Source organism: Trichechus manatus, unplaced genomic scaffold (assembly GCF_000243295.1).
Source record: "Trichechus manatus latirostris isolate Lorelei unplaced genomic scaffold, TriManLat1.0 scaffold00014, whole genome shotgun sequence".
NCBI lineage: Eukaryota > Metazoa > Chordata > Mammalia > Sirenia > Trichechidae > Trichechus > Trichechus manatus.
Window position 1 is genome coordinate 10785847 of NW_004443950.1, and position 70110 is coordinate 10855956.

A 70110-nucleotide genomic window follows, 5' to 3' on the forward strand; every position below is an offset into this window, starting at 1 on the left:
AAGCGGCTGGTGGATTCTAACTGCCGACCTTTTGGTTAGCTGCTTGAGCACTTAACCACTGTGCCACCACGACTCCTTTGTAAATTCAGCCTGCTTTAAAACGGACCGGTTTTCACCTTGGACAGTAGTTTTGCCAAAAAGTGCATACGCCCTTTGTCTCAGCAATAACACTTCTAAGAATCATCCTGCAGAAATATTTGCACTTGTGAACAAAGATACATGTACAGGGATGTTCACTGCAGCGTTGTTTGTAAACGAATATCCATTGATAGATACCTGGTTAAATATACACACGTAGGAACACAACAAAGCCTTTAGAATGAAGTAAATCTGTAAGCTGTACGAAAAAATAAGGTTATACTTCAGCAATGAGTACGCTTTAGCAAAGTACACTTAAATTATAGGCATGCACCTTTTCCCCTTTCACCAAGTCTCGATCATGCACGTGGCTTCTCAACAGCCGGGCGGGCCGGGCTCTTTAACAAAAGGAGCGACACCTCTTATCGAGACAAAGAGAAAGGGTACTTAGTCTGTGTAGTGGGCCGAATGGTGGCCCCCGCAAAAAGGTATGTCCCTGTCCTAATCCCCAGAACCTATGAATGTGACCTTATTTGGAAAAAAGGTCTTTGCAGATCTCAAGGATCTTGAGATGAGATTATCCCAGATTATCTGGGTGGGCCCTAAGTCCAAACACAGGTGTCCTTATAAGAGATACCCAAAGACACACACACAGCAGAGAAAGCAATGTGAAGATGGACGCAGAGACCGAAGTAACAGGGCCACAAGTCAAGTAATATGGACAGTCACCAGAAGCTGGAAGAGGCAAATGGAAAATCTCCTCTAGCGCCTTCAGGGGGAGCATGGCCCTGCAGACACCTTCATTTTGGACTTCTAGCCTCCAGAACTGTGACAGAATTGATTTCTGTTGTTGTAAGTTACCAAGTTTGTGGTAATTAGTTAGGGTGGTCACGGGAAAAACCACACATTTGGAAGACCTACTCTATGGAAATAAATTTGAAAAACTAGAAAATCTAGATTTCTTATAGACTTCCAAATTGTGTATCAGTATATACAAATCAATTTGTTCCTTTCAATAATTAATTTCACCATATGAATGTATCATAATTATTTAATCAGCTCCATATTGATGGACATCAGCAATGATATCCCCCCATGCTTCTGTCAGTTTCTCGTACTGTGGGGGCTTGCATGTTGCTGTGATTCTGGAAGCTATGCCACTGGTATTCAAACAACAGCAGGGTAACTCATGGTGGACAGGTTTCAGCTGAGCTTCCAGACTAAGAGAGACTAGGAAGAAGGACCTGGCAGTCTACTTCTGAAAAAAATTAGCAGTGAAAACCTTATGAATAGCAGAACATAGTCTGATATAGTGCCAGAAGATGAGCCCCTCAGGTTGGAAGGCACTTAAAAGATGACTGGGGAAGAGCTGCCTCCTCAAATAGAGTCGACCTTAATGACATGGATGGAATCAAGCTTTTGGGACCTTCATTTGCTGATGTGGCATGACTCAAAATGAGAAGAAACAGCTGTAAACATCCGTTAATAATAGGAACGTAGAATGTACGAAATACAAATACAAATCTAGGAAAATTGGAAATTGTCAAAAATGAAATGGAATGCATAAACATCAATATCTTAGGCATTACTAAGCTGAAATGGACTGGTATTGGCCATTTTTAATCAGACAATCATACGGTCTACTATGCCGGGAATGACAAACTGAAGAGGAATGGCGTTGCATTCATCGTCAAAAAGAACATTTCAAGATCCATCCTGAAGTACAACACTGTCAGTGATAGGATAATATCCATATGCCTATAAGAAGAGCAGTTAATACAACTATTATTGCTGATGTCAGATGGATCCTGGCTGAAAGCAGAGAATACCAGAAAGATGTTTACCTGTGTTTTATTGACTATGCTAAAGCATTAGACTCTGTGGATCATAACAAATTATGGATAACACCGCAAAGAATGGGAATTCCAAAACACTTAATTGTGCTCACGAGGAACATGTACATAAATCAAGAGGCAATCATTCAAACCGAACAAGGGGATACTATGTGGTTTAAAGTAAGGAAAAGTGTGCATCAGGGTTGTACCCTTTCACCATACTTAATCAGTATGCTGAGCAAATAATCTGAGAAGCTAGACTATATGAAGAATTGGCATTAGGATTGGAAGAAGACTCATTAACAACCTGTGTTATGCAGATGACACAACCTTGCTTGCTGAAAGTGAAGACGAGTTGAAGTACTTACTGATGATCAAAGACTACAGCCTTCAGTATGGATTATACCTCAGCATAAAAGAAAAATTCTCACGACTTGACCAACAAGCAACATCATGATAAATGGGGAAAAGACTGAAGTCATCAAGGATTTCATTTTACTTGGATCCACAGTCAACATCCATGGAAGCAGCAGTCAAGAAATTAAATGATGCACTGCATTGGGCAGATCTGCTGCAAAAGACCTCTTTAAAGTGTTAAAAAGCAAAGATGTTACTTTAAGGACTAAAGTGCACCTGACCCAACCTATGGTGTTTTCAATCACCTCATATGCACGTGAAAGCTGGGCAGTGAATAAAGAAGACTAAAGAATTGATGCCTTTGAATTATGGTGTTGGTGAAGAATACCGAATATACTACGGACTGCCAAAAGAAGCAACAAATCTGCCTTGGAAGAAGCACAGCCACAATGCTCCTTAAAAGCAAGGATGACAAAACTTTGTCTCACATACTTTGGACATGTTATCAGGAGGGATCAGCCCCTGCAGAAGAACATCATGCTTGGTAGAGGGTCAGCAAATAAAAGGAAGACCCTCAACAAAGTGGACTGACGAAGTGGCTACAACAATGGGCTCAAGTGTGAGAACGATCATGAGGATGATGCAGGACTGGGCAGTGTTTTGTTCTGTTATACACAGGGCCGCTATGAGTCAGAACCAACTCAATGGCACCGAACAACATACTGATGGACATTTAGATTGTGGCTAGTTTCTAGTATACACAGAGATACATGAACTTCCTTGTTCACAGCTGTGTATCTGTAGAAAGTGGCAGCTGAAAGGGTAGGAGTGGCTGGGACCTTCAGTATCACAGCACTAACATAGAGAAGAGCCCCTAAATAGAATCTGCCAGGGACTTCATTTACAGGGCAGAAGGAAGAGTAACCACGAAAGGAGATAAAAGAAGTTTGCCTTAGCAAGGAGTGACACCTCTTCCCAAGACAGGAGAGGAAGGGCATTAAGGGGGCTCTTGCTCCATGCCTGTTTTTTCTCTGTGAAGTAAGATTTCAGGTTGTCTGCTGAGTGGAGATGGACGCTATGAAGGATAAAGGAAAGACTGGAATGAAATTTGAAACAGCTACTGCAGGGAGCTTAACAGGGTGCCAAGAGATGAGAAGAACTAGAGGTGCAGAAAGGGTCCAGTGGAAGGCCCCTGAGAAGAGAGCTGAGACTACTACTAGCTCATGACTTCCTCTGTCAGTACTCAGCAGACTTAGGCAGGAGAGGACAGCAGGAAACAGCTAACCTGACTTGCAAAGGGAGCCCAGTCAGTGTTGAGGCTGAGAAAATTATGAAAGCTAAAGAATGCCTCGCTGAAATGGCTAGGCGTGGCTGCATGGGCAGACAAGAGCAGGCAAGGGTCTGGGGAAGGCCCCTGGGACATTTTACCAGTGGGGAGACCTGGCCAAGATGCAGAGTTGTCATAACTACCCAGTAGGTATTAGGCAGCACCAGGACCAGAGCACAGGTCTCCCGGCTGCTAGCCTCAAGCCTTTTCCACAACCATGCTACTGCTCTCTCCCTCCGCGGTCTTCGATACCTGCCACAGCCTACATAGAAAAACTAACTACGCAACAGGAAGCTGCTTCAAACATATTTATTGTTGCTTTTAAAGACTCTATAAATTCACTAATAATCCTGCAACGCATGCTGGTGTAATGCAACACCAGGCCTGGGATCACATCTCGGGTGAAGCTGAGCACCACTGCCCAGCAGGCACCTGTCTCAGGTGAGGCAGCTCTCTGAGGGGTTCCCAGGTGTAGCATCTCAGGACATCAGAGAGGGAAAAGAGCTGTAAGGAACACCTCTGTCTGCACATGCCTGGGTTGTGCTGGGGACGACTGCCACCTAGTGGTGGCTTCAGACCTTAACCCTGGCTTGGGAGCCTCAGAGAGCATTTCTAGTAAGGTTAAGATATGATCAAGGTGCCCATGGGACCATGATGGAGACGTGCTGTGTTTCCATGGCTTGAATGCTTGGATGAGATATGAATTTTTCAACCATACAGCTGCAACGGAGAAAGGCATCAGAAGTCCAGCCTGGTATTAGAAACTGAAGAACTGGCCCGAATCCGGGCCAGAACTGTATCATCAAGTGCCCTGCGGTTTCCAGGTGGCTGTGGGAGTGACTCAGGTGTCCTTCAGTGTTTTCTCAGTAACATCCTGCACGTGGACGGCATGTCATACTTTGCAAAGCCCTTTAAATATATGTGCTGGTTTTCTTCTGGGCACTCTAGCTGACACCCTTCTTTCTCACCGGCGCTGGTTTAGACCTGCCAAGTTCTTGAGCTGACACAAGAATGGAAACAAAGAGAGTAGTGAGGGCCTTGCCCTGCCTGTAGGACTCCAGTGAGGAAGATGAGGATTTTTAAGGCGGAAGGCATGGCTATGATACGGTAACTTGACAGACCAGGGCCCTGAGAATCAGCCGTTTTTCTTGGTGCCCAGTAAAAAAATAGAGAGATGGGGGTATTTGGGACCAAGAAGCTGAGCGGCTGAAACACTGTTTGTTTTATTATTAGCTTTCCAGTTTAAGGCTACAAAACAATTTGCTGTTGATGACACATGTACATATCACAGGGTCGGGGTGAGGTGGCGAGGGCAGGGATGACCTGGGCGATACTCACTGTCACAGCTGCACCCATGAGTCCTTGCACCAGTGCCTCTCCAGTGGCCTTTACCTAGAAGGAGTCAGAGTCAGGTTCCTGTAAGCCCTCAACACAATCTCAAAGGTGGGGCAGGTAGGATGACTCAGGAGACTTGTGAGCCCCAACAGATGAGGTCAAGAGGGCCCTGAGTACTGGGGGAAGAGCCTATGCTTCACACAATCAGAAACAGGCAAAGTCGGGTCCTCAGGGCAGTATTGACATGAGGAAGAACTGGTCAGGCTCCCTGGGAAGCCCCTTAGGACCATCAGCTGAGGCCAAAAAGGAGCAAGAGAACACAGAGGTGACCACCTGTGGCCTTCGAAGACAGGTGCACCCAGTGAGGAAACGTCCCCAGTGGCTAGCCCCAAACTACCTGCTTGGCAGTGTGGCCCATGTTCATTGCATCATTAATCCGGTGTTCCAGAAAGCGCCAAGTGTCCTCGAAGTCTGGGGACGAGTCCTGCATCATCACCAGCTCCGTGGTGTTGTAGATGCCAGCCAGCACGGCTCGGCGGGTGTACCAGTTAAACTGCAAAGGAAACCACCCAGGAAGATGGGTCACCACCACTGCTGGGGGCGGTCTGCAGTAGTTCCTACAAAGGCCATGGGGATGCATGGGCTCCCTCCTTACTTCTTCTTTCCTTCACAAATACACATGGTCCTCTGGACAACATGAGTTATACTACCCTTTCCAAACCTGGCTGGACATCGGAATTACCTGGGATTAAATAAGCATGCAAATAAAAATGTAAGCTCCTAGGGCCAACCTTTTGGTGTTTGGAGTCAGTAGGTGTGAAGTAAGGCTAGGAATCTGGATGTGCAATAAGCGCCCCAGCTGATTTTGCTACATCCAGTCCACACTGGAAGTGCTGGTGAAATGGCTATGTCTCAGGAAGTCTGGGTCCCAGGGAGGCTCTGGAATCAGCCCGTGGTGACCAAACCCTGGTGTGCTCCTCAGTAAAGTGAGGGCTGGGCCAGGATCACAGACAGATCAGAACACCTGGAAGAACTGAAAGTTCAAGTCCCTCAAAAACTTGTGGCTGTCCTGGCAAACTACTCTACTTAGCTCCAGCTCAGCTGCTCCATGTTTTATTCCTTTAATTTGCTTCCTAATTTCATTTTCCTGCCATCTCAGTTGGTGGTGTACTCCCACATGGGCAGAGTTTATTAAAGCACTTTGTTACAACTGTGGTGGGAGTATCTCTTTGCTTCCCCAGCCTAGATTCCACAAAGCACCATCACATATTAATTCCTTTAATGAAGGGATACATTTTCTTTTTTAATTTCCTACCAGAAAGATGACAGCATTAACAAGTCAGAGTCTTTCCTGGTGCCTGTTTAAAGGAGCTTATTGATCTCTTAGCAAAGTGGGGCTGGGTGAAGGAAGTTTCTTTTTAAAACAATGGGGGGTGTTTCTGTTGCATTCTTTTTTTAAAAAATCAGTCTCAGGAAAGACACACCCTGAGAGATTCTGCTGCAGAATCTAAATCTTAGGAGCGTGAGGGGAAAATGGTTATAAAGAGGCAGCCCAATCACAAGGTCTTCTAACGCCTTGTTGTCACCACTGCAGGCCAGAAGGAACAATCACTGGTTTGTGGTTAGAATGCTGGCCCCGAATGAAGACATAGGTCCCCCCTCGGCTTGTTGAGTGACCTTACTGAAACCTTAGTCTATCCTTTTCAAAATGGAAATGACACTTTCATTTTCAAAATGGAAATGACAAATTTCACAAACTTCTTGAAGAAATGCTTAGTACCAGCCCAGGGCAGAGACTGGATTCCTATAACCCAAGCCTTTCCCAGTATCCTGTGGGCCTGCAGAAAGCACTCACATCCGTGGACTGGTCCCCAGCATAATGCCACATTTCATCCACCATGTTGGTGAGTAGGTTCAGGCTGGGTGGTATGTTGTGAGGGAGCATGAGGATGCTGAGGGCCTGAGAAGAGAATGACAGAATTGGTACTGTACACAGATAACAAGAGAGCATAGGTGGCTGGCGGTTCACCTCCCTACAGAGGTATGAAGGGACCTGCCCAGCTTCAGCTCTCTGAGCCCCATCATCTCCACCTGCTGTGAGCCCGACAGCTCCCGACCCTGACTATAGCCGATGGGAACCAGGGGCAGATTCCTCTCCTAACCTGACCAATCAGATTCTCCATCCCTGGCATTTGGAAATGGGAATGCAGTACTGAGAGTGAGAATGGGGAGGACACCCAATTCTGTAACAGGAGAAAACAGAGACAGAAGGGGAGGCTGGGGTTTTCCAGGTTCAAATTCTAGGCCACCCTCTGGGCTCACAGCATTGCTGCCCTTGATGCACTACTGCAGCCTCACGACAAATTCCTCCCCCTTTTGTTGCCTAAGCTAACTCAAAAAAGTTGATTTGTTGGCTGCAACCAAAACGCCTTCAACTAATACAAGTGATAGCACAACCCAGGGACTCTTCCACTAGCAGACATCAGTTCTCCTGGCCTGAGAGTACAAAGTCTTGCCACGTTACTAACTCTAAAATCCACTGGCTATGCCTGTGAGAGCTGGTCAGAGACGTCTTGGCCTGGCTGAAACGTTTTCTCTTAGTGAAGTGGCCCAGAAGGAAATGCTGTGCTGAATCAGGAAGGCAGCCCAGGGCCTAACGCATGCACTCTCACTGCTCTGACAGCGAGGTGGGTGCCTCATGAAATGAGTCAAGGCTGAGGGCTGAAAACCAAGTGGGACAAGCACAGGCACGGGACAGGACCTGACTTTCGGCTGTCCTCCCTTGGCACCAGCCTGGTGTTAGGTGCACCATAGGTGTTCAAATGTCTGCCAGTTGATTGGAACTGCAAACTCAACAGGCTCTCTCAGCTGGGCAGGGGACACCAGATGATCTCTGAGTCCCTTGCATCTCTGATGTGCTTTGACTTGATACTTTCTTAACTGAGCAAATGGTCCAGCACTGTGACGTGCCTTGAAACAGGGAAATGGAAGCTTCAGAAAAGAGGAAAAGGCCCTTGGAATGAATGCTCCAGTCCCGAGCACCACAATGACAATTCAGTCCCAGTCCTTTGAGATCTGGAACATGACAGGGCAGTTACCAGGGTGAAGATGGTCAATTCAATCCTCTGCCTCTTCTAACCTCTGTCATAGATCCCTCCTCAATGAAGACCTGGTGGCACACTCGAGCCACTAGGACCCCACTTACGATGTGATCTCATAGCCAAGGCCACTCCCATTTCTAAGAACTGAGATACAGATGCCTCAGAGTTATTTTCTTTGGCGGTCCCAAGTTCCAAACCTAGTTTTGCCCAGTGCACAGAGATTAATGAGCCAACTTTAGAACTGTGCACAAAGTCCTCTGAGTGAAAGGTGCTGAGAATTATAAACATTAATATTCTTGCTGCTAATATTATTGTTGCTCTGTGGCCCGGATCTGGACTCTGTACCCGGGGCCAGTGCTCAATGTATGGGATCAGCATTCTCAGTCTGGTTTCCACTGCATCCCTCAGGAACCGGTCTGTCTTCCTCTTCCTGGAAGAGGGAAAAGAAAACAGTGTGTCTCTGGGTCAAAGGCATGGGCTTGGCGCTTACTCACCCCTAGGGCGGAGGTCCCAGCAGCTCTGATGCTGGCCTGACTAGAGCTGTCAGAAACACGGTCCTGGGCTTCGGTCCCACCAAAGCAGCAGGGCTGCTCAATGCTACTCTCTGTTGGCTCTGCCTGGATCAGCTTCCTGGGGACAGTTGGTAGGGCCTGAGTCCCCTGATCCTTAGTGCCACCCTGAGCAATAATGCCACAGGACTCACTCTGCCTGGCCCAGCTGTACCAGCTTCTGCTCCTCTTCCAGCACACGCGTGAGCCTAGCGTTGCACTGGGTCACAAAATGCAGGATCAGCTCACTGCCATCATTCCCAAACATGTTGGCTGCCGCACTGGAGAGACCCAGAGACTACAAAAGGAGAGAGAGGAAGCAGGAGAGTAGTGGGCATATGTAGTGGGCATTTGTTGCCCGTTCATCACTGGTGCCCTCTTCTTCTAGTAATGGCAGACTGATTTTTAATGGGCACCCTCACTCCTCACTCTTGGTCTGTGTGATTTGGGTGATGTAGACCACCAGTTGCTCCACACCCCATCAAGCTCCTTTGTGTGTGTGCCAAGCACAGGAGCCAGGTGGGGTAACTGAAGTTCACAGTGACTAGGTCAGGGACAGGCATGTGACCGAGTCCAGGCCTGAGGAGCCTGCCTCAGGACTTTTGATAGCATGAACGCAAAAGAGGTACTCTCTTCCTGCTGGGCTACTGAGCCATTTTTAGTCCTGCCTGGAAATTCCTGCTGAGAATGAAGCTCACAGAGAGGAAGGCACAGCAGAGATGATGGAGAGAGGCAATTCTCAGCAGCAGGGTCTAAGAACACTGGGCCAGAACTACTTCCAGACTTTTCTGTTATTAAATGGGCCCAAAACACTCCCTCTCTTGCTTAGGCCGGTTAGAGTTGAGCTTCTGGCACTCGCAACTAAAGAGTCCTAACTAAGATAGCAAGGGGCCTGGGAAGAGAAAGAGAGTTAAAGACAACTCATAACTCTTTCTGACCAATTCACTTAACCTCAATCTCTTGGACATTGGATCTCTGTTTGTTTAGAAACAAACAAACAACAAAGTTTTCTCAATGAGTTGTCAAGGAGTTAACAAAGCTGAGAGGACCCTTTGCTATTCCTGACACACAGCAATCACGGAGCATCTACAGGAGGCAGAACTCTGCCAGCAGAAGGGGTGGCGCAGGTAAGGAGCAACAACAACAAATTAAATATAAATACCCATTGCTGAAGGAGCCCTGGTGGCACAATGGTTAAGTGCTCGGCTGTTCACTGAAAGGTTGGAGGTTTGAACCCACCCAGTGGCTCTGCAGGAGGAACACCTGGTAATCTGCTCCCGTAAAGATGACAGCCTAGAAAATCCTATGAGGCAGTTCTAGTCTGTCCCATGGGGTCGCTATGAGTCAAAATCGACTCAACAGCACCTAACAACAAAAACAACACCCATTATTGGGACTGGGGAAGCCATCTCTGCTTTGATGGAAGAACACGGCCTTTCTGGAGGGCAATATGATAAAATTAACAATGACAAGGGAGTTGTAGCAGCAGCAATAGTAACAGTTATTGTGTGCTTACCATGTGCCAGGCACCTGGCCAAGCACATTACATACACCATCTCACTGAATTCTTACAGCTCTATCAGGTGTGTAGTACTATCACCTACGCTTTACAGAGGAGGAAATTGAGATAAAGCACTTAACCACTTTGCTATACTACCTCCAATATGTATGTAACAAGAACCTCAAAAATATATACACACACTCCTCACTTACTGACACGGGTTAGGTTCCAAAGACCAGGTCATTATGCGAAAATTGAGGATGACCATATCAGATCACAAAACGGAGGATGACTACATCATCACACAACTGCGAAATTACATCATTACATAACTGCCAAACCACTAAGAATCGTGTCCCAGCCAAGCTGACACATAACCTTAACCATCACAGTCAGTGTTACTCTCACCTTGCACTCTGGAGTTCATTACTGCTGGACATACGTTGTTAATGTGCAAAATAGTCAGATAGTACATTTTTTACTATTGTCGTAAATGCAAAATGTCAGATTACGAGACGGTCAATAAGTGAGGAGTAGGTGTATAGTCTCTGGGCCAGGTATGAAATTATAGGCTCAGATCCAAGCCTGTTCTTTTATCCTCTGCTTTCTGATACATGGGCTGGGGCTATGCAAACCACGTATCTGGCTCCATATTAGGGTCTGCCAGTAGGGTTGACAGAAGACTGCAAGGCTGGAGGAGGAGAAATATGCTCCTTCCTGTTTACTTCCTGTCTGCTGTGGTCCCTGTGAACATCGCCTCAGCAATGCATCTTCATTCTGGCAGCAGCAGTGAATCCAGCTTGCTGTCTTTCCAGCATCTGCAGAACCAGGTTCATCAAGCTACTGCTCCCTTGCCCTCCCTTACCAACCATTCATCAGCACCAAGGGGCCAAGGCCCTTCCTCAGAGATCAGGGTACCAGCCCCAGGGGGCCTTCCCTCCACACAAGCACCAGATGAGTAGCTGCTCCACCTCAGAGACTAGAGTTTCCCATCCACAGGAACTCTTCTCCAAGTTTCTACTCGTTGCTGTCGATTTCGACTCACAGCAACCCTACAGGACAGAGTAGAACTGCCTTATAGGGTTTCCAAGGCTTTAAGGAAGCAGACTGCCACATCTTTCTCCTGTGGAGCTGCTGGCTGGTTCAAACTGCCGACCTTTTGGTTAGCAGCCAAGTGCCTAACCCCTGCACCACCAAGCTTCTAGATTTAATAATTCCAATTCTTTCCTTTGTTTCCTTAGCTCTGAAGATGGGAGCTGCTTGCTGCAGTTGCTACCTCCATGATACCTTAGAGTTTTACTTCTATCCTTTCAGTTACCTGGTTACCAACTTTATACCTAGTTAGCAATTCTTTGTACTACGTTCTCTCTATTCAAATAACTGGTGTGGCTTCTGTCTCCTGACTGAACCCTTACTGGTCCTGAAAGACCATTCCACTTCTCAGAATTTGTCTTAAAAAACTAATCAAAAACGTCCTCAAATGTGTTGGACAAATATGTTTACAATACCAAAAAACTGGAAACAACCTATGTCATTTATTAATTGATGTCAAGTAACTACAATGGGTATTATGTAGCCATGATGAATGAAGATATGCACAGTGGGAAAAAAGCCAGATAACCACCGAATATTCAGTATAATCAGATTTTCCAAACAATTCTGTTACATTTCTGGCCTAAACATTAGCCTATCACTTCATCCAAAGCAGCAGTCTGTTCCCACGCAGAAGGAAAAGCTGACTGTTGAACTTACTGAGAAACAATAACGTGTTGGTCTCCACAGTGGTGCCTTCTTGGAGGTTTTCAAACACCATATTTCATCGATTCTAGGATGCACATATTTTTTTCATTTTAAACAATCAGCGTGAGTTGCACATTGATGACGTGTCATAATTTAATAGGCACTATTTTTTCTTTTCTAATGATATCAGTACTTCTTACAACCATTGGCATCTTAGAGTCAATGAAATATGGTATGGACCACAGGCAATTCTTTCCTAATGGACTGCCTTTAGAACCTAACTCCCAAGAACTACCTTCATGGTACATTTCCTTTATATTAAATAATAATAATAAAGCTATTTCCACCCTATTGGGAATAACAAAGAAATTTTAAAAACCTAGAAAAGCCTGTAGCCTCCAGGGGCTCAGAGCTGGACTGGAAAGAGGCCCTCTGCTCTGCCTGGTGCAACTCCCTCCTGCTTCGCCCTTGCCTAGACACACCTGGGCTCCTTCTGCGATGGCCTCTGCTGTCCACCCATGGGCAGGCACGAACTCCAGGGCTGCCGTCAAGATGCGGTGCTGCAGCTGCTCCTCACTCTCATAGTCCTCTTCCTCCTCACCACCCTGGTCTGTGTACCTGAGACCCAAATCCGAGAAACATGGGGACAGAGCCCACCACACTTCATCTCACTGCCTACTGTCAACATGCAAAATGTGCCTGACCAAAAACCAGAGGCTCTGTCTCTTTTAAGCATGTTTGCTTCTGTGTCAGTGTTGATGTTTTAATGCCACCAAGGTAAAAATGGTACCATTCTTCTTCTCTCATATAGTCGCTGAGAAGGGAACCAGTGGACGGGGAGGTCATGTGGTACAAAGGCAAATGCTCCCATGTTGCTGTGTGTCATTGAGTTGATTCCAACTCACAGCAACCCTACAGGACAGAGTAGAACTGCCCCACAGGGTTTCCTAGGCTGTCATTTTTACGGAAGCAGATCGCCAGGTCTTTCTCCCTTGGAGTAGCTGGTGAGTTTGAACCACCGACCTTTCAATTTAGCAGCCGAGCACTTTACCACTGCACCACCAGGGTTCCTAAATGCTTCCATAGCACTGTGGATCTCCCATTTACAGCCCACAACGCACAGTGCTTAGATGGTTTATCTGTATTTGCATCAGACTGTATGAGGACAGAGACTGTTTATATTATTTGCAAGGTCTGGCAAACAGTTGTTGTTAGGTGCCACTGAGGGGATTTTCACTCACAGTGACCCCATGTGACAGACTAGAACTGCCCCATAGGGTTTTACAGGCTGGAATCTTTATAGGAGCAGATCACCAGGTCTTTCTCCCACGGAGCCGCCAGGTCAGTTGGTACCACCAACCTTTTGGTTAGCAGCTGAGCGCTTAACCATCACGCCACCAGGGCTCCTTTGGTACACAGCAGATTCTCAAAAACTATTTGTTGAATTGAAACAAAAAGTACTTTAATCAGGAAATCAGAAAAATTACTACAAACACTAATTTCAGGCCTAGAGAAACTTCTTAGTGACAGCGTTAAGAACGAAAAAAAATCTAATGGAAATGTAAATTACTTTTACCTTTCTGGAGGGTAGTCTGGCCCCGCATATGGATCAAAATGTTAAACGCGTATCCTTTGACCTAGTGCTCCCAAGTCTAAGATTATCATATTGTTTTTCATACCAGTGAAGGAAATCTAAATATTTGTCAATAAAAGATACAGAGTAAATAAATTTTGATACAGCCATTTGCTGGAATGTTATACAGCCATTAAAATAATGCAGACTTTGAACGATGTTCAAAATGTACTGTTGAGTGGAAAAAAAAACAAAAAACAAAAAACGCAAGTTTTGGAACAGTGTGTTCGGTGTATAGAATTATTAATCACTTATTACATACATAGATTTATATATGAAATCTGCTTAAACATCTGAAAGGATAGTCAACAAAATATTTGCAGGGTTTTCCCTGGGTTTGTGATTTCCACTAATTTTTAAAATTTTTGTGTTCTTCTCTGATCGTTTAGATATTTTAGGATGTGCCGACAGTTTTTTATAGAAACAAAGATAGCCTTGAAAACAATGGGGGGAGAGAGAGGGGTGGAAAGGAGAGAGGAAGAAGGGAGGGAAGAACAGAAACACCCAAGCACGAAAAGTAGCCAGAAATGGGTGGACTGTGGTTCTGGTGCTTACCTAGGGGGTGAACGAGAAGACTCTGGAGTGGGTCCTTCTGCCCCCCGTGTCTCAGAGTGCTGCGGAGATAAGGGCGGGGGAGTTTGCTGCTTCTGCTCATCTGAAGACCTTAGCCGCACAGCTGAAGCATGGAAGGCACGTGGCGCCAGAGGTGGTCGGCAGCGGGACACTGAAACAGAAAATGGGCTGCTCAGTGAAGGACACTTACCAGAGAAGAACCTTTGAGACCCAGAGTGGTATAAGGATGGGGAGGAGGAAAAGCAGGGCAGAGTCTACTCCAGGACCACTTATCCAACTGTTAAGTTCCCACACAAAAATCTCAGATAAACTGGCAACCCTGAAACACAGTGTGGTGGAAAAAATGGTGAGCGCTTGGCTTCTACGCCTCTTTCTACCATTTATTAGCTGTGTAGTAATGGTCAAACCATTTCACCTCGATATGCGTGATTTTAAAATCTGCAAATAATCTCTGCTTGCTCAGTGGGAGTGTTTGAGGCCCAAACAAAAAATGAAAGTACCTTGGAAATGTTACACATTTATATCCTATGGCAAGAACACTGGACTAGGAATTAGAAGATCTGAGTACTGACTCTCCCACTGCTTACACCTGGATAGGTTCTAATCTCTGTCTGCTTTCTTATCTGCAACATTTGCGACACCCTACTTACTTTATGAAAGGGCTTTCCTGAGCACAGACCAATACTACTTTTTTCTCTCCCACCATTCTACTGTAGAAATTTTCAAACATACAGACAAGTTGAAAGAACTGTGGAATTAACACCTGTATATCTACAACCTAAATGCTACATATCTATCCATCACATCCTTCATCTTATCTTTTAATGTATTTGTTACAGACCTCAGTATTCTTCATCCCTAAACACTTCAGCATGCAGATCATTACCAGAGTTCAGTATTTGTTTATGGTTCTTTTACTGAGGTGGCATTTCTATACAGTGAAATGCACAATTCTTAAGTGTACCATTTTGAGTTCTGACAATGTATACTGAGTATCCTGAACCCCTCTCTAGAGCATTACCATCACCCTAGAAAGTTCTCTCATGCCCCTCCCCAGTCAGTCTCCACCCTACACTGATCTGAATTTTTTCACCCTAGGTTAGTTTTGCCTGTCCTAGAATTTTATGTAAATGCAATCATACGGTATGCACTTTTTTGTGTAAGGCTTCTTTCACTTGATGTATTTTTGAGATTGAGTCCCATATCTATGTAAATCAGTAGATTATTACTTTTTATCACAAGTAGTGGGAGAAAAGACCTGGCGATCTGCTGCCGTAAAGATTACAGCCTAGAAAACCCTATGGGGCAGTTCTACCCTGTCGTATAGGGTAGCTATGAGTCGGAGTTGACTCGACAGCAAACACCAAATATTCCATTAGGTCCCTGGGTGGTACAAATAGTTTGTTCTGGTCTCCTAACCTTGCTCCTTAGAAGCAAGGATGGCAAGACTGTATCTTACATACTTTGGACATGTTGTCAGGAAGGATCAGCCCCTGGAAAAGGACATCATGCTTGGTAAAGCACATGGTCGGTGAAAAAGAGGAAGACCCTCAATGAGATGGACTGACACAGTGGCTGCAACAACGGGCTCAAGCATAACAATGATTGTGAGCATGGCACAGGACCGGGTATTGCTCTGTGGTACACAGGGTCACCATCAGTCAGGGTCACTATGAGTCAGAACCAACTCGACGGCACCTAACAACAACAACAACCTAAAGGTTGGTGGTTCAAACTCACCCAGTGTTGCTGTGGAAGAAAGGCCTAGAGATCTGCTTCCATAAAGATTACAGCCAAGAAAACCCTATGGAGCAGTTCTACTCTGTAACACATGGGGTCACCGTAAGTTGGAACTGACTGGATGGTAATGAGCTTGGTTTGTCTTTTTTTCCTTGAGTATTCCATTAAGAAATACTATTCTTCTTGATGGGCACCTGGTCTGTTTCAGTTTTTGGATATTATGTATAAAGCTACTATGAACCTTCTTGCACAAATGTTTTTTGTGGACATGTGACTTTATTCTCTTGGATAAAGACCTAGGAATGGATTTGCTGGGTTACAGGCATTACTTTTATTAAACGTATTTAGTTTGGAATTTTGTATGAAAACAAAAGGGCACTCATTTTTGAGAATCTATGGAATAACACAGGAAATAATGATTTTGAAAAGGAACACAGAATAGTATGTGTAAAAATATCAGTATTTAAGCATACGTACAATGAAACTATTATTCGTCATGCTTAGTAAAGTTGAGGGTCAGCGAAAAAGAGGAAGACCCTCAACGAGATGGACTGACACAGTGGCTCAACAATGGGCTCAAACATAGCAAGAATTGTGAGGATGGCACAGGACTGGGCAGTGTATCATTCTGTTGTACACAGGGTCGCTATGAGTTGGAACCAACTTGACAGCACCTAACAACAACACATAGAAACTGGAGCAAATATTCATAAAATGTTGAAAAGAAGGGGGGAGGTCCCAAAGTAGGATTGCAGAACGAGTGCTTTTCATGAGAAAGGGAAATATTATTTCATTAGTTACACATTTACGTTAACATGTCAATTATGCATTCTATTTACAGATGATATTGGTTTTCTACTTATGGTAGTGATAAAAAGTCTCTTAAGTAAATGTCTATATTTTCAACACCTCAGACATATAAATAAAAATATATATGTTGTTGTTATGTGCCCTCAGCCAATTCCGACTCATAGGGGCCCTATCTGACAGAATGGAACTGCCCCATGAAGTTTCCCAGGCCGCAGCAGATCACCAGGTCTTTTCTCCAGCGGAACTGCTGGTGGGTTCTAACTGTCGGCCCTTCTGAGCAGGCGAGAGCTTAATCTTTGCACCGCCATGGCTCCTTACTTTATAAACAGTGGCAAAGATAACAAGAAGATAACACAGAATTAGTCACGTGGTGGGAAATGACTGACATTTGAGAAACACTGGACTAGGTTCTCTATGTGGCTGTTCCAGCTTCGTACCTCGAGTGGTCCTGGACAGTAAGTTTGGAGTTAAGAAACTGGGTCAGAGTCTGCTGGTTCTGCAACCAACGAGCTGTGTAACCCCAACAGAGGGCAGGCACTCCCTCTATAAAACGGAGATAACAAGGCCTACTCCGCTGCTCTTGCCTCTGACAGCTAGAGGCTTGGGGCTGAAGCCCCGCTAGGCGACCCCGTGCAGATGCCCTTGACCTCACCTTGCTCGCGGGCCTCCATGGCGACTACTTCGCCCCGTGCACAGCCCGGGTCGGCCTCGCGCCCCCTTCCCGCTCCTCCCCGCTCCCCGTTTTGGCCGCCCCCTCACCGGGCCGACACCGCAGCTGCAGGAGCCTCCAGCCCGCCCGGCCGACCGCCCCACACACCGCCGCCGCCGCCATCTTAGAAGCGGGCAGGCCTCCGCAGCGGCGCTGGCGATGACGTAACAGGTAGCTTCGGGACCGCGGTGCAACCACTTCCGCCCTTCTTGCGCGGCTGGAGCCTCCTGCTGTCGCGAGAGGCGCGAGGCGCGGAGCCGGCGGTTGCGGAGAAACCGGGAGCTAGCTGGGCATCCAGGTGAGCGCGCGGCGCGGTCGCCCGACCTCCCCCAACGGCCGCAGTCAAATTCACCTTCGCCCCCACATCCCCTCATTTCCTATTTCCAGGCCCTTTCCTTGGTGGGAATGTAACCAGGGCCACCCCCCTGAGGGCACTCTCGGGCTTCAGACCGGGAGAAGCCGATGACCGGCCTTGCCAGCCCTGGGCTTCTGACGCCTCGTGTCTCGCCTGGCCTTCCTGGGTCCGAGGCCCCGAAGGCAGCGCGCTGAGGAGGAAGAGCCCTGAGCTGGGGTCCGGGAGACCTGGATCTGAGGCCCAGCTCTGCCAGTAGCAAGGTGTTGTGACCTTAGGCCTCAGACTTCTGAGCTTCTAACATTGGGGGAGCTGAAGTTACGATCTCTGAGGGTTCCTGGTAGCAAAGAACAAAAGCCTGGAGGTGCTTGAACCCCCAGGTTGTAATTTTGAGCCTATGCCTGAACTTCCAAGGTGTTGAGTTGGTATGATTGAGTATTTTCTCAAACTTGCCAAATTGGAAGAACCATTCCAAGATGCTTGCTTGTTATAAAACGATACCCTGGTATACCTGGAGAGTTGATTCAGTATGTCTGGGTACTGTTCAGAATTTTAACAAGTGTCCCAAGTGATCGGTAGGATCTGCAAGTTTGGGAAAGGCTGGAGTCACTTATTCTGACGTTGAGTGCAAAGCTCTGGGTGGCACAGGGAGGTGGTGGCCTAGTCACTAAACAGGAATGTGAATGCACATTGCCTCACTGGGGTAGCATCAAACCAAAACAACCCAAACCCTCGCTGTTGAATCGATTCTGACTCAAAGCAACCCTATAGGATGGAGTAGAACTGCCCCATGCACTTCAGTCAGCTCATTTTAATTAATACTCTCCTTTCTGACAAATAATTGTCAGTATTCTCAGAATTTTTTATGCACCTAACTTAAAAGGATTAGATCCTTTTCTTGAACTGAAGCCCAAACTTGAACCTTATTTTTTTCTTTTGACCACCTTCATCCTTATAAGGGGCCCAGTGCCTCAAGACTGGATGTTTACGGGGTACCTGAAAAATAAACAAGTGTATCTTCAGAAAGTATTGAGGCATCTGCTTTTACGGTCTTCAGTAGCATTTTAGAAGAGTGTGTGTGTGCAGTAGTCAGAGTTGGAGAGGTGCCTAACAAGGCCAGTGACGTGGCAATGCCTCCTTCTACACCACCTCTTTTTAGATGTTAAACCGGGCTCTAAGTCACAGCTTCTAAAAATGTTGACTTAGGTGCCAGACATTTTCTTCTTATCGTTTTTTCAGAAAGAGATTCACAACACCATCACAAAACTCACATGATGAAAAGTATCATACTTTGGCTTTGAGGTACTTAAATGAGCATTGTCTCCCATTTTATTTGGAAGATGCCTACTGAAAGTGGTGGCTCTGTGTGTTCTTTGAGGGTTAATGTTTCATAAATGCATTTTATGAGCTCCTGCTTACCATAAGAATATTACATTTGGGGAATATGCAGCGCAAAGCATTTTAGATTCTTCTAATTTACTGACATAAGCCCACCAGAGTGCTGTCCAAGATGTCGTAAAGTGCAGCTCTTATACTGGATGATGCTAATACTGAAAATGAAGCTTCACATCACTCCCTGGAGAGTCCTCCTTGCAGGCATGGCTGAGGAGGAAGAACAGGTTTTATAAGACTGTTTGGAGCAAAGGCAAATAAACTGACCGCAGAAAAGTGGAGGCCCGGAGTTCTCTTAAGAACATTATTTTATTGAGCTTTATGTGCCAGACCCTGCTGAGTGCTTTACATATTTTTATCTTCTTATTTTCTTGTGACAGCAGCTTTGCAAAATGTGGTATTATCCCTACATTATTGATGAGAAAATAAACTCAGAGAGGTTAATAATTTAGCCATGGTCATATGGAAAATCCAGTGTAGGCAGAACCCCTGTCCATGCGTATTCAAAACCAGTACTCCATAAAATTCTGCCCCATGAATGTTATAGAAAAGGTCTAGACCTCTGGCTTTTTCTCTAGTTAATAAGTAACCTTTGCCCCTTACTTTCTTCATGAGGGTTTTTCTGTGAGTACAAATCCAAGATTGTAGTAGTCAGTGTTGGGCAGGGAGCTTGTCATACCCTTCTGTTGTCCCAAGGGAGAACATGTTCCAGCATCAGTCTAGAAACAGGTCATTTATTTCTTAAAATTTTAATGCCCAGCAATCCATACTCCCGTCTGTGATATTGAGCCCAAGTTACTCACTTTAAAGATTTGCAGTGGCTTTCCCTCAACATTATGCGACAGTTAAAAGCTTAAAAGCTTCAGTTCTTGATTGTGAGCATTTTAGGGATTTAAAAACCAAAATTAAATGACTAAGGAATGCTGCTTGTCTGACAACACTTGGCATCTTTTTCCTGGTGGTTGGCAGTGGTGGCAGGATAACAAAAGTCTGATGTTCCACATGGAAGGAACTAGATAAAAAGCATGATAGAAGGAAAACGTAGTGGTTTTTCATAGACCAAGGAGAGATCTACTTTGGCTGGAACTAAGCTGTGTGAACAGGAGTGGTAGGAGATAGAGGGGGAGCCAGATTATGGAGGGCCAGAATCCAGAAGGCTAAGGAGTTTTGACTCTGCTGTAGCAAAGTAAACCTTTAGTAACTCCTTTAGAAGATGAGTGACAAGGTCAAAGTTCTGTAGTATTTAAGGATTACTCCAGCTAACCTGGACATGTTTTGTAGGCAAAGAGAAGAGACATTTGAATGTGAACATATTTAAAGAAGGAAGAGAGTACTGGACATGGCTTAAATTCAGTTCGAGTGTCTGTACAGGCATAATTATCACTGAGTTAGCCACTTCTGGAGAAATCACAAGTGTTCAGCATAAGACTAATCCATGCCTGACTCCTCTATTGCAACTTCTGTTTTATTTATTTGAGCCCTTTTAAGTCGGAAACTTGATAGCATTAATGTTTAAGAAAGAAGAAGGAAGGAACTGAGTAGAATCCTATCTCCTGACCTCATTTCATTGTGAGCACATTCTGTACTCACCTCAGTATCAAGTGGAAGAGAAAGTTGACCCATGGGGGAGATTTTCCATAGGTTAAAAGCCTGGGCTTTGCATTCGGATGGATTCAAATCCCAGCTCTTAACACTGGTTGTGTAACCTGGGCAAAGTCAACTTCTTCCGTTTCCTGGCTGTAAAATGAGAATAGTATCTAATTTAAAGCTGTTTTGAGGTTCCAGTGCGATAATGTATGTAAAGTGCTTTAAACAATCTGGCTAATAGTAAATGTTAAAGATTAAGGCATAGTAGCTAATACTGATCACTATAGATTCAATAGAATTGAATTTTCACATTTATTTTAATGAAAGAAGAAATAACACGTATTCAGTTTGCTAAATTTAACTGTGTCATCTTTTTAAAAATTAAGCTTGCAGTTGATTTATGTCTGCCAATTTATTTGCCTTCTTTGCTGACTCATATTTTTGCCTAATTAATGTCTTGTTGTTTCATAGTCTGTTCAAGCTGAGTCGTCTCCTAAAACAAAGAGGAAGTAATTTTTCTGTCTCCATCCCCCTTACTTGACTCTAATCTCCTTTTCTTTACTCTGCAAGGTCAGGATCCTCTCTCTGCCTTTTTTTGGGAATGTTGGGATCATAACACCTTGAGGTAATGGGTTCATTTATTCAGACTAAAGAGCCTGAATAGCATCTACAGTAAGATTTTCTAATGTTGTCAGCAGTGTTGGTGGGAGGTCTATATTCGGTTGTAATTCTAATCTTATCTGATAGTACCGAATGGATTGAACTGCACATTTGTCTCTGCTCAATCTTGATTCTCCTTTGGCCAGTAGCTTTTAGGTCCATCAGCACTGCAGGAATGGCAGATTTTGGGATCTCAGCTGGCCAGTGTGTGATCGTGGTCTGGGATAGGTCATCCCCAGTGAAGGCTCTGAAAGATCTTGTGGGTAAGCTTCAAGCATTGACTGGCAGTGAGGGCCGTGTGTCTGTGGAAAACATCAACCAGCTGTTGCAATGTAAGTACCTACCATGTTGTCTTTAGAGGGGTGAGGGGTTTTGATGGGACTGCTGCATTTCTGTATTTCCTGGGTATCTGAGGGTTTGTTTTGAGAGACACATGATAGTAGTGGCCAGTCACCTGTCGTTTTTAATTTGAGATGTCATGGACTTGGGAATGTGGTTGATGATTTGTATAAGTAGTTCTTATTTCTTATTAGCTATTCCACATTTTTAAAAAAAGCTTATGTTCACCAGCTTCCTTTTTTACTTCCTTTCCCTGAGTGTATAAAGGGATATGGAATTAGTAAGACCGAGGGAGAACAGGGCAGCAGATTCATTGGCCCTGTTGCTGGTAATGGTGGTAGAATAGTGTGTGCTGAACAGGTAGGTGTTCATTTTCCCAGGGCTAGGGCTGTGTCCTTTGTGGGGTCTTGGGAGGAATTGGGAGATTGCTTCTGGGGTTCAGGTGATTGCTGAGTCTTCCTGCTTTTCAGCTGCCCACGAAGAATCCAGCTTTGACATTATTTTGTCGGGTGTCATTCCGGGAAGCACCACTCTGCACAGTGCTGAGATTTTGGCTGAGATGGCCCGGATCCTTCGGCCTGGTGGATGTCTTTTTCTGAAAGAGCCAGTAGAGACAGCTGTAGGTAAGAAAATCTGCACTTACAAGACTAGAGTTGGAGAGGGTTCAATCTTTGGATATGTTTGCTATATCTCCCTGAGCAGGGAATAGGATTTGCAGATCAGTATTTCTACAGCAGAACCTTCTCCTTAGGGATAAATTATTGTTAAAATCTGAAGCAACAGCTCAAAAGAAACTGTGATCTTTGCTTGACCCGTTAGGTAGTAAAATAGAAAGAAACTGTGCATCTGAAAATGGCTGGGTCCTTCGACAGCTGCATGGTTGAGCAAACTGTGGTATATCCATACCATGGAAAACTATGCAACAATAAAAAGAAACAAACTTGATACATGCAACAACTTGAATGGATGTTGAGGGAATTATGCCAAGTGAAAAAAACAGTCTCAAAAGGTTACATGCTGTATGATTCCATTCATATAACAGTCTTGAAATAACAAAAGTATAGTGTTAGAGAGCAGATTAGTAGTTGCCAGGGCTTAGAAATGGGAGGGAGGGGGTGTGTGTGGCTTTAAACGGCAGCACGAGGGATCCTTCTGATGGAACACTTCTGCATCTTGATTGTGGTGGTGTTTACACAAATCTACACGTGATCAAATAGTATAGAACTGTATATACACACAAAACTGGTGAAATCTGAATAAGCTCCGTGGACTATACCATTGTCCGTTTCCTAGTCTTCATGTTGTACTATAGTTACACATGATGTTCCCATGGGGAGGAACTGGGCAGAGGGTACACGGGACCTCCCTGAACTTTTTTCTTTGCAACTTCCTGTGAATCTATATTTCAGAACAAAAAGTTTTAAAATAATGGCTGGAAGTCTGGGAATAAGGTAATTATTGATTCATATGAAGCTAATGGTAGGGTCCAAGAAAGAAGAACCTCTTTTTTGCTCAGTGGTGTAGCTGTCAAAGAATCATTCAATTCTGGATTTTCAGCCACCCTATAGGACAGAGTAGAACTGCCCTATAGGGTTTTCAAGGAGCAGCCGGTGGATTCAAACTGCCACCTTTTGGTTAGCAGCCAAGCTCTTAACCACTGCACCACCAGGGCTCCTGTGATATGTATAGCAGACATTAATTAGCATTCTTTGCTGGGAATTTAAACCTTGGGTAACTAAACACAGTGTCTCTTTGTCAGAACTTTACAGAGAGAATACTTGTATTTTGATACACTTTACAGTTTGTAAACCTCTTTTGTAATCGTTACCTAACTCCTGGAGGTATATATACTTCCCGGAAGCAGAGAGTGGTAAGAAACAATAGGAATGGAATTTAACATTTAATAGCATACACTTAAGAGCACTTTAAACAACCAAGAGGGTTGGTCAAATTAAAATACTATCAGTAAAATATATATGCCTTAAATGGAATAGATTATTGTTTTGATCCCTGCTGGTCCAGATAGGATAGAGACTTTATTATTTTTTCTGCTTTGACCTATAAAGCTATTAATTGGCGTTTTCTTCTTGGCAGTCAACAATAGCAAAGTAAAGACAGCATCTAAACTGTGTTCAGCTCTGACTCTTTCTGGTCTTGTGGAAGTAAAAGAGGTATGTTTATAGACAACCTTCTTTGCTGGGAATTTAAAACTTGAGTAGCTAAACGCAGTATCTCTTTGTGAACTGTATGGAGAGAATCGGGGAAGTAACAGCCCTGAAGATGAGAAGATAAGTGTTACTTAGAAATATGAAACAAATTGAGAAATACAACAAATTAAGTAAGATAGAGTGATGCTTCAAAGAATAAAACTTCTGGAAATTGGTCTCCTTTGAAGAGACTCAGCTTGGGCCTATGTAGGTTAGGGAATGTTCTGGTCTCCTCAGTGCTGGTTTAGTGATGGTGACTGCTGAGTTAGGGAGAGCAGCTTCAGACACAGCTCTTTAAATGGGCACAAACCTTAGGCCCAAGTGAAGCACCTAGATCATCCATCATCTTCAGATCTTTGGTGGGAGGCTGGAGTAGGTCAAAGGGGCAAATCCCCTTTCTGACAATTCAGTGGAATATTTAAATTAAAGAGGTATTTCTATTTCTACATTCCTGTCCAATGCTAACATTTTCTTAAATGTGTGAGAGATGATAAGTGTTATACTGTGAGAATGGTTTTGCTTTCTAATTGTGCCAGTGATTTGCTACATAACCTAGGGCCTTAATTTCTTTATGCCTACCTTTTATTTTTTTTCCTTTTATTTTAAGGTTTTCTGTTTTTTATTCTAAAATAAGGAAAACTCGTAAAAATTCAGAAAATACTGAAGAATATAAAGTGACATCTCAGTCCTTGTTCACACTTCCCTCTCCAGAGGAAGCCACCAATGCATTTTTTGATTGTCCGTTCAGACCTTTTTCTATGTATTTATAAGCATGCTTAACAATGACGTAAACACACTTCTTTAAAATGCAAATAAGATGATGTATATATGTTGTTGCGTCACTAGTTTTTTTTCCTGCTTTTAGCTATCTTAGACATTCATCTACCTCAGTATATTTCCCCTCAGCCCTATTGATGCTGTAACAATATTCCATGCTCTGGGTGGACTGTGATTTATTTAACCACTCTGTAATTTTTAGACATAGAGATGGCATGCCGTCCCCCTGCCCCCTTTTTTTGGTACCATTACTGTCTGCTACTTCTTCCCAGGGAACCTAGAAAGCATCTCCCTCTCCCTATAGTTCTCTCCCTTAGGATATAGATCTCTGCTGACTTCATTGTGAGCGTGCGTCCCACTCTGGATGTTGACCCTATGCAGTAGGACCACATCTGATTCATCTTTGTGTAATCGTAATCAGTACATCCTCCACAGTGATTAGCACAGTGAAGTGCCCCTAATAGGCAGGTCTTTGGTTAGTACTTCGATAAAACTTTCCAAAGGGTAGGCTCAAAGTCAACATATGGACAAAAGTTATAATCTAGGGCCCTGATCAGTGAGAAATTGAATGTGAGGTCTAAAGTGATTGACATGTGTTACCTTCAGCTGTTAACATGCCTAATACACAGAAAGGAGGATTTAACATGAGCACAGTAAAACATGATTAATAGGAGGCGTATGGATTGATCCTTTTGATGTCTGGAATTCCAGCTGCAGCGGGAATCCTTAAGCCCTGAGGGGATACAGTCTGTCCAAGAACACCTGGGTTACCAAAGTGATGGCCTGGTCTCTGTCCAGATCACAGGCAAAAAACCAAACTTTGAAGTGGGGTCTTCTAGTCAGCTCAAGTTTTCCATTGCCAAGAAGTCTCCTTCAGGTAAGTCTGCCGCAGGGACATCCTTTCCATTTAGATGGATTTGCAGGGTCATAGTAACAGTTGAGCCAGAGATACAAATGAGGTGGCATTATTTTCAGAGGAATAGTCTTTCCTTAATTCCTATCATTTCTAAATGGAGGAAGGCTTAATGTTCTATTATCTATTATTCAGATCCAAAACGAATAATGCACAGTTATTATCAGATCAGTCCTTCCTCTGCACCAGAGGAGGCTGAGGCTTCCTGACTCTAGCAGAGTCACTTAGTCTAGTTAAAATGAAGTCTCTCCAGGCCCAGGAATGCAACGTTTATCCTCAGCAGACCTCACAGGTGTGGTCATGGTAGACAAGGGTGTCCGGCCCCCTGTGTCCTTTTTTTCTAAGTAAATCAGCTTTTCTGCCCCGGAAATTGCAACCCCCCTCCCCAACTTGCACCGCTCTCATCCTTGCTACTACTATTTTTTAATGCCTGAACTGAGAAAATTGTCCCAACTGTGAGGCATGCAAAAATGTCCAGATATTTACTGGTCCATTCACACTGCACTGTTTTGACCGTCCAGCCTGAATCGTCAAGAAGTCTTTGGGAGCCTAACCTTGGGCAAGAACAGCGGACGTGAGCAGTGTGCTCTATGGAAGGTCTACATTCACAGCTAGGATTGTGATTTGGAGTTCCCTTACCCCAAAAGCCCTGTTTGAGGCTCTGCCCCAGCCTGAATCTGGTTGTCTGCTTCCTCAGGCCCTTCCCTGCATTCTCCTGGCCTACAGGAGGTGTGAGGTTGTGTCTGCCACCAACGTGTGTTCCACTGTCACCATCACCTGTGGAACCCATTTCCTCGTCTCTAACAGGTTTACGTGAGGCTAAAGCTTTGCTATTTATGAAGCCTTTTGACAGAGTTACTCATGTAATCCTCAGAGCACCTGCAAGAGGTTTAGCCCCATGGTACAGGGATGGAAACTAAGATGAGGAGGAGGGAGCAATGTGGAGTGGAGATTAAGAGCATTACTCTGGAGTCAGACTTTTATTTGTGGCCAGTTATTTAAATGCTCTGAACCTGAGTCTTTTTGTCTGTAAAATTAGGATACCAAAAATACACTTACCTCATAATACTCACCTCATAATGTTATTAGCAGGATTAAATTAGATAATGCATGTGCTTAACAAACAATGAGTTCTTTACTGTCATGAAGTGATTAGCCCCAAGGTTCTGCCTTTTGTAAGTAGTAGAGCTGGGCCTCGAGCCCAAGGCTCCCGACTCCCAGTCTGGTACCTTCTCTTTGCACATGGTTTCTCAGTAGACAGCGCTTATAGTTGTATCTGGCTGCTCTCACGGAGCTTTTTCTCTTATCGGCCGGACCCAGTGAAGCCTGCTGTGGACCCTGCCGCTGCCACGCTGTGGACACTCTCCGTCAATGATATGGAGGATGACAGCCTGGTGAGTTGGCACCATGGTCATTTTTTCCAGGCCCTGTTTTGGGTATGAACAACCGTCGTTTGCAGTGGACTCTCTGGACTTGTTAGTGTGGAAGTCATGTCTGTGCCTGTTACCGGTGTCTTGTTTAGGTGACACTCTGCACGGGTGGCATTGTAAATTTCTTTTTAGCATCTCTTTACCCTGCAGAGTTTCTTGTTCTCATTTCATGTGATAGATTAAAGGCTGTTGCGGGCATGTGTGAAGCTGAAAAAGAGTTTACCATGGAGCACGTTTTTATTGGCCCCTTTGTCTGGACAAGTCACTGAAGGCTCACTGTCTCAAGAGCAGCACTTTCCGTCTTTAATCAGGTTCCTCATTTGTACAGCTGTTCAGGTTAGAGTGGTCAGCAAAGTAACTTATGCCTTTAAGTTTACAGACTGTCCACATGCTTATCAGAGAATTACACAAATGCATGTATAATTATTTGCCCTGTTCTCTGAACTTCATAGAAAATACTTGATTCCTTTTTCACATGACAGCCCTTTATGTATTTAAATAAATAGAACCTTTCTTTTTTTCTACTTGTAACTCTCCTCCCCCTACAAACACACACACACATGCATATTCTCTGCACGCTGCTGGCCAGGTCTTACAACTACTCAAGTAAATTGGTTTCATCGTAGTGCATCTTTTGTGGACATAGCTTAGCTCACCATTGGTCTCTTGAGCGTGGTGGTCAGATTGAACAGGCTGATCAACCCAAAGTAGGACAGGACTTAACACAGTGCAGCCTTCCCACTGCACTGATTAATCTGCTGTCACTGCCTGTGATCACTTTAGCTCTTCATTAGCAGAGACCACGACTGTGTCGCTAATTCCTTTGAACACTCTCCAGGATCTCATTGACTCAGATGAGCTGCTGGAGCCAGAAGACTTGAAGAAGCCAGACCCAGCTTCCCTGCGGGCTGCTTCATGTGGAGAGGGGAAAAAGAGGAAGGCTTGTAAGAATTGGTAAGTGTTGGAGGAAGCAGAGTCTGCCATGCTGCTTCCAGTGGCCCCTGGTTCCCAAGTAATCACAGTATTTCACTATTTTTAAAATGTGTGTTTTATTGTGAAATGTATCATGCATACAGAGGAACATACTAAAAGGTCCACTTTAAAGAATAATAAAATGAACACCCGTGTACTGATCACCCAGGTTAAGAAACAGAAACATTACTAGGAGGAGAAGCCACCTGTACATGCTTCCTCACCTGCATCTCCCTTCCTCTCCCCACAAGAGGTGACCACTCTGCAAAGCCTGTGTTAGTCAGTCCCTGGCTTTTTTGCTAGTTGGCCACCTGTGATGAGTCTCCAAACAGCATGCTGTTTAGCTGTGAAGAACTGAGTAGCACGCCTGAACCTGATATGTAAGGAAAGGTCAATGTTCCCATTATTGTGTGGAGGCTCCCAGGAGAAGATGAGCTGAACAGGGCCTTTGGGTCATGGCTTGGTCTCAGCTTCTTTGGGAATTTGCGACAGCCCTGCATTAGCTTCCTGGAGCTGCTATAAGAAACAACCACAAACGTGGTGGCTTCAAACAGCAGAAGTCTGTCCTCTCACAGTCTGGAGGCCAGAAGTCAGAAATGAAGGTGTCGGCAGGGCTACACTCCCTCTGACAGCTCTAGGGGAGGATCCTTCCTTGCCTCTTCCAGCTCCTGGTGACTCCAGGAATTCCTTGGCTTATAATTGCATAACTCCAAAACTCCGTCTTCACATGGATTTCTCTGTGTCTCTGTGTCTTCTGCCTCTTACAAGGACACTTTTCATTATACTTAGGACCCACCCAGGTAATCCAGGGTGATTTCATCTCGAGATCCTTAACTTAATTACATCTGCAAAGGCCCTTTTTCCAAATAAGGTCCCATTCACAGGTTCTGAGATTAGGACATGGTCATACCTTTTTGAGGGGCCACTGTTCAAACCACTACAAGCCTCTTCCAGGGAAGTCAGTAGGAAGAGACATGAGTGAGCTCTAGCAATGAAAGGCAGGCCATAACTAGAGCACCTGGCAGAGCTGGAGCACGATGCAGTTACTGGAAAACCAACAGAAAGACGGTTAGAGGGAGCGGGCTGCTTTCTATTTCCTGCACTAAGCTCACTGGAGCCTACCACTCTCAGGAGTAGATCAAAACAGAACACTTCTTTGGGGGTGAAATGAGTGTCCTCAGCTGACCTGGGCATCAGATGTGGATGAGAGAGATGAATGTTATTAGTGTGTGGTCAAGACAAGCCAGAGACAACCAGGGCTAGTTCACCTGTCCTCAGTTGAAAGGCTGGTACAGTGGCAGCAGGAATTGTGATGGTGGCAGCCTTCAGCATGTCTGTCTCTCGAGTCACATTGCTCCCGTGTGCACACGTGACTCTGTGTCTGGAACAGAGCTGACATCTTGGGATCTCTATACTGTTGCCTGAGGGTTCCTTTCCCTCTGTCTCGTTAGTGTTCCTATTTCCTCTACCCATGTCTTCCTCTTCTCTGATTTTCTCTTGTTTTGGCAGAGCAAATCCTCCAGTAGTTTCTTTAGAAAGCCTACCTGGGAGATAATAAGGGTTTGTTTGTTTGAGATTTTGCCATGTCTGAAAATGCCTTTTTTCTACCCTAATTTGGTTATAGAAATCTAGGTGGGAAATAATTTTTATAGAATTTTGAAAACAATTGTGTTGTCTTCTTTCTTTCAGTGAGTCTTTTGAGATATCTGAGGCCATTCTGTTTCTTGATCTTTCTATAAGACTTTTTTCCGTTTTGGGAGCTTGTGGAGTCTTCTTTATCCTCTGTCATTTTGCAAGAACATGCCTTTGTACTAGGCACTCGATGCGTCTTGTCAATATAGAAAGTCGTGGCCGTAGTCCCGGGAATTTTTCCTTCATTTTGTTTATGATTTCTATCTTCTCTGACACTCAGTTGTTGGTCCTGTTAGATGGTAATCTGTACTTTTTTCCCCATGTTTTCTGTGTTTTCCTTTTGCCCCACTTTCTGGGAGATTCTTCAACTTTATTTTCCAAAATCTCTGTTGAGTTAGTTCATTTCTAGTATCATGTTTTTCATTTCTAGGATTCGTTTTTTTTTTTTTTTTTCTTTTTTTGTTCTTAAATAAAATCCTGCTTTTATTTCATGCGTGTGATAATTTCTTTTTTGTCTTGAAGATAGTGATGGTTCTTTCGAAGTTTTTTTTCTCCTTGCATAGTCTCTGTTTCTTCCAAGTTATTTTTTTCCTTTTGTTTTCATCCCTGACTTCCATGTTAGAAGCTTTCTTAAGATGTCTGGTGGTCCTTGGTTGTCCGCATGATTAAGAGTGGGGGCAAAAAGCTGATTGGGAGCTCAGAGCACTGAGGTAGATTTGTTGAGTGTGCTTTACTGAAGGGGACCTGGGAGGCCTTTGAGAGGGCACCCCAAAGTCAGTATCTTTGGGCCTTTCCCCTTGGATTGGTTAGATTTCTCACAGAGGGTCTCTTAGCCTCATGGTGCTGCCAGTTCCAGTGCCTTGTGAGATTTCAGGGGTGTCATCTGGGCAGGTACTCAGTGTTCCTCACTTTTGGCTTGGAATTTGCTTTCTTACATCTGTGAAGTCAGTTCTCCCTCCTCCACCTGCTTTTCAGTGTCCAACACTATTGCTCTCATCTTCTTCCCAATATTCCCTATCTTTGTGGGTTTATGGGGCCCTGGTGGCACAGTAGTTAAGAGCTTGGCTGCTAACCAAAAGGTTGGCAGTTAGAATCTACCAGCTGCTCCTTGGAAACCCTGTGGGGAAGTTCTCCTTTGTCCTGTAGGGTCACTATGAGTTGCTCCACAGCAGTGGGCTTGTGGGTTTGTCTTTATATAAAAAAAAAAGTCTCTTTACTGGAGTGGTGGCGGGGTTTTGAGGGAGAGTGAAATTAGATGTGTGCATTTGATTTGTCTTTTTAACCTGGAAGCCTCAATGTTACTATTTATATATTAGTTTGATAAAGTGGATGGAAGGGGTGGTAAAAAGTTTAAATGGTGGCCTGCAGGCTTATTTAATTATCAGAGTGGTTGTTGGTTTTATGTGAAAGTTGCCAGCATTTATAAATCAACGAATTTCAAGTAAAAATCCAGATTTTTTTTTTTTCTTTCTTCTATTAAATTTGGGAAATACGGCCACAATGGGTCTGCTTTTCCCCATGACACTGACCAGCTAGAGCCTAGTAGTGGTGCCCTCTTTAGACAGGGCAAGTGCCCTCTACTCTCCCCATTTCCACCACTCTTGCTGTCTCCCAAACAGCCTCGCTCATGTCCATTGTCCGCCTGGCCCTGTGAGCATTTATGTGGGTTATGACACCCCGTCTAAAGAGGTGACACCCAGTCTTAGAGCGTGCTTGGGCGCCATCAGGGATTTGGAGTTTCTGGGTGGTGGCCCATCTCATCAGCTGCTGATTTTCCCCCAGCACATGTGGCCTTGCAGAAGAACTGGAAAAAGAGAAGTCAAAGGAACAGAAGAGTTCCCAACCCAAGTCGGCTTGTGGAAACGTAAATATCTGTGTAATTACTCAGCGTTCACAAAACCCCCAGTGGTATTGGGTGTCATCCTAAGCTAAGCTCTAAGCAGCTTCCTGTCCAGATGTTTTAATAATAGGCAAATGTGTGAGAACCTGTGTGTAGATCATAATGACATTATCTCCTGATAGTTGGGGTGAGAGGATTTTCTTGTCTTTTCTTATTTTGGGTCCTTTTTGTTCTACTTCCTAGTGAGGCCTGATGTTACTCAGCCTTTTGGCTGTAGTGTGGCTGTAATTGGAATTGTTTAGAATATGGAACTATGACATCCTAAGGATCTTCTCTTGACTATTGTTTTTAGTGAAACAAGAGATCTTGAAAACTTGATATTTGGACCTAGAAAGACACACAGCACCTTTCCTTCAGGGCACTGTGGCCACATTATGAAATGAGGACTTCCTTCTTCTGGCCTGTATCTCTGGGGTACGCTGACACTTGGCTTCCCTGAGCTATTGTGTCTTCTTTCTCCACAGTGCTATCTGGGAGATGCTTTCCGCTGTGCCAGCTGCCCCTACCTTGGGATGCCGGCCTTCAAACCTGGGGAGAAGGTGCTTCTAAGCAACAGCAATCTTCACGACGCCTAGGAAGGACCCAACACGGACATACCTGTTCCTCCAGCCAATTCCTGTCCCTCAAATCCCACCGCTGTGGCTCCTCCCACCTGCTCTGGGTTTGCTTACTCTGTTTGAAACCCAGTTGTGGGGAGGGTTCTTAGCAGACAGAGTGAAACTGGGTGTAGGGGTGCAGTGGTATGTAGTGCTGCTATATATGAAAATACCAAGGTATAGTGGGGCCTGGTTACCCTGAGTGTGGGGGCCTGTTTCTTCACCTAATATTAGGGGGAGGGGAGTGTGCCCTGAGAGGCCCCTCTCCTGGTATTAAATTACTGACCATAATAACTCTTGGGCCCAGACATTCTTGAGTATTAATGCTCTGGACAAAGCTCTCACCCTGGCTGTATTCTAAGCTCAGCACTGGTGCTGCCTGTCTTCTGGAGTTGGTGGTTTACTCGCTGTGCAGTTCGTGGTCATGTGAGTCAAGTGTCTGATGACCTCACACCAAAGGAATTGCTCATTGGTTGCTGTGATTTTACCAAGTGTCCCTCTGCCCCTTCCACTCCCACTCCACCCCCGTCTTTTCGTAGCATTGCATCTGTGTCCTGCAGTCATTTCTGTTCACTGCAAGTATTAAACTTGTGTACTTCCACGTATCAGTTGTGAGGCAGGGTGTGTCTTTGAGATGTCTGACAGCCATCCACACTCACCCTGAATCACAAAACTTTCTTTTTTGGAGGGACTCAGTGTTGCACACAAATGGCCAGTCCCCCACTTAGGAAATAGGGCCTCTCTCCATGTACTTCATAGGAGTCCGGGAGATGAGGGTTAGAAGGAAGCAGGACAGAACACTGAACCAACCGGAAGTCTGACCAGGAGTCCCCTTCGTTTTCTTTGTTACCCACCTGCCCGGACTTGGAATCAATCTCGCCAAATATTTGGAGAGATTGTGTGGATTTGCAACCTGGATGTTTATATTTTACCAATAAATAAAACAGTTGATTGGTATCTGTCCTTGAAACTTGGTTTGATCCTCTGTTTGCTTTTGCTTCTCCTGGTCCGTGCTGTAGGATTTTAGTTATGAGTGTGGCTTAGTTCTAGTTGCACACTAAAGCCCCGTGATGGGCCGAGTTCTAAGGTGACCCCACTGACCCATGCTCATGAGTTTGAGTAGGACCTGTGAATATGATGGCTAGCACTGCTGTGACTTGGGTTATGTTGTATAAGTGAAGATATCTTGCAGATACAATGAAATTCCCTGATTAATTGACAAAGAGCCCTGGTGGTGCAGCTGCTAACCCAAAGCTCCATGGTTCGAACCCAACAGCCACGCTGCGAGAGAAAGATGTGGCAGGCTGCTTCGGTAAAGATTTACAGCCTGGGAAACCCTATAGGGCAGTTCTGCTGTCCTACAGGGTTGCTAAGAGCTTTAGTTTAGGACTTCAGCGCCATCTGGTGGGCAATCGGAGAGGAACCCAGTTCTGCTTTTCATTTCTTAAGACGAGCTGTGCTTAAAGCCCCTTTAAGGCGCTGCTCCTCTGGAGTTTCTCTCTTCCCACTAGTGCCCCTCGTGGAATTCACCTGGGTGCTTGTTGATGAAAATGTATAAATCAAATGTCTACAATGCACGAAGCATCCCCACCCCTTATAAGTCAGGTACTGAGTTGCCTGACCCAAATACCTGCCCCAATGAGTTTACAGGCGAGTCAGACACTTAAGCAGCTACAATTATAGGGGCCAGGTGTGGTAAAGAGCAAACGGAGGTGAGAGCAGGGAGCCGGCCGGCCGCCGAAGACAGAGCAAGTGACTAAATGCAGCCAAGGAGACATGGGAGGATCTGTGTGGGAAGTGGTATTTGAACTGGGCTCTGGGGGGAACTAGATTTCAGAGGTAGAGGAGGGGAAGCACCTTCCAGGTGGAAGGAACAATGCACAGGTTCTTCTTTCTTCCTTTCTGCTTGTAATCAGGGAGAATCTCCAAGTTACGATCCCTTAAAATGTCCGCTTCCCAGGAGAACACAGTGGCTGGTCGCATCTCCTGTATCTTGTCCCACCCACCTTGCATCCTTGATCCTGCTACTAAACACAGGTTTCATTCTGGATCCATCTCTTCCCTGCTGAGGGACCTTTAAGCAACCCCTCTGTTTTCTTACTGTCAGGAGCTCTGGGCAACTCCTCACCTCCTCACAGTCCTTGAAGCAGCTGTATATACCTCAGTTTACAGTATGAGATGCTGAGTTAAATTTCACTAGGAAAAAAAAAATGTTCTGCTTTTAAGAAAAATTTACAATGCAGTGGATTAAATGTACTCTGAGTATCCTTCAGCCCTGACCTGCAGGGCGCAGCGGTCCAGGCACCAGACATTGCTCTCCTTTGCTATCTAAGGGGCTCCTTTTGGCTTCCCCCCTCTTTTGAGACCAACCTTCTCCCACCCCGTGGATCCAGAAGATATTTTTCCAGAGTTCAGACTGGGTTGCCTCCAGCCCACAACCCTGGATCAAGGATACTCCTCTACACCAGGACATGGAAGAGCCACCTGGGCCGAGAGACCCTGGGGTCACAGAGAAGCCCGTTCATCACCATTACCAGTCTCAGTATTATTGTTCTTGTTTTTCTCTTGTCCCCACTGGAAAGTGGGCTTGAGCTTTGTCATCTGCCTTGCAGTGAGATAACTGGCCACCAGGGGGCAGCAGGAGGCAAAGGCCTTGACTCAAAATAACTCTCCTAACTGCAGGCCCCCGGCCATCAATACAGGCCACAAAATCCTAGAAAGAGAAGGACCAAGAGAAGGACCTAGACCACACCCCAGAGAGAGAAGCCACGTGGGTGGCTGGGAGAGTGAGACAGAACTAGAATCTAAAGACCCTAACAATTTTCCCCACTGCCCTGAGCTGGGCCTGCGGGTCCAGAACCTCCCTGTCCCTGTCATTTTAAGCACATGGCATGAGGGGCTCCCAAAGGCTTCAGGTCCCGTCCCAGCCTCAGGGAGCTCCCAATCTGATGGAGGAGTCAGGACTGGCAGACACACACAGGAAACCATGAGAAAACAACCCCATCATGGGCAGACTACTCTGCACTCCCTCCCAGCAAGTTAAGTGGAGGAAATCAGAGAAGGAGAGAGAAGCAGTGTGGGCAGCTGTTCTCGGGGAGGCTGGGCTTGGGCTAAGGTGGGTGGGATGTCAGAGCTGGGAGGGGGTGGGGGCCACAGTTCAGGTCAGTAGGAACAATGGGACCTGAGGGAACCAGCCTGATGGGGGTGCTAGATGAGGGCTGGGGAACAGAGGGAGACAAAGCTGGGCAGGAGGGAGGCTTGGATCCCAAAGGTAGGCACCAGGACCCAGCAGAGCTGGTTCAGATCCCAGGAGGTGTTTTGGTTGGGGGAGGGAGCCAGGGCACCTGTAGAGCCAACCTTCACCAAGATTTTCTGGGGGCTGTGGGACTGCAGTGTGTATTGGAGGACTGAGAAATGGGGGGAAGTCTAGAGGGGGCTGCAGGAGCACCCCCCTCCCCCAGCACTTGGTGGGGCCCTGTCCTGTGGAAGGGCCCTGGAAACCTTTGTGGATTAAATCACATGTGTGAGGGGAAGTGTGTCCTCAGCTCCACATCAGGCTAGGGGATTACAGACAAGAATGGAGGGGCAGTAAGGTGGGGGGACAGAGTGGGGACTTCAGAGGCAGAGGAGATGGGAGAGAATTTCCCAGAATCCCCACCTGCAGGCACGTGGCAGAAGGGGAGAGAGGGCAGCCAGGCCAAGAAGGGTGGAAGGAGTGGAGGGTCCACTTCTGCCCTGCTCTGTCCCTCAGTTCCTCCCCTGCCAGGCCTCTCACCAGGGCCTCCCCTCATTAAGTATGGCCTGCAGCAGCCAGGACCTACCCCGTTTAAGCCTCTGTTTCCCCATCTGATCTGGGCAGGGCAGGACCAGATATTCTCTGAGGGCCCTTCCAGTATGACAGGCCAGGGTAGGAGGGCGTGGGAACAGAACACGCTGACCCAGACTGAGGGAAAGAAACTTTAATCTGGGCACTTTAATGTCCACGGCTCTGGTTTAGAAAGGGGAAGAGGTCTCCATCACTGTGGCTCCTCTTTGTCCTTGTAAAGCCTCCACTGGTCCAGGCAGCTCAGGAGGGAGGGGGGTAGTAGTGAACCCCGAGGCTGAACGTCTCCAAGTGGTCCCGGCAGAAAGTCAGGAATCCTGGGTGGCGGGGCTGCGTGACTTCCTGAGATTTTTCAAGTGTCTAACTGCCTTCTTCACTCTCGTGTCCTTGGGGTCTGAACATATGGCCCTGCCCTGGACAGTCAGAAACCTGTGTGAAGAGAGAAGACCGTCAGAGCGAAAAGGGCCTTACAGACAGGGCCCTGGGGCCAGCCCCTGCCCCGCTGGGACCAGGAGCCCAAGGCCACACAGGGTATCCGTGGCAGATCTGGGACATCACGCACTCTCCTCAGTGATTCTTGGCTCTCCCAGGTCCCTGCCTCTGTCCTGGCCCTTGTAGGGAGCCAGGGCTGCCTGCCGGGTATCCTTGCCCACCTCAGACCTCCCAGGCCCAGACCACCCAGAGACGGAACTGGCAGTACACAGGAGGGCCTGGCGCCCTGAGCATCCTCTGACCAGGCCCAGGCCCAGGCCCAAGGGAAGTGACTGAGTCAGTGACTGGCTGTGTGACTTGGGGATGGCCCATCACCCTGGGGCCTAGTTTCAGTATAAATCAATGAAGAGGCTGGGCCTCATGGCCTGGGGCCTTTTCAGGTCTCAGTGTGTGGCGCAGGAACTGGCCAGAGGAGCAGGGCAGGTGTGGTCACTGGGGAGAAGGACCCAGCTCTTCCCTCTCCTCAGTGGCCCTTCCGGGAACCCCAGTGTCGGGCTTCTGGGGGCTGAGCACCAGAGGAGGCAGACCGGCGGGGAGACTTACACGACAGCATCCCGGGGACACTCCTCTGAGGTCTTGTACCACGACATCAGCTTTTTGAAGGGAATGGCTCCTTTGAAGTAGTTAAGACAACACTCGCGCCCCACATTGGGCCCCCGAGCTAGACAGAAAGGAAGCAGTGTAGGCGAGTCTGTGGGTGTCTGCGTGGATGCACGCAGGGGGTCTGTGGGTATGTGGCGAGGAGATCTTTGTGTGTGTCCCTGTGTGTGTCTGCGTGTGCAAATCTGTGTACTTATCTGTGAGTGTATGTATGTTATTGGGGAGGGGGTCTATGTGTGTATCTGTGGGAGGGGTGTGTGTGTGCGTGTGCACGTCTGCATGTGTGTGTGTGCTGTTGGAGGGTCTGTGATATGTGTGGGGTCTGTGAGTGCGTGCTTCTGTGTGAGAAGTCGGGGGATATGAATATTTACCATCGTGCATCTGTGTGTCAATGCGTGCACGTGTGTGAGATGTCTGTGTGTGCCATGAGGGGTCGTGTGTGTTTGAGTTTGTCAATAGGTGTGTATCTGTGTGTGCGTGGTGGGTTTGTCTGTGTGTCTAGGTGTGTGTGTGTGTGTGTGTGTGTGTGTGTGTATGTGTGAGCTCAAGCACACACTCAAATAACAGCCCTGGATCACAAAGCATTTACTCTGTGCCAGGCTCTGGGCTGGGCCTTTACCTGCAGCAGGTCATTCAGTCCTCACAGCACACCTGGAGACAGGTACTGTCACTACCCATTTTACAGACGATAAAATGGAGGCCCCTCATCTTTGCACAGTAAAAAATCCCCAACCCTTGGAAACAGGCACACTCATGAGATGTGGCTTTATTTAATATTGCAGTAGAGTGTTTTCTAAAAAGCCCCCTGACTGTCCTCTGACCCTTCTAGGGGGTGCAACTTGCTTTGACTAACTCTACAGCCCTGTGAAGTTAGAGCAAACGTGCAGCAAACTCTTAGGGGCTGACCATCTTATTTGCCTGGCTGGGAAGAGAACCCTAAAGATTACAGTTTTGTTGACACGTAGGGCACTAACCGGCATTGCTCCTAAAGTAGCAATTCTGTCTCAGCTTTGCTTCTGCCATAGAATATAAAATTCGCTTTTTTTCACATGCCCTGCGAACCAGCCCGACTGTCTTTATGCTGATTCCCTCATTATACAGAAAATTCATTGATAAATAGATGCAAACAAATAATTGTAAGACATGTTCATTTCCACTGTAAAACCGGGACCACCGTCCCTGCCTCACACCATTGCAGGATGAGGCGTGCCCGTAGGCTGTTGCTCACCAAGCCGCCCCCGGGGTGCTGCAGGCATCGCTACTATCATTTTCCTTGGCATTGCTTCTCTCAAAATCCTACTGCTGCTGGCCTCTCCAAATCCCTTGCTGGAATAGGTGGGATGTAAATGATACATCAGTATGTGTGCGTTGCTGCTGTGGTCTCTGTGTCCTGCCCCCTGTCCCCACCCTGGTGCTTCTCATCCATGCTGTCACCTGCCTGGGTGTGCTGCAGAGAAGCCCCCAGGAGCAGGGCAGCCAGGAGCAGCATCTTCATGGCGGTGATGGTGCTGAAGGCCCAGGAGAGAGGGTGTCTAGGTTTTGCTTCCTTCTGTTCCAGGGACACAAGGATGAGAGAGCATGGAGGGGACCTATTTAACCTCTTTGGGGGGTCTTGCTCCGCCTCCCGTTCTCTCCCCCATATCCTTCCCTAGACCAGTACAGTTCGAAGAATTGGAAATAATTCTGCAGAAGTCCAGTCTTGGAATGTTTGCGGCTTTGCTGAGAATGGGACATGCTGGGGACAGAGGTGGGGTACATATGTCCGGGGGCCCAGATGGTGACACACTTCTCCTTTCAGAGAGGACATTTCTTGGTTCCTCTATTAGCAGAACAGAGAAACCTCCATCGTAAAGTGGGTCATCTCTCTCTGAGGCTGGTGAGCTTCCATCATGCATGCTGCCCTGAAAGGGGGAAAGATGAGAGAGGGCAACCCTGGCAGGGGCTGCACAGGGCTGCTCATCATGGACCATGGATAAGCCTCAAGGTGCTAGGAGCACCCGGTGGTGTCAGCAGATGGCCGCGTGTGAGCTCACGGGCACCTCTCTGCTGGGAGGTCCACAGCTTCATCTGAGTCTGAAAAAGGCCTGAGGCCCAGAAAAGGCCCAGAGCAACTTTGGTTGTGTGGCCTCCCCCAGACTGGGCCCTCAGCCACAGAAGGCCAGAGTCATTGGGACTTCAGTCACAATTCAGTTCAGGTTTCCACTTCTATAGAGTGGGAGGAATCCCTGGGTGGCACAAATGGTTTGGGCTCAGCTGCTTTTCCTTGGCAGCTGGAGTCTACCCAGAGGTGCCTCAGAAGAAAGCCCTGGCAGTCTGCTTCCAAAAATCAGCCACTGAAAACCCTTCAAAGCACAGTTCTACTCTGATATACGTGGGGTTGCCATGAGTTGGAATCAACTCAATGGCAACTGATTTATAGGGTGGGGAACCAAATTTTCCCAATAGCGAATCTTGCTCCAGGTTGCAGAACAGAATGGAAGGATCGGGGAGAGACAGAGGCCTATCATTTCCATCAGAGCCACATCCTGAAGTCTGCATGGTACACCTGGTCAGTGTCATATCTGAGCCTGACTCTGAGCAGAGCAGCCTTTATGTTAACGCTGTGCAGGGCTTCCTGCCCAGTCCCAGGCCAGTCCCCTGGCCACTAGAGAAAATGACTAGTTGTCTGCTTAGGGCTCCCTCAGGCCCAGAGCACAATGTCCCTTAAATAATAGGAGAGTTCCCTGCCAGCTTCCAGGTGGATGCCCCCTGAGTGACCAGGGGCAGCTCAGAATGACAGCCCTTCTTCCTCTCCCCCTACATGGTGTCAGATGCTCTCACAGTCAGCTCTGCTTTAATCACTGACTCATTACTACATTCTCATTAAGTGATGATAACACTGTCGAAGCTGACTGTGCCAGGAGCTGTGCTCAGAGTGTCACCTCCCTCTGTCCCCACAGGGAGCTTGTGAGAGGGGACACTGGAGTAGACCATGGTAGGATAGACCATGGGAGGAGAGACCATGGGAGGATAGTCTATGGGAGGAGAGACCATGGGAAGAGAGACCATGGGAGAGAGACCATGGAAAGATAGATCGTGGGAGGATAGACCATAGGAGGAGAGACCATGGGAGGATAGTCTATGGGAGGAGAGACCATGGGAGAAGAGATCATGGAAGGATAGACCATGGGAGGAGAGATCACGGGAGGATGGACCATGGGAGGAGAGACAATGGGAGGATAGTCCATGGGAGAGAGACCATGGGAAGATGGATCGTGGGAGGATAGACCATAGGAAGAGAGACCATGGGAGGATAGTCCATGACAGGAGAGACCATGGGAAGATAGATCATAGTAGGATAGTCTATGGGAGGAGAGACCATGGGAGGATAGACCATGGGAAGAGAGACCATGGGAGGATAGATCATGGAAGAATAGTCCATGGGAGGATAGTCCATGTGAGGAGAGATCATGGGAGGAGAGACCATGGGAGGAGAGACAATGGAAGGATAGTCCATGGGAGGAGAGACCACAGGAGGATAGACCATGGAGGATAGATCATGGGAGGTTAGACCATGGAAGGAGAGACCATGAGAGGGAAAGGCTGAGTCTCCTGCACCCTCGCAGGGCCCTTTGGGAGGCTGGGGGCTGATTCAGGTCCTGGGCAGTGGGGCCTTTTCCCTGCCTGAAGCAGAACCTCCTGTCATGGGAGCCTCTGCCACCGCCTTTGTGGCCTTGGGCAGCTCACAGACTCTCTCTGGGCCTTGGTTTCATCACCATAGAGGAAAGCTTGGACTGTCCCCGGTGGGCCTGTTAAGATTGTAGATCTGAGAGACATGGGATTCTCCCTTGGATCAGCCTCACATCGGCATTTCTGTGAGTCTCTTGGGGTCACATCACTTGCCGGAGACCTTGAACTCTGCCTCTTCTCAAGCCACAGCCCTGTCTGGCCAGGCAGTTCCTCCTGTCCTAGACCGGCTGCCTTCCTGTGCATATCCATGGTGCCATTTTCCTGCAGAACGAGGGCAACCTGCACCCCTCAGAGGAGCACCCCAACAGAGTCCTGTTCCTACCAAGTCACAGGAGGCTGGGCTGGGCTGGGGAAGTGGGATGGGTGCCCTCTAGCCCTTTTGGCCTGGGGCCCAGAGGAAATGCCTCAGAGGCACTGTCTGAGGGCTGAGGGAGGACCTGTTCCCAGAGGAGGCAGGAAGGCACTTGCCTCTGCTGGCACTTGTCTCCTGGGGGGACAGGGCATGGTCTCTTGACCCTCCTCATGCTCAGTGCCCTCTGCCCAGTGGATCCCTTGTGGCTTCTTCACTTGCCACGAAGGCCACCGGATGCTTCTGGTGCCAGACACCTGCCAGGACCATTAGGGTGATGATTAGCGACTTTATTAACCGTGAGGCCCCAGCCCTCACTGCTGGGGAAACTCCCTGGGTATGTTTTGATTCCCCTTTTTTCTGCTACAGACTCAGAACTTTTCTCCAGAAGGACCCAAATTCCCCTGCTCATTGGGAATGTGTCAGGACAGCAGGAGCGGAAGGTTCTGGACTAGCCCTGGGCTGGTGTGGGCTGCCTAGCAGGGGAGGGGGAGCAGAGCAGCCACGGTGCCAGCGAGTACCTGCATGTACTCAGAGCTGGGCCAGGGCCGAGAGGCGGGCAGACCAGACACAGCCCCTGCCCTGGGGTGGTTCACAGCAGGGTGTGAGAGCAAGGCCTGGCCCCACAGAAGAACATACAGGTGAGATAAAGGGCCTTGGACCCCAGGGTGAGGAGAGGTTGCCTCTGACCAGGAGATCTGGGAAGTCTGCATGGAGGAGGGGGCCAGTGAGCTGGGCCTTGTAGGTGCGAGGATTATACCGAGAGAAGGAGGAAAGGGCATTTCTCTTGGAGGAACCACTTAGTCAAAGGTGCAGAGGAGGGAAAGTGCAGAGAGAAATTGGGGGAATAGCACGAAACTCTGGTGGTGTACAATACCTGGATGCATCGCTCAAGACACAGTAAACCCAAGGGGGTGGGGACGTGTCTGCTGCCCCCACCACTCTGTCCCAGCACCAAGCACCGTGCCTGGCTCCTAGTGGGATTTCAGCGAGCTTGATGGAGTGATCCCAAAGAGGTGAGATGGAGCGGGATCCTGGGGAGCAAACGTAACGGGGCCTTAACTGAAAGGCAGCAGAGAACAGGGAAATTTTTTTTTTTTATTGTAGTTTAGGTGAAGGTTTACAGAACAAATAGTTTCTCATTAAACAGTCAGTACACATACCGTTTTATGACATTGGTTAACAACCCCATGACATGTCAACCCTCTCCCTTCTCAACCTTTTTTTTTTCTTTTTTGTGAAAATATACATAGCCAAAGATACACCGTTTCAAAAATTTCTACATGCACAATTCAGTGACATCAGTTATGTTCTTCCAGTTGTGCTGCTATTCTCACTTTAGATGAAGGTTTACAGAACAAAATAGTTTCTCATTAAACAGTGAGTACAGATGTTGCCCTATGACAATGGTTAACAACCCCACTACATGTCAACACTGTCCTTACTCAGCCTTGGGTTCCCTATCACCAGCTTTCCTGTCCCCTTCTGCCTTCTAGTCTTTGTCCCTGGACTGCTGTGCCTCATTAGTCCCGTTTTGTTTTATGGGGCTCTCCAATCCCCGGCTGAACGGTGAACCTTGAAAGTGACTTCACCACTGAGCTAAAAGGGTGTCTGGGGGCCATACTTTCGGGGTTTCTCCAGTCTCTTTCAGGCCAGTAAATCTGGTCTTTTTTTGATGTGTTAGAATTTTGTTCTACATCCTTCTCCAGCTCTGTCCAGAACCCTCTGTTGTGATCAGAACGGGGAAATTTTGATGTGATTTTCTCGCAAGGGATTGACCAGAGTTATTCCTCCTTGGTTCTCCCAACTGTGAATCAGATTCCAAGGGACCTTCCAGATCTAATGTTCTGGGGTCTGGGCCTGGGATAAGGCCTTGAGGACCCTGGGACCGGGAGCCCCATCAGGGGAATTAGGACACTTCCTGGAGCAGACGACAGTGAGACAGGGCCTTGTCAGGGGGCCGGGGGGAGGGGTGTTCTGCTGAAGGGAGGGCAAGGGAAGCAGGCCACACTCAGTCTATCAGGAGAACAAGGTAAAGAGAACAGGGAGCGAGCGATAGTGACTCCCTATCTCAACACCCCGACTAAAGCCGGCTAGACACACCGCCATCTTGCACCTGCCCCAGCACCTGTGATGGCTCCTACTCAGAGTCCCCTGGGGGTAAAACTGGCTGGAGGAGTCAAACCCTGTGCTTTGGCCTGAAGGGACTAGGCCAGTGAGACTCTGGAGCTTTCACTCTGAGAGGGAGAAAGGGAGAGAGGCAGGGAGGGTATCTGTCCCAAACCTAGGCTCTGCCACATTGAGCTTGTTCCCACAGGCTGGGGCCGAACCAGGGATGCTGCTCAGTCACGGCCCCAGGATCCCAGCCCCAAGCTGACAGGTCGCTGGGGTGGAAGCTTTTCATCATCTTTAGATTGCACCGGAAAGTTGTCCCAGACTGGGAGAAGAAGGCCAGGCAGAAGCTGCCATCCCAGCTCCTGCCCATGTCAGCTAAGGCTCCAGGGGGTGCATTGACTTGTCCACAGTCTCTCAGGGCATCTCGGTTTTATGATCCTCGACAACTGAAGCTGGATCTGCGCTGCCTTACCCATGGGAAGAGAACCAGGGACGAGCGCCAGCCCTGCTGAGGTGTGAGGGCCCCAAATATTATGTCCAATCCCAATCCCAAAATGTGTCCCACTGCCCCGTCCCAAGGACCTGATGTGCTCATCCATGAGTCCGTCATTCATGACTGCTTGTCTGTCCTCCTGACTCTTCAGGTCAGAAACCCAAGGGTCATCCCTGCCCCGAGGCTCTCCCTCATCTCCTACATTCTGTCAATTGCCAAGACCCGTTGAATTGGCCACTACAAGCACCTTGAATCCATTCTCTGCTCACTGTCCACACGGCTACCACCACCCCCCCCAGCCATCTGCCTGGCCCTTGCCTCAGCACCAGGCTTGCCCCCTCCAGTCCATCTTCCTCACTAAAGCCCAGCGATCTTCCCAAAACACGAATCTGAGCACGTCTCTCCCCTCTCAAAATCCGTCAGTGCCCCCCTCTTGCCCTCAGGATGAAGCCCAAATGCCAGGTACTTTTCCAGCCTCAATTTTTGCCCCCAGCCCACCACCCACTACATCACTATGTTCTAGCCACATGAACCTTCTTTCAGTTCCTTGAAAATGGGCTCTCACTGATGCCAAGCCTTTGCACAGGCTGTTCCCCATGCCTACAACACCGTCTCTCACTCCCCATACCCTGATTGCCTCCACTCCTCCCCTCCTTCAGATTGCAGCTTAAACTCTCACTTCCTCCTCTCAGCCCCTACCCTTCTCTGCGTCCCATAGGTCACTGACTTCCCTATGAAGGCACTCTTTAAAATTCACTGTAATGCTTTATTTGTTGGATCGCACACAAAAGGTTGTGAACTTGAGAACAAGGGTCTTTTCTGTGTTCCAACTTGTCCCTCCAAGACTTAGTACCCAGTAGGTACTCAATAAAATATATTTATTGAATGGGCGGATGGATGGATGGTTGATAGGTAGATGAATGGATGGAGGATGAATGGCTGGTTGATGGATAGAAGAATGGATAGAGTATGAATGGATGGATGGATGGATGGTTAATGGGTAGATAAATGGATGGATGGATGGATGGATGGATGGATGGTTGGATGGATGGATGAATGGATGTGGATGGACACTTACACATTTCTGAACTACAGCATGGACCCAGCTTACATTCTATCCTAGAGTCTCCTCCGCCCAGTACAAATTATTTCTGATCCAGCGTGTCCCACCAGTTCATGAGACACACCTGAGACATTCTGTCATGGATAAGGAAGAGGAACACAAGCAAGGGCACTCTGTGACTCTTTTTCCATCTGGTTTACAACTTTCTTGTGGATTGTGGTCATTTCCTGCCGTCTGCCAAACCTAAATTGCTTCAGTTGTGGCTTTGATCATAATCCTTCCTAGTCCCAGAGGGGCCACCCTCCCTTAGTCACCTATAGCCTCTTCATGCTCTCCCACCCCATGACCCCTTTCCCCTCTACTGACAACATGATCCTGTCTCTCTGCTTTCATAAAAACCTGTTTTTGACTCCAACACATCCCACCCTGTCTTATTTCTCCTTTCATTCACGACCAAACTTCTCTGATGTGTGATCTACTCCTCCCACTGCCATTTCTTCTCTGCCCACTGGTGATTTAATTGTTAGAAACATGGCTTCTGGACGTGACACTCAAGGGAAGCCACTCTCTCTAGACCCCTCAACTCCCCATGGTCATTCCTTGAACTTCCCATCACCTCAAAGGACAGTGAGGGGTAGGGGTTAAGAACAGATGCTCTGGAAGCATTATCTATAACCCTGGGTTTCAGTCTCTCTGCTACTTGTTCCTGGTTGTGTGACCTTGAGCAAGTCTATGAACCTCATCTTCCTCATCTGTAAAATGGACGTGATGGTAGAAGCTCCCTGGTGGAGTTGCTAGGGGAACTAGCTGGATAATGCATGCAAAATACCTTGTCTCCAGCTGGTGTTCAGTGAATGCTCCTTGTCATCGTGGGGAACCCATTCCCCTTCTTGACATTCCTTCTCCCTGAAATTCGGGACATGGTTTTTCTCTGGCTCTCTGCTGGTTCCTCCTGTCAGTAACATCCCTGAGCCACCCCACCCACCCTGGCTGAATGGGCTTCTCAGCAATTACACCTATTAGGTTACTTTGCAACAGTCCTGGGAGATAACAACTATTATTATCGACACTTTAGAGATGAGAAAACTGGGACCAGTGAGAAAGGTCAAGAAAACTGGTCTCAGGGCATAAAGCTCGTAGGTGGCTGTGTTCGGGTCCTGCCCTTGACATTGTTTTCGCCTCAAGCCGCCCTCTTTCTCTCCCTGCCTCCATCCACTCCCAGGCCTTTGACCTTGGGATGGACACTTCCTAAATCTCTGTCCCCAGCCCCGACCTGGACCCCACCTCTTCCTGTGGCCTCAGCCACCTTCTTCTTTTTTTTTTTTTTAATTTTTTTTATTGTACTTTAGATGAAGGTTTACATAATAGTTTCTCATTAAACAGTCAGTACACATATTGTTTTATGACATTGGTTAACAACCCCACGACATGTCAACACTCTCCCTTCTCAACCTTGAGGACCTTTTTTTTGGTGAAAATACTCATAGCCAAAGTTACTCCATTTTGAAAGTTTCTACATGTACAATTCAGTGACATCGATTACATTCTTCCAGTTGTGCTGCTATTCTCACTAACTTTTTCCAAATTATTCCATCACCATTATCTTCAACTCACTGTCCCCTAGGCTTCCCATCAAACCTTTTGAGTTGCTGTTGTCAATTTGATCTCACATAGATAATTCTTTTTTTTTTTTGTACCTTAAATGAAGGTTTGCAGAACAAATAGTTTCTCATTAAACAGTTAGTACACATATTGCCCTATGACAATGGTTGATAACCCCATGACATGTCAACACTGTCCCTTCTCAACCTTGGGTTCCCTATTAGCAGCTTTCCTGTCCCCTCCTGCCTTCTAGTCCTTGTCCCTGGACTGCTGTGCCTCATTAGTCCCTGTTTTGTTTTATGAGGCTGTCCAAACCCCAGCTGACCGGTGAATTTCAGGAGGGGCTTCACCACTGGGCTAAAAGGGTAACCAGGGGCCATACTCTCGGGGTTTCTCCAGTCTGTCAGGCCAGTAAATCAGGTCTTTTTTTGTGAGTTAGCATTCTGTTCTATCTCCTTTTCCAGCTCTGTCCAGGATGCTCTATTGTGATCCCAGTCAGAGCAGTCAGTGCTGGTAGCTGGGCACCATCTAGCTGTACTGGACTCAGTCCGGTGGAGGCCATGGTAGCTGTGGTCCATTCGTCCTCTGGACTAATCTTTTCCTTGTATCTTGTTCTTTTCATTCTCCGTTGCTCCCGAAGGGGTGAGACCAGTGGAGTATCTTAGATGGCTGCTCACCAGCTTTTAAGACCCCAGGCCTCAGTCACCTTCTTGCTGTCCTTCTCTTTGATCCCTTAGCTCACTGCCTTGCAGCTCCATGCAGGTTTCCCTCCCAGCACTGGCCTGTGAGCTCCTGAGAGGCAGAAATCTGTCCCCTCGGGGTTCACTCAGCCCCAAGAACAAGAAATGCAGGACCAACCTGCTTCTTAAACCAGCTTTCCTTTTTCTGTTTAAGCCAGTGTCGTTTCCCACCTCCTTGTCTGCCCCACTGATATGAAACTTTGTCCTTGACTCATCCCTTGTCTCCAGCCCCCATGTCACATCGGGCACCCACTCGGCTCAGTGCTGCCTTCCAGCATACTCTCTGCTTCTTCACTTCCTCCTCATTCCCTCTGGCTCTATCCTCAGCCTTCACTGCCAGACGGTCTCCACAACTTGTGGGCCTATTTTCTCCTTTCTGGTCTCTCCTGACTATCTAGCCTGCACACCCATGACTCATGGGTATTTCTCAAGAGCCTCTGTAATGATGCCTTGCCCTCTTCAAAAACTTTCAACAGCTCCCTGTTTTCTTCCCCATCCGGTTGAAACTCTTCCACTTAATCTTTTTTTTTTTTTTTTGGTCTTTTCACTTTTTTTAAATTATGCTTTAAATGAAAGTTTACAGCTCAAGTTAATTTCTCATACAAAAATTTATACACATTTGTTTTGTGACGTTAGTTGCAATCCCCACAATGTGACAGCACACTCCACCTTTCCCCTGCCCCAGTTTCCTGTGTCCATTCAACCAGTTCCTGTCCCGTCCTGCCTCTGCATCCTGCCACCCTTTTGATCTCGTACATCTGATTGAATTAAGAAACACACTCGTCATAAGTACTATTTTTTTGTTTTGTAGTCCAGTCTAATATTTGTTTGAAAGTGGGCTTCTAGAATGGCTTTAGTTCTGGGTTAACAGAGTGTCCCTGGGCCATGGCTTCAGGGGTTCCTCCAGTCTCTGACAGACCGTTAAGTCTGGTCTCTTTACGTGAATTTGAGTTCTGCTCCGCACTTTTCTCCTGCTCTGTCTAGGACTCTGTTGTGTTCCTTGTCAGGACGGTCATTGGTGGTAGTAGGGCACCATCTAGTTCTTCTGGTCTCAGGCTGATGAAGTCTCTGGTTTATGTTCCACTAGATCTTTGAGTCTTCCCCTGAGTCTGGCCCATCCCTCTCTATCCAACCTCATCTCCAACATTCAGCTTCTGCAAGAGTCAATGTGTTCCCTTGCTGTGTAAATCGGCTTCCTGTTTCTTGTCCCCTTCTTGCTTGGATTATCCTCCCACCCACCCTGACCAAATTCTACCCATCTCTCATATGCCATATGCTATAAAAGATAAAGAAAGGGGTCACTATGCAGCAAGGGGTTAGGAGCAAAGACTCTGAGTCAGGAGAACTGGTTTTGAATTCAGCTCTAGCATCAACAGGTTGTGAGACCTTGAGCAAAGTATTTCTCTCCGAGCCTCAGTTTCCACATCTGAAAATAAAGATAATAATATCAGAGACTTTGGTGAACATCAGCTGCCTTTGTGTATATATCTGGCAAATAGTACGTGTTCCCAATTTTAAATATCATCTATATGCCAATGACTCCCAAATTTCTCTCACAACCTCCAGACTTATATATCAAGCTGCCTACTCAAAAGCTCCCTTGCATGTCTAAGAGGCATCTCAACCCTCCCCGCAACCGCCCAAGTCTGAAGCTGAATTCCCGATTCCCACCCACTCCCACACTTGCTCCTCTCCCATTCTTTGCCAGCCCCTTCTTTCCAGTTACTTGGGCCAGAAACCTGGGTGCCGTTCTTTTTTTTAAATTTTTTTTTTAATTGTTCTTTAGATGAAGGTTTACAGAACAAATAGTGTTTCATTAAACAGTACACATTGTTTAATGACATAGGTTAACAACCCCATGACATGTCAACACTCTCCTTTCTTGACCTTGGGTTCCCTATTACCAGCTTTCCTGTCCCCTCCTGCCTTCTAGTCCTTGTCCTTGGGCTGTTGTGCCCCATTAGCCTCATTTTGTTTTATGGGGCTTTCTAATCTTTGGCTGAAGAGTGAACCTCAAGAGTGACCTCACTACTGAGCTAAAAGGGTGACCGGGGGCCATACTTTCCAGGTTTCTCCAGTCTCTGTCAAGCCAGTAGGTGTGGTTTTTTATTGCTAATTAGAATTTTGTTCTACATTTTTCTCCAGTTCTGTCCAGGACCCTCTGTTGTGATCCCTGTCAGAGCAGTCAGTGGTGGTAACCGGGCACCATCTAGTTGTACTGGACTCAGTCTGGTGGAAGCCGTGGTAGTTGTGGTCCATTACTCCTTTGGGCTAATCTTTCCGTTGTATCTTGTTTTCTTCATTTTTCCTTGCTCCCAAAGGGGTGAGGCCAGTGGAATATCTTAGATGGCTGCTCACAGGCTTTTAAGACCCCAGACACTACTCACCAAGGTAGACTGTAGAACGTTTTCTTTATAAACTATGTTATGCCAATTGAGCTAGATGTTCCCTGAGACCATGGTCCCCACAGCCTTCCACCCAGCAGTTTGGTCTCTCAGGGAGTTTGGAAGTGTCTAATGGAGCATCTATGACCTTACCTTGGACAAGTTGTGCTGGCTTCCCCAGTATTGTGTGCTGTCTTATCCTTCACCAAAGTTACCACTTATCTATTTCTATTTAGTATTTTTCCACCCCACCCCTCCCATCCCTTGTAAACATCAAAGATTGTTTCTTTTTGCATGTAAACCTTTTCATGAATTTTTACAGTAGTGGTCCCTTTGTGATCGGCTTATTTAACTCAGCATAATGTCCGCCAGTTTCATCCATGGTATGAGATGCTTCACAGACTCATCATTATTCTTTATCGTTGTGTAATACTCCATTGTGTGAATGTACCATAGTTTATTTATCCATTCATCTGTTGACGGGCATCTAGTTGTTTCCATCTTTTTGCTATTACACACAATGCTGCAATGAACGTGGGCGCATATGTCTATTCGTGTGATGGCTCTTATTTCTCTAGGTAAATTCCTAGGAGTGGCATTGCTGGATCGTATGGTATTTCGATTTCTAGCTTCCTAAGGAAGTGCCATATCATTTTCCAAAATGGTTGTATCATTTTGCATTCCCACTGGGTGCCACTCTTAATGCCTCTTTCTCTACACCCCACTTTCCATCTGTTGGACGATCTTATGGCTCTGCCTTTAAAATACTTCCAGAATACATCATCTCTGACTTGGAACCCTATACCCACCTCCTGGGCAGTCTTCCTACCTCCATCCTTGTCCCGCTACAGTCTATTGTCAGCACAGCAGCCACAGGGATCATGAGTCTCCTCTGTTTAGAACGTTCCGTGGCTCCCCATCTCACTCAGAGGAAAAGCTGAAGACCCTCAGTGGCCATTAGACCCTACATGCTCTGTGCCCCCTCCCTTCTGACCTCATCTCCACTCTCCCCTCGTGCTCACTCTGTTCCAGCCACACTGGCCTCCTTGGGGCTCAAACAGGCCAGACACGCCCCCTTCTTAGGATGTTTGCACAGGCTGTTCTTTCAGCTTGGAATGTTCTTTTCCCTAGATACCTACATGACTCACTCCTTCACCTCCTTCAAATCTCTGCTTAAATGTCCCTTTTTCAATGAGGCCTACTCCATTTAACATGTGGGAGACCCACATGCAACCCCAGTGCAGCTACCACCTGTCTGTCAGTGGAGGCTTGCATGTTGCTATGATGCTGAACAGGTTTCAGTGGGGCTTCCAGACTAAGATGGACTAGGAAGAAAGTTCTGGCGATCTACTTCTGAAAAATCAAGCAGTGGAAACTCTGTGGATCACAACAGCCTGATCCCATTGTACGTGGGGTTGCCATGATTCAGAGGCTGACTCAATGGCAGCTAATAATGACAACAACAAAATCCTATTTAAAATGACAAGCCACCCCCACCCCTTTCCCTTACTCTATTTTTTTAATATATAATACTTGTCACTCTCTCATACATAATGTTGTTGTTGTTAGCTGCCATCAGGTCAGCTCCTGACTCATGGCAACCTCACGTGTGCCGAGTAGAACTGCTCCACAGGGTTTTCAAGGCCGTGACCTTTTGGAAGCAGATCACCAAGCCTTTCTTTCAAGACAACTCTGGATGTGTTCGAACTGCCAATACCATTTACTTATTTATTCTGTCTGCTGTTCGTTGCCTGCTCGCACCTGCACCCTCAACCCCCTCTTCCCTACTAGAATGTAAATTCCATGCGACAGAGGCCTTTGCCTCTTTTGTTCAATGAAGTATATCCTCTGGCACATGATAGGCCTTCAATACGTACATGTTAAATTAGTGAATGAACAAATAAATGGCTATTATTGTTACTGAAACAGAATGCATAAACCCTTCTCATTGAATTGCACTCTGACGGATAGACTTATCTCAATCTCTCTCTCAATCTCTCTCTCTGATGGCCTCGGACTTCATCTGGCTGCAGCTGCAGCACCGTAAATCAATTCATTTTGCTCATTGCTAGAGTCTTGCTCTCTCCAGGAAGCATTTGCTCCTGTTTCCATGTTATTTCACAGAAAGTGCTTGGTTTCCCAAAGGCACTGCAGCAACTCAGGGCTGAGTTGCTGACAGTCAATTCAGGGCTCCCCCTTGGGTTGCAGTGACAGACCCTCCTTCCCGGAGAAGTCAGGAGGCCGCTGCTTCTAGCCTGGTGGCCTGGCTGGGGAGATTTCCTGACAAATCAGACCCTCTGTGCTGCCAAGAAAGGAGTCCTGGTGGTGCAGTGCTGCAAGCACTTGGCTGCTAGCCGAAAGGTCGGCGGTCCAAACCCATCAGATGCTCTGCAGGAGAAAGATGTGGCAGCCTGCTTCCATAAAGATTACAGCTTTGGAAATCCTATGGGGCGGTTCTACTCGGTCCTACAGACAGGGTCACTGTGAATCAGAATCAACTCGACAACAATGGATTTAGTTTGGTTTTCTTGGTGCTCTCAAGGAAGGTGTGTTCAGCACCAGGGTCAGCGCAAGCACCCAGCGTCCTGGAAAGGAGAGCTTTGTACCCTTTCCAAGGAGCCTGGTGGCTTTGTCCTCTTTGAAAGGCTTTTATGGGGGCCTCCCTGCATTTCTGTCCAATCCCAGCCACTGCAAATGAGCCAGCAGGGAAAAAGGCCACATCTTACTAGCACCTGCCAATTCAACTGTGGCACTGACAGCGAGGGCAAAGGCCCAGGGGTATCAGAGAGAAGATTGAGTTGAGGATATAAACAAGTGTTGGGTAGGAAGTGGGGCAAAAGAGGGAAACCAGCAGGGGAAATGAGGCTATAGCCAGAAGGCCAATGGAAATCCTTCAGGAAAACCAAAACATAGAAAGCGCCCTTGTCGGACTAGAAGGCAGAAGGGGACAGGAAAGCTGGTGATAGCGAACCCAAGGTTGAGTAAGGACAGTGTTGACATGTAGTGGGGTTGTTAACCATTGTCATAGGGCAACATGGGTACTAACTGTTTAATGAGAAACTATTTTGTTCTGTAAGCCTTCATCTAAAGCGAGAGGAACAGCACAGCTGGAAGTGAGTAATCAATGTCACTGAATTGTACATGTAGAAATTTTTGAAATGGTGTATCTTTGGCTATGTATATTTTCACCAAAAGAAAAAGTCAGAGAAGAGAGAGTTGACATGTCGTGGGGTTGTTAACCAATGTCATAAAACAGTATGTGTACTGACTGTTTAATGAGAAACTATTTGTTCTGTAAACCTTCACCTAAAGTACAATAAAAAAAAAAAAGAAAGCACCCTTGTCAGTCCCTAGAACTGTGCTCAGATGCCCAGATTCCTACGCCCACGGGCCCAGGTTGCCCTGTTTTGGCTTCTGGGTTTAAGAGATGCATGAAAGATGGCACCCCATGGCTCTAGTAGCATGCTTGTCCGTTTTCCCATTCTTGCCTATTCTGTAATATTTTTTGGACTTCGATAGACATGGCTGTGGCAACATGCTTGTGTGTTTTCCTGCTCTTGCCTAATATGTAATATTCTCTGGACTCAGGCAGACACGACTGTGGCAGCATCCTTGTCCTTTTTTCCACTCATGCCTAATCTGTAACTTTCCTTGGGCTCGGGCAGACATGGCTGTGGCAGCATGCTTGTCCTTTTTCCCATTCTTGCGTGTTCTGTAATATTCTTTGGACTTGGACAGACATGGCTCTAGCAGCATGCTTGTCCATTTTCCCACTTTTGTCTGTTCCGTGATATTTCCTTGGACTTGGGCAGACATGGCTCTGGCAGCATGGTTGTCCGTTTCCCACTTTTGCCTTTTTGAATATATGCCGAATAAAACTTCCTTTTGGCTTTAAAAAAAAAAAAAAAGATGGCTGCCCCAGATCACCTGGCAACAGTTGGTGCTCAATATGTTAATAGTCTTCTATTTACTTCCTTGTCTCCAGCACGTCTGAGCACCAGTGTATTTCCGAGAAACTACAAAACCCTTCCTTCCAGCTCCACCCTCCAAGAATTCCAAACAAATTCACAGAGAGCTGGCTGGGCTAAGGATGACCTTCATTGTTTTGGCAAAGAAAACAAAGGAAGAGAAAATGAGTTAGATTATGGAAGGTATGTTTATCTCAGTTAAGAGAATGTTTTCCCAAACTCAGATATAACGCAGATTTTGGATTTATCAGATAGAGATTTTAAAATAACTATGATTATTCTGATGCATGCCACAACATGGATGGACCTTGAAAACATTACGCTGAGTGAAATAAGTAGCAAAGAGAAAAATAGTGTCTGACCTTACTTCTATGAAATAAGCAAATATATAGAAACAAAAGATTATCCATGGTTACAGGGGTGGGAGAGAGGAGGAAAGGGGAGTTTTTTTTGGAGGGCATTGAGTTTATGTTAATGATGGCAGAATAATTTGGATGAGGATAGAGATAATGGTGGCACAACAGAAAAATGTAACCAATGTCATTGGATTATGAATGTGGAAGTTGTTGTGTTGGTGGATGTTTCTCTGTGTATGTTTTTACCACAATAAAAAGAGAGAGAGACAAGAAAGAGAGAGGGTGTGTGTTTCAAGCCTTTCAACAGCATCAAAGAAAGAACAAGTTATTGACAAGTCATGCCTACTTGGTCCAGGTAACAACGTATTTTTTTTCTTCCTAGTTGCTGTATCAGTTGGGATAAGCCCAGGTTATGCTGCAATAACAAATAACCTCAAAACCTTAGTAGCTTAAAAACAAAATGTTTATTTATCTGTTCCTCACACCACATGTCTACCAGCAGTCAGTTGGGCTCTCTCCATGGCTGGGGCTCTGAGTCATCCTCACTCCAGGGTAATGGAGCATTTGTTTTCTGGAATGCTTCTAGATGTTGTGCCAGAAGGACAAAAGGCTGCGAAGTGTCTTGAACCATCGATCAAATGTTTGAATCACTTGAGACACACATCATTTCACTCTCAGCTCATTGCCCAGAACAGGCCATTTGGCCCCAACCTGCCCCAAAGGGATTAAGAAGATAAACCTTCCCACACGCCCAGGAGGTAGCAAGCCAGAAACATTGATGGAGACTGACTAGTCTCCAGGGACTTGAAAATGAATAAATTTCCCTTTTTGGCCACATCTAAGATTCAGATATCTTTCTAGTCCGGTTTTAGTTAGTTGAGATTCATGAATCTGGGCTTTGCCAAATTCAAAAGAAATTTAGAGGAGAAAGCTTACATGAACTTGCATAGCGCCTATTAGCTTAGGAGAAAAATTATGCAAATTACAAATTATTCTTATCTGCTTAATGATACTGTAATATTTCTTCATCTTCCTTTACCGAAAGCCAAGATGACTGCATTTCTTTATAGTTAGCCCTGGGTGGAAACCCTGGTGGCGTAGTGGTTATGAGCTACAGCTGCTAACCGAAAGGTCAGCGATTCCAATCTATCAGGCGCTCTTTGGAAACTCTGTGGGGCAGTCCTACTCTGATCTATAGGGTCGCTATGAGTCGGAATGGTTTGGTTTTTGGTTTAGCCCTGGGTGGTGCTAACGGCTAAGCACTCGACTAGTAGCTGAAAGGTTGATTGTTCGAACCCACCCAGAAGCACCTCAGGAGACAGGCCTGGTGATCTGCTTCTGAAAGGCCATAGCCTTGAAAGCGCTACGGGTCCGTTCTACTCTGTACACACGGAGTCACCATGAGTGGGAATTGGCTTAACGACAACAGCAACTACAACACGATGTAATTCTATAGCCTTGTTTAAGTACCCAATAACAGAAGCAAATAGAAATAGGACAGGCTGTTTCAAACACTTTGGAAACATCTGTTGCATGATCATTGGTTCTATTCACTGAGAGCTCACTAAATGCCAGTCATGTTTCTAAGTGTTTAGCAAGGATTATGAGATCTTCGTCCAGGAGGTAAGTTCTGTTATGCCCATTTAATAGAGCAGAAAACTGAGGCCCAGAGTAGTTAAGTAACTTGCCCAAAGTCACACAGCTGGTAAGTACACGGAGCTTCAGATATCCCCATATAGTATTCTGCGCTTGTATTGCTAAAATAAAAAATACTCATTGCAAATAATTCTATTCTGTCCTCTGGCACAATGGGATTTTCTCAAGGTGAGAGAGGGCGTTTCTTCCAGCACATACTCTGCTCTGGAATTTTTCTCACTTCAGAGGCCCACCCCCACCCAACTGGGCTAGATTAAGGAGCTATCCCATGAGCTCCGGCTGCTGAACTTTGCTGCCAGCTCAGGAAAGACAGCCTGCCACTTGATTGTTTCTTAAACCCCTGCAGTGGAACCATTATTTATCCAGGGAAGCACATGACTGAGACAAAGCAAATGGGGCACGGGCAGTCTCCTGAGCTCTTGTGTACACACAGGAGCAGCTGGGTATATGTACACACACACACACACACACACACACACACACACACACACACACACACACACACACACACACACACACACACACACACACACACACACACACACACACATGCACACCATGGCTCTCTGGCTCCTGTTATTCAGCCTTAAACTGGAAATTCCCAGCCATTCATTTCTGTGTTTTTCTGCCCGGCCTCACCCTGCTGGGGAATGTACAGAGGACATAGATGAAGGGAGTGGGGCCAAGGCAAACAGCAAGGGACAAGGCTGCAGGTAGCCACCACCAGAGGAGCCCTGCACAGCTTGGGGCATGGGGGTGGGTGGCCTGGTGCAATGGGCTCAAAAACTCCCCTAATCTGGAGGGACAGTGTGGGGGTGGGAGGGACTTGTTGAAAGTGTAGTTTCCCAGGTCCCACCCCTGGATTCTGAACTCAGTAGGTCTGAAGCGGGGCTCCAGAGTCTGCACATTTTTTTTTTTTAATTTTGTTGTGTTTTAGGTGAAAGTTTACAGCTCAAGTTAGTCTCTCATTCAAAGATTTATACACATAGTGGTTTGTGACATTGGTTGCATTCTCCACAATGTGACAGTAATCTCCCCCTTTCCACCCAGGGCTCCCTGTGTCCATTTGTCTAGTTCCTGTCCCTTCCTGCCTTCTCGTCTTGCTTTGGGGCAGAAGTTGCCCATTTGGTCGTATATTTGACTGAACTAAGAAGCACGTTCCTCACGTGTGTTATTGTTTGTTTTATAGGCCTGTCTTACCTTTGCCAGAAAAGTGAGCTCTGGGAGTGATTTCAGGTCTGAGTTAGCAGAGTGTTCGGGGGTCATAGTCTTGAGGGTTCCTTCAGTCTCTGTCAGACCAGTAAGCCTGGTCTTTTCTGTAAATTTGAATTTTGTTCTACATTTTTCTCCCACTCTGTCCGGAACTCTCTGTTGTGATCCCTGTCAGAGCCATTGGTGGTGGCAGCCAGGCACCATTTTAGTTCTTCTGGGCAAGAGTCTGCACTTTTTAAACCTTAAACCAAAAATATCCCCTGAAGTCTTTTTAAAACCAAGCAATAGTTTAGCTTAACTAGTGAAAAAAAATGTCTGCCTTGAGCATTGTGCTCTTTTAGGAACTATCTGTATGGAATTAAAGTGACAATAGCAGCTGGAAAGATTAGTTAGGAACCTGAGGAAGCAGTGAGTTAATGCTAATGGGGGAGGAACAATTAGGAAAAGGAGGGTGAGGGTGGTAGCAGAACTCAAAGAATGTAATCAGTGTCACTGAATTGTACATGCAGAAAGTGTTGAATTGGTATATGTTTGTTTTGCTGTGTATATTCTCAACAACAACAACAAAATAAATAAAATTAAAAAAAAAAAGAGTCTGTCCTTTTAAGAATCTGTGGTTCACACTTTCAGAAGCCGTGGTTAAGATATGAGGTCTGGAGAAAGACCTCAGGTCATATCCCAGCTCTGCTGCTTACCAGCTGTGTGACCTTGAGCAGTTCACTTTCTCCTTTGAGAGTCTTACCTTCACCATTGGCGAGATGGGATCGTTGTCCATAAAACACTCGGTACGCTGCCTGGCTCACAGGAAATGTTAAACGATGGCTGTTAGTAGTAGTAGTATTACTCAGAGTCCTGATTTCGCCATCAGAGATTTCAGAGGCCTCCAAGTCTCCATCAAACTCTGCATTTCTCATGGGACTTTATGGGCTAAAGTTTAGCTCTGTGACTGAAAGAGAAAACAAAAACATAACTACTCCAGGGTTCCTGGGGAGAGGCTCTGGACTGAGCGAGATTAAGCCATGCCTATCCAATGCCATCGATTCAGTTCCACAACCCTACAGGATGTGCCCCATAGTGTGTCTGAGATTAAGCTTAACCACTGTGCCACCAGGGCTCCTTTAAACTCTGCCAAAAAATGAACAAAAGATAGAAAAAAGAGTTTCATTTCAAAAGCCCTGCTGGTGTTCCCAGTTGTTGGAAGGGTGGGGGTGGGGGGTTTGGGAGGGCTGAGATCCTGCCCACAGCAGAGCTCCTTCCTGGGGGTGGGGGTAGAAAAAAGCAGGTGGAAACTGAGTTCAGGGTGAAGCAGGGAGAGCTACAGCTCACTGCAGAAGAAAGTCGCAGACTTTGCAGCTTGGGCAGAGGCAGCAAACACAGATGCCTACAAAAACCTCAAACCCAAATGTCCATGGGGTTTGACCGATAATTAAATGAGGGAAGCCAGCAGGGTAAAAGGAAAAGCATGTGGCCATCATGGTCTGTCTTTCCTTGTCCTGCTTTTTGCTTATTTTTTTTTTAAATTTACTTTTATTCAGTCATTGATGCAAACTTAGTGAGAATTCATTATGTCCAAAGATCTGTTGTTGTTGTTAGCCGCCATCAGGTCAGCGCCGGACTCTTGGTGACCTCATGCACAACGGAATGGGACCGTTGGGATCCATAGGGTTTTTACTGGCTGATTTTTCAGAAGTAGATCACCAGGCCTTTCTTCCTAGTTTGTCTTAGCATAGAAGCACCTGAAACCTGTTCAGCATCACAGCAACACGCAAGGCTCCACTGACAAATGGGTAATGGCTGTGCATGAGTGGCATTGGCTGGGAATTGAACCCCGGTCTCCCGCATGGAAGGCGAGAATTCTTCCACTGAACCACCACTGTCCTACTTTTGATGGAGACCTGGGCTCAGAGAAAAATAACCTTACCATAGGAAAAAGAACAGCACAAGGGTAATGCTAAACGGCAACTGACAGGGTCTGGGAGCAAGGGGTGGGGTTGGAGGTGAGGTGGGGTAGGGTGGGTGAAGAGGGGAAGGTATGGACTGGAGATCTCATCCTGGCCTGCCCCATTGTGAGGGGCAGCCTCTGCTCAGGCTACACCCACCCTCTCCCTGGGAGAAGGTGGGCCCAGTGGGGCTGACTTCTGAGTCACTGAGAGAACACAGAGGAGTGGGTCTATGTGTGCAACGTCCTGATTTTTAAATGTTGCCTCCAATTTTGAAAAACACTGTATAGAATCTAAGATACTGTTACTGTTTGAATTGTGTCCCCCTAAAATATGTGTTGTAAATCTTAACCCCTGTACCTGTGGTTGTAATCCCATATGGGAATGGGTTTTCTTTATCATGTTAATGAGATGATATTAGTGTAGGGTGTGTCTTAAGACATCTCTTTTGAAATATAAAAGAGATTAAACAAGTAAGTGAGCAAGCAGAGATGGGGGAAGAGCGGTGCCAAGCCACATGAAGATCGCCCAGGAGCAGAAGCTCGAAAGAGACAAAGACCTTCCTCCACAGCCACTGAGAGGGAGTCTTCCCCTAGCTGGTGTCCTGAATTTAGACTTCTAACCTACTAAACTGTGAGAAAATAAATTTCTGTTTGTTAAAGCCACCCATTTGTGGTATTTTTGTTATAGCAGCGCTAGATAACTAAGACAGGTGCCATTGATTGTAAGACGGTCTGATATTTAATAAACTGCTAGTCTAGAACCTGCAAAGTAAACTACGATGAGCCATTGATTGTAAGACAAATCCTAATTTCAGAGATGTCACAGTGTGAAAGAATGTGCATCGTAGAATCCAGGAAATATTGTATATTGATACGCTGGACTTGACCTGTGGGATCTTGTGCAGTTCTCAACCTGCACAACTGTACCTAGTATCTCTTATGATGCCACCCCAGGACTCTGGAGGGACTAGGAGCCACTTGGAGGCTCACTCTTGGGTCACATCTATGAACACTCAAGTTCCTTGAGGGGAGGTCATCCTTCTTCTATCTTTGTCTAAGTCGGGAATGAACCAAGGCAGCAAAGAGGAATATGTGGCCCAGTTTGCTTCTGTGGGTCACCCAGTCACTAATGATGATGCCAGGCCCCCAAGATGATGGTTCAGTAGGCATGGGGTATGGCTCCACAGGGGATTCTTTTTTTTTTTTTTTTAATTGTTGTGGTTTAAGTGAAAGTTTACAATTCAAGTTAGTCTCTCATACAAAAATTTATACATACATTGTTATGTGACCCTAACTGCTCTCCCTATACTGTGACAGCACACTCCTCCTTTCCACCCCTGATTTCCCGTGTCCATTCAACCAGCTCCTAACCCTCTCTGCCTTCTCATCTCACCTCCGGACAGGAGCTGCCCATTTAGTCTCATGTATCTACTTGAGCTAAGAAGCACACTCTTCACGAGTATCATTTTATGTCCCATAGTGCAGTCTAACTTTTGTCTGAAGAGTTGGCCTCGGGAATTGCTTTAGTTCTGGGTTGACAGAGAATCCGGGGGCCATGCTTTCTGGGGTTCCTCCAGTCTCATTCAGACCATTAAGTCTGGTCTTCTTACTAGAATTTGAGTTCTGCACTCTACCCTTCCACCGCTCCATCAGGGACTCTCTGATGTGTTCCCTGTCAGAACGTTCATTGGTGGTAGCCAGGCACCATCCAGTTCTTCTGGTCTCAGGCTGATGAAGTCTCTGGTCTACGTGGCCCTTTCTGTCTCTGGGCTAATACTTTCCTTGTGTCTTTGGTGTTCCCCATTCTCCTTTGCTCCAGGTGGTTGGGACCAATTGATGTATCTTAGATGGCCGCTCACTAGCTTTTAAGACCCCAGATGCCACTCACCAAAGCAGGATGCAGAACGTTTTCCTAATAAACTTTGTTATGCCAATTGACCTAGATGTCCCCTGAAAGCATGGTCCCCAGACTCCTGCCCCTGCTACTCTGTCCCTCGAAGGGTTTGATTGTATTCAGGAAACTTCTTAGCTTTGGTTTAGTCTCCACAGGGGATTCTGATCCCTGCAAGGGATGGGAGCTGCTAGGATAGATTTCATGCCCACATTTATACAGGCCCAGAGAGGTGACGGCATTGGCCCAATGCAACACAGCTGGGCAAAGCAGAGCCAGGCCAGCCAGGGTCCAGTGCTCCTCACCCCCACCCCAGTGCCTCTTCTGCTGATTGTAAAAATTCCTGCCCCTCTGCCCCAGGGCTGGGGCTCCTGACTCACCTACCCCAGGGCTGACAGAGGAGTCTTGGCCCCTCCCTGTTACATCCTCCTTGAGATCCTGGTGATGGACCTGCCCCAGAAAGAGCACTCTTATTTGTTTCACAAGACTTTTACATTTTATTAGTAAAATACAAAATGGTGCAGACATTAGTGATGAGGGTTGGAAAAGCAAAAGGATCAACCAACTCCTTCCAAAGTCCTCCCAAAATTGCCCTTGTCCATGTCCTTCTTGGAAGAACTAACGTAGTCTGTGGAAGGGGCACCAGCTGCCCCTAGCCTCTTTTTCACAAAGGAGGGGAGCCCCAGGGCCCGGGACCTGTCCCTCGAAGACTCTCCCAGCCTGGAAGAGCCTCAACGAAGTGTGTTCAGCCCTGTTTTCCCCTTCTCTGGCCTCTTTGTGTGACCCCAACCTTCCCAAACACCCTGTGACCGGCTCAGCAGATGGTACAGACGTGCTGGGTAGGCAGAACTGCAGGACCTCCTCCTCTGCAGACCAGAGCTGTGTTTTCTTCCTCTGAGCATCCAGTCCCATCTGCAAAGAGTGTGGCTCCTGCTCGCTGGGTGAACCCCAGCCCATGGGAAGCTTCCCTCAGGTGGAGGGAAGGGTCACCTTTGAGGGCAATGGGGAGGTGCTGCCACCAGGGACCCTGACCACTAGGCAGTGGTCAGCCCAGTCAGCCTCCAGCCCCATCCTGGAGTGCTTGAGCCATCAGCAGCCATATAGGGAACATGACTCATGCCCACAACTTCCTTCCCCACACAGTCCCTTTCAGAAACGAACAAAGGAACTGCAGATTTCATCGGTGGATTCTGATCTCATGGAAACTCACGGAAATTCCTAGTCCTGCCCAAGGTGGGGGCAAAGGTGAGGGGAGATCTTGGAGTGCAGAGAACAGTGTTTTCAGGAATGAGACAGGTGGAAGGGGACCCAGGCCACAGGGACGAAACAGCAAATGCTGGACCCGAGGTGTGTGGGACCAGGGACATAGAGCCTAGCCACCTGTACAAGCAGCGTCAAGGTGTGGCTGCTTCCACAGCTTTTCCTTGGCTCCTTCCACGGAGGTCTCAGCCTCCCAAGAGTCTGAAGACTCTCCTCTCCTTCAGCCAATCCCTCAGGTGGGGTGCAGAGCTCAGTGCTGTCTCAGTGTCGGGAGAGGGACCTTCCAAAGTGCGGTCCTAGTCCCTCAAGTACCAGAGCTTAGCCCCCCTTCAGGAGGCCCACAGGGCAGACTCCCTTTCAAAAAGGCAGGGCCTGAACTATCATTCACTTCCTTGCAGGCCCTCCAGATCACAGGGTCCAAGGAAGTGCCAATCAAATTGACTGGAAGTGACTGGCTAAGGTACTCTATTTGAGAAACATTCTGAGGCTATATCCATGGTTTGCGGGGAGAGGTTATCTGGATTGAGTAGTGATACCTGTCAGGGGTTCTGGATTGATTAGTGATACCTGTCAGGGGTGCAGGTTCTTGCCACGTACTCACCATCCCTTATTTAATCCAACTATTTCCTTCCACAGATGGGAAACCAGAGGCACAGAAAAGGGAAGGGAGCTGCCCTCTGTCACACAAATGCCTGGCTGGGTTGGTGGCGGACCTGTGACTCAAACCCCAGCCTTCAGACTTGTAGACAATGCCCCTTCACTGTACAGCGTAGACCAAGGAGGAAAAGACTCAAGCCACCAGATAACCTCATCTCCCTTCTCACAATACCTGACTGACAAGGAGGACAGAGCCTTGGCTGGGAAACATCTGGAACACCACATTAGCCTCATGCAGAAAAAAAAAAAAAAAAAGAAACGTGTCCCCGGCTGGGGGTGTGCTCTGTACAGGGGACAGGGAGAGATAGCACCGCAGGTGGCCGGGGGACTGGCGACTGCAGCGGGGCCAAGAGACATGACAAGCCTGAGAGTGCGGGCAGAGGGCCTAGCTTGAGGCTCATTTGTCAGATGCGAGTGAGTGTGGTCCCCACAAGGGGGCATGGGTGGGTCTGAGGGGCTAGGCATTCAATAAATAAATTGTTCACTGGGGCTGGGATGATATCAAAGGGAGCCTCTAGCCAGCCGGCAGCAGAGGGGACTTTTCTGAACTGGGGACATCAGAGCGAGTTGTGGAGGTCACCCCCATGTCCCCAGTAAATCAAGAATGGTCAAGGGACCTCCTGGTTGTGCTCGGGAGCTGGGAGCCGTCTCACCTGGAGGATCCTGCCTCCCTGCTCTGATCATCCCAGCTCCGGCCAGGCCTTTGGATGAGAGTGGGTATGAGGATGGGGGACTCCAGGCAACTGTCTGAGTCAAACAACTGGATGCAGGCAGGTGGACAGCTCACACTGGCACCAGGACATATGAGTTACTGCCACAGCTCCGGGGGACATAGCGAAGCCCTTCCACCATCTCCCCCGCCATCTTGCGGGAGCAGCCCTGGAGGCTCTGGTACGCAAACATGGCCACCCCCAGGCAGAAAAGGAGGCCAAGGAAGGCTAGCAGCCCCACTGCCTGCCTCCGGGTGGCTGCCTGGGAGTCGGGGACAGAAGTGATGAGGACGCCCAGACTCTGGGGGTCCATGGTGGCATGAATGGGCTCCTCAGCCTTGGAAGCCCAGCTGCCTTCAGCCCCTGGCTCCCTGCTGGGGTCTCCTACAAAGAAGACAGGGACCACAGAAGCGTGGGCCATGCTTCTAGGCCCCCCTTCCAGGAAAGCGTCTGTGTAAGTTGCAGTGGGGTCCATCTTCTCAGACTCTGGAGAGTTCTCTGGCATGGAGCTCTGTTCGTTGACCCCTACTGGCTGGCTTTCAGGTCCAACATTGTGAAATGTTGGGGCTGGGTGTGAAATGGTGGGTGTCTCAGTGGAGGGGCCCTGGGTGGAGAGGGGCTCAGTGGGGGCGGCCTCTGTGGAGGGGGCTTCAGAGGTCTTTCCCTCCACCCAGAGGTCTGACCCAGGTTGGTAGGCAGCAGAACTCTGCCAAGCTATTACGGTGGAGATCGTGGTGGAGACAGCAGCCACACTGAAATGCTCAGTTCCCCTGAACCCAGGTGGAGGACCTTCATCCTCAGCCTTTGAGGCTGAGGGGGACTTGGTCCCCGAGGAAGCAGCCACTCCAGTTGGCAGCTCTGGGGACGTCCCCAAGGCCATCTGTGCATCCTGGGAAGGAGTCACCTCCAGACTACTGCTCTCCCCTGTGGCTTCAGGCTCTGACACAGCATACTGGTACGTTTCCCATGTGGCCGTGGTTGTCCTGGGCTTACTCACGCCAATTTGCTTCTCAAACGTGCCTCCATTTTGGGTCACAGGAGCCAACTGTTTGTCCAGATGTTTCATGACATTCTGGACCCACGTCTCTGCTGGGTCAGCACAGAATAATCTAGCCTTCTTCGTCACCAAACTACAAGGGAGGAAGAGAGAGACCCAGTGATGCCCAGACACCAGAACCCAGGCCAGGGTGAACAGACCTGGCTCAAAATCCTGCCTCCACCGCTTATTAGCTGTGAGGCCTAGGGCAACTCACTTCACCTCCTGAGCCTCCATTTCCTCACTTGAGAAATACAAGACATAAGAATACCTACCTTCTATAGGGTTGCCATGAGTTGGAATTGACTCAACAGCAATGGGTTTGAGTTTTTTGGTAGGGCGGCCAGCTGTCCTGCACAAACTGGGACTGAAGGGGTTTTCAGAACATGGGACTTCCAGGTTTAAAACCAGGAGTGTCAGGCAAGCTAAGGTGAGTTGATCACCCTCTTGTGTTCTTGTAAAAATGTAAATTATGTGGAGCAGCTGGCTCGGTGTAGCAGTTGAGAATAATAACCACGTTGATAATGAAATCATTACCATGAAGGCAGGGCTCTGGGCTGTAAGTCTCCTGATTGGGGGAGGGGGGAATTTCATAGGTGTTGTCCTCCCAGGTGTGGGACTGGTGAGCTCGGTGGTGAGGCCTCCAACTCCAAAAAGGACCTGTGTCACAAAGTCCTCTTCTTCTTCTCCCTTGGTTTTATAACTCCAGGCTGCCCTCTGCCCTACCCCTCGTCTCCTGTGTATGCCCTTGGGATGCAAGAGCACCTAGTGAGCTACAGCCATATATATGGTGGCTCTGTTGGGACCCCATGTTCCATCGAAACCTTGAGCTGCCTCTGAAGCTGTGAGAGAGTGGCTGGTTCCCTGCCAAGGCCAAGGCTCACAGCTGACCAGGGCCCTTGCTCCATGCCGCAGCTGCCAGGAATTTTCCCTATGTTTAAACCTCACACCCATTCTGCATGGTGGTTACCATGTTCATTCCCTTTTTACAGATGAGGAAGTTGAGGCTCAGAGAGAAGTAGAGTAAATGTGCCTGGCTCCAGCATGCTGGGAAGCCAGAGAAGCCCAGCAAGTGTGAGCCTGCGGGCCCCCACAGGCACGGTACTGCCGTCCTCTGGGGCTTCCCCCTCCATTTCACCTAGAAAGAAGAAGCAAATATTTGGGGAACCTGGGGGAAATGAGCCTCGATGGTTGAACAGAAAGGTCAGGCAGGAGCACACACCACACTCTGCCTTCCAAACGGACCATCAAAGAGAGGAAGTGCTGGGCTTCCTTCAGCTCAGGTAGACTACAAAAGGCCCCTGGCCATTTCCTGCTACCAGGATCCTGCACCAAAAGTCACTCCCGGGGCAAGGCCTCAGGCTGGGCGATGGGACAGTACCCAAGAGAAGCCCCTGGGGGAGCGGGCCACCAAGAGGGCAGGAGGTTCCCAGCAGCCAGAGGGGAGGACACTTGAGCTCAGTGAGTTTGGGGCTCAGCTTGACCCCTCCCTGAAGTCTCATTAAAAAAAACAAAAAACAAAATTCACTGCCATAGAGTGACTCATGGTGACCCCATAGGACAGAGTAGAACTGCCCTGTAGGGTTTCCAGACTGCCACATCTTTCTCCCGAGGAGTGGCTGGTGGGTTCAAACAACCGACCTCCCCATTAGCAGCTGAGTGCTTAACCACTGCACCACCAGGGCGCCTGTGAAGTCTCATAGGGGTCCCTTAACTTCTCCAGGCCTTAGTTTCCTCATCTATCAAAGGGAGACAGTGATCTCTGCCTTTCCTATTAGCAGCAGCTTCCAGGCACCTTGCCAAGCACTTTAGTTACATTATCGCCTTCCATCCTCCCAACTACCCGTTTTACAGATAAAGAAACTAAGGCTCAGAAGGTAAACAATGTGGCCAGGATCACCCAGCTGGTAAGTGGTGAGGCAAGGATTTGCACCGGCTTGTTCAGAGTCTGGGACTGGCACTTTGAGACCACCATGGTTTGCCTCCCCACTAAATCCAGTGGGCCCGAGTGCTACATAAAACACTTCAGCCCAGGAGGAATGTCCCCCTCGATGGCTGCTCCAGGCCACAAGCCAGGGCAGAAGTCCCGCACCCCGCCTCTCCCCAGCCACATTTGGTCATTCAGGAAAACACTCCCCACCTTTGCCATGTGGCAAAGATATTAAGGTCAATGAGGCGACCCTTGGGCTGGGAGCAAGAAGGGCATTTGCCAAGACTCTTGGCTAGGAGCTTGGGTTGGGGCACACGGGTGTGGATATAGCTTAGTGGTGACCTGGGACCCCGTGAGAGCAGTACCTACATGATGGCAGGCTTGCCACAGGACTCGAGGTTCTGTTCATAGCGGATTAGGAGTTTCTCGGGGATCTTCGAGGTCATCTTGTCACACGTGATTTTGCATTTCTTCACCCCGTGGTGTTGTCCTGAGTCCACAGAAGCCCTGAGTCAGCAGGACTGTCTGTGGACATCCAGCTTCCTGGCCCCATGCTCACTTGTCCCAGCCACACCCCAAGCCAGAACCGATGCCCTGCACACCTGGCCTTCCAGGCCCTGATCTCAGGCCCCACCATCACTAAACCTCTCGTGCCTCAGTTTCCCTGCCTGTAAAATAGGGCAACAATTGTATCTACCTCATAGGGTTGTTGTGAGGATTCATGAAAATGAATTTTTACTTATAAAGTTCTTATCGCTGGCACATAGTAAGTTTAATTTTAAAAATGAAGTTGGTCCGTGGTACAGAGGGAAGATGTGAGCGAGAGTGACAGGGATTCCTCTGAGGTCACACAGCCAGTAAAGGATGAACAGGCTGTCTCCAGGCCTGGCTTCAGTCCCTTGCCTACCCCGTGGCCTGCCCATCCTCCTAGCCCTGCTTTTTCCCTACCATCTCACCTCTCAACTATCGTCACCCCCCTCATACTCATACACTCCCCTTGACTCCCCCTCAGGCTGCTTCATATTTGTGGATTCTTCTAGACCTCAAGACACACCCAGGTCTCTGCCCACCCACATCCCGTGTGCTTACCTCATGACCTGTGTGCATGCACACACACACGCCAGCAAACACAATGGCATATACATATACCCCCCACACAAAAACACACAAGGACATACATACAGCAGCAACATGTAGCAGATAATAAAAATTTTAATTGTGTAAGTACAATTGCCTTCTAAGGAAGGTGAGGTCTGTGGAATAGACGATCCTTTGTTCTGCCCTTGAGCCAGGGACTGAAGTGTCCAGTGTGACGGTTAAGGTTGTGTGTCGACTTGGCTGGGCCATGACTCTCCGTGGTTTGGCAATCGTATGATGTTGTGATCACTTCCATGATGAGATCTGAGATAATGTGATCACCCTCATGATGGGATCTGCGGTGAGTAGTCAATCAGTTGAAAGGGAGTTTCCTTGGGTGTGTGGCCTGCATTGAATATACGTGGACATTCTGGCAGGGTTCGTGGGCTGTTGCTCACTCTGGATTCTGCAGCTGGCTCCTGTTTGTCTGACCTCCAGTTCTTGGGACTTGAGATAACAGCTTACCTGCGGTCTTGCCTGTCAATCTTGGGATTCATTGATCTTTGCAGCCTGTGAGCAAGAGCCCTGCTCTCTGACCTGCAGATCTTGGGTTTGCCAGCCCCTGCGGCTATCCTGACCCACAGACTTGGGACATTCCAGATTCTACAACTGCATGAGCCATTTCCTTGATATAAATCTCTCTCTGTATATATTTATACACTTTGCTAGTTTTGCTTCTCTAAAGAACACAGCCTAAGACATCCAGCATAAGAGGGGAGAGGAATTTGGAGTCCCTGGGCAAGCTGAGAGGAGCAGGAGTGAGGAGGAGGGATGGAGATGGGGGTGTGCGCATAGGGTGGGGGTAGGGTGGTGTGGGCAGGGACATGCAGATGGCTAGGTACCACATGGAGCCAGAAAGAAACTCTGGAATGGGATGAGGGTGACTAAAAGGACAGTGAAGAATCCAAATATTTGATACAATGTTTTATATAAACATTTGAAATTGTTTGCATTGCATTTGTGCCTCCCCTCTCCCCTAAAATCTCCAGCAAAATCCACTCTCTTTGGTGTAAGTTCTATACCCCTCCTTGAGGGGTGTCTTAGGCTGGGTTCTCTAGAGAAGCAAAACCAGTAAAGTGTATAAATATATATATAGAGAGAGATTATATAAAGGAAACAGCTCACACGATTGTAGAGGCTAGAATGTCCCAAGTCCCTGGATGAGGGTAGAGACCTCTCCCAAGTCACACAGCTGCAGAAACTGGCAAGCCCAAGATCGGCAGGTCGGAGAACAGGGCTCCCACTCACAGGCTGTGCAGATCAACGAATCCCAGGTTCGGCAGATAAGCTGACAGCTCAAGTCCCAAGAATGGGAGATGAGATGACAGGAAGCAGCCGCAGGATACAGAGAGAGCAAAAAGCCGGAACATCTGCTTATATACAGATGCAGGTGACACCCCCAAGGAGACTCCCTTTTATCTGATTGGCTACTCACAGTATATTCAATCATAGGAGTGATTACATTAAAACACTCAGAATCATGGCCCAGCCAAGCTGACACACAATCTTAACCATCACAGGGGGGTATAGAAAATGAGGAAGAGCCTGAGTTTCAGAACTGAGTCAAGGTTATGTTCAGCAGAAGCAAGATCCTCAAGAGTTTTGCAAAGACCCAGTGGCCAGGACTTACAGGGCAGTAGAGTCAGGGGACCAAGCTGACTTTATCTAGTTCTTCAGGGCCGGGGGGCCCCCAGCTGACCCCTGGGTTTCATCAAAACACACATGGTTGTTGTTGTTAGGTGCCATCAAGTCGACTCAGACTCATAACGACTCTGTGTACTACAGAATGAAACACTGCCTGGTCAGATAATGTTCTGCTGTTATTCATAAGGCTTTCTCTGGCCAATTTTTTTAGAAGTAGACCTACGCGGTCCTTCTTCCTAGTCTGTCTGAGTCTGGAAGCTCAGCCGAAACCTGTCCATCATGGATAACCCTGCTGGTGTTTGAAATACCAGTGGCATAGCTTCTAGCATCACAGCAACACGCAAGTCACCACAATACAACAAACTGACAGACGCGTGATGAAATACACATTGCTCATGCACAAATGCTTAGACATGCACAGACTTGCAAACACACTCCAACTTCCCAAATACAGGCACACACAGGTGCCCCCCGACACCTTCTAAAACCCGCTGCCTCCTCTCGCCATCACCCCCCTCAGCCTGGGCCCACTGCCTTATGGGAAGTGTGGTTCAGGGTCTGTGGGGCTGGGCTGGAGGTAGAGGTAGTGGGTGGTCAAGGGGTGGCACCAGTAACTCCTGGGTGGTCAGGGAGGGCTCCTAGCGGCTGGTCCCCAAGTTGCAGGCTGCCCTTTGAGGAAACAGTCTGAGGAAACAGGATGTGAAAGTTGGCCTGCAGCCTTGTCGCCCTCCTTCTCCCCACGCAGGGCCTTGGAATGACTCAACTGCAGCCTCCTGGGCCCCGCTGAGTCGAGCCGGGTGGCAGCCCCCTAGGCTGGTCTGGCAGGTGTCTTTCTGGGGAAGCCCCAGAAAAACAGCACCCTGGAAAACCTGGAGCTAGGAGGAGGTAAAGGAGGCTGCCAGCCGGCAGGCAGGGAGGCCCATCCGTGGGGCTCTCTAGGATGGGGAAGGCCACTGCCTACCTCTAGGGCTTTAAAAAGCCACAAAGTTACCCTGTCCCCAAAGTCCCCACCCTTTCTCATGGTGCCTCCATGTCCTTGGCCGGGCTTTATTCTTCGTTCGGCCTGGGTAGGTTGTGTAATTTACCTAAAGGAGGCCTTCCCTTCACGGAGCTGAAGTTTTCTTTTGTTTTTCTATTATCCATCATGTCTGAACCCCTCAAACATGAGGGTCAGGTGGGTGGAGACCTCGTCTTTCATGGTGTCACAGTGTTCCCCAGTATCAAGCACAAGTATTCACTCGATAAATATTGTTTGAATGAATTAATTTTCAATCAAC

General features: G+C 47.4%; 4 protein-coding genes across 5 annotated transcripts in view; 1 reads left to right on the forward strand and 3 right to left on the reverse strand.

Moving 5' to 3' along the window:
* Positions 1 to 3894: 3894 nt before the first annotated feature.
* On the reverse strand, positions 3895 to 17454 carry COQ9 (coenzyme Q9). The gene is made up of 9 exons (XM_004371551.3): positions 17338 to 17454; positions 14011 to 14179; positions 12305 to 12440; positions 8737 to 8879; positions 8379 to 8463; positions 6788 to 6892; positions 5330 to 5485; positions 4936 to 4989; positions 3895 to 4597 (listed from the first exon to the last, which is right to left on the reverse strand). Exons 1-9 carry the CDS (start codon positions 17408 to 17410, stop codon positions 4562 to 4564), a joined length of 957 nt encoding a protein of 318 aa, XP_004371608.1. The 5' UTR covers positions 17411 to 17454; the 3' UTR covers positions 3895 to 4561.
* Positions 17455 to 17737: 283 nt separating this feature from the next.
* CIAPIN1 (cytokine induced apoptosis inhibitor 1) lies at positions 17738 to 32275 on the forward strand. Its single transcript, XM_004371552.2, has 8 exons — positions 17738 to 21610; positions 22088 to 22240; positions 23712 to 23788; positions 25313 to 25478; positions 26835 to 26908; positions 27783 to 27898; positions 31331 to 31412; positions 31913 to 32275. The coding sequence occupies exons 1-8, from the start codon at positions 21304 to 21306 to the stop codon at positions 32021 to 32023; spliced, it is 1086 nt and encodes a 361-aa protein (XP_004371609.2). The 5' UTR covers positions 17738 to 21303; the 3' UTR covers positions 32024 to 32275.
* Positions 32276 to 36175: 3900 nt separating this feature from the next.
* CCL17 (C-C motif chemokine ligand 17) lies at positions 36176 to 38457 on the reverse strand. The gene is made up of 3 exons (XM_004371669.3): positions 38394 to 38457; positions 36903 to 37020; positions 36176 to 36296 (listed from the first exon to the last, which is right to left on the reverse strand). Exons 1-3 carry the CDS (start codon positions 38452 to 38454, stop codon positions 36176 to 36178), a joined length of 300 nt encoding a protein of 99 aa, XP_004371726.1. The 5' UTR covers positions 38455 to 38457.
* A 24702-nt stretch (positions 38458 to 63159) lies between these two features.
* CX3CL1 (C-X3-C motif chemokine ligand 1) overlaps positions 63160 to 70110 on the reverse strand; it is a 13013-nt gene continuing 6062 nt past the window's right edge. The window contains exons 2-3 of one of the 2 annotated variants that reach the window (XM_004371553.1): positions 66422 to 66542; positions 63160 to 64216 (exon numbers count right to left, since the gene is read on the reverse strand). In XM_004371553.1, coding sequence (XP_004371610.1) covers positions 63160 to 64216; positions 66422 to 66542 — 1178 coding nt within the window. Of the gene's footprint in view, positions 64217 to 66421; positions 66560 to 70110 lie in introns of both variants that reach the window. The other variant, XM_012554208.1, reaches the window with a different exon arrangement.

Bases quoted from the DNA above. Each gene is read 5' to 3' on its own strand.
- CCL17 (XM_004371669.3), bottom strand. From the start codon at position 38,454: ATGAAGATGCTGCTCCTGGCTGCCCTGCTCCTGGGGGCTTCTCTGCAG. The intron at 37,021-38,393 runs GTGACAGCATGG...CTTTCTGTCTAG, and splicing joins TCTGCAGCACACCCAGGCAG to CTCGGGGGCCCAATGTGGGG. The intron at 36,297-36,902 runs GTAAGTCTCCCC...CTCTTCACACAG, and splicing joins TGTCCCCGGGATGCTGTCGT to GTTTCTGACTGTCCAGGGCA.
- CIAPIN1 (XM_004371552.2), top strand. From the start codon at position 21,304: ATGTTGTCAGCAGTGTTGGTGGGAGGTCTATATTCGGTTGTAATTCTA. The intron at 21,611-22,087 runs GTAAGTACCTAC...CCTGCTTTTCAG, and splicing joins CATCAACCAGCTGTTGCAAT to CTGCCCACGAAGAATCCAGC. The intron at 23,789-25,312 runs GTATGTTTATAG...CTGGAATTCCAG, and splicing joins GTCTTGTGGAAGTAAAAGAG to CTGCAGCGGGAATCCTTAAG.
- COQ9 (XM_004371551.3), bottom strand. From the start codon at position 17,410: ATGGCGGCGGCGGCGGTGTGTGGGGCGGTCGGCCGGGCGGGCTGGAGG. The intron at 8,880-12,304 runs GTGTGTCTAGGC...CTCCTTTTGTAG, and splicing joins CCATCGCAGAAGGAGCCCAG to TCTCTGGGTCTCTCCAGTGC. The intron at 6,893-8,378 runs GTACAGAGTCCA...TTCTCTTCTCAG, and splicing joins ACATTGAGCACTGGCCCCGG to GCCCTCAGCATCCTCATGCT.